The 70534-nt window shown below is 48.7% G+C and overlaps 2 protein-coding genes and 1 pseudogene across 2 annotated transcripts; 2 read left to right on the forward strand and 1 right to left on the reverse strand.

Annotated features, from left to right (window-relative positions):
* Positions 1–7225: 7225 nt before the first annotated feature.
* MUL1 (mitochondrial E3 ubiquitin protein ligase 1) lies at positions 7226–14870 on the forward strand. The gene is made up of 4 exons (XM_077151017.1): positions 7226–7498; positions 12365–12452; positions 12868–12988; positions 13490–14870. Exons 1-4 carry the CDS (start codon positions 7379–7381, stop codon positions 14217–14219), a joined length of 1059 nt encoding a protein of 352 aa, XP_077007132.1. The 5' UTR covers positions 7226–7378; the 3' UTR covers positions 14220–14870.
* Positions 8082–9361, reverse strand: LOC143674802 (large ribosomal subunit protein uL4 pseudogene; annotated as a pseudogene).
* A 13014-nt stretch (positions 14871–27884) lies between the features above and the next one.
* Positions 27885–30875, forward strand: CAMK2N1 (calcium/calmodulin dependent protein kinase II inhibitor 1). The gene is made up of 2 exons (XM_077137917.1): positions 27885–28109; positions 29523–30875. The coding sequence occupies exons 1-2, from the start codon at positions 27944–27946 to the stop codon at positions 29591–29593; spliced, it is 237 nt and encodes a 78-aa protein (XP_076994032.1). The 5' UTR covers positions 27885–27943; the 3' UTR covers positions 29594–30875.
* The last annotated feature ends 39659 nt before the right edge of the window (positions 30876–70534 follow it).

Consider the following 70534-nt stretch of genomic DNA (forward strand, 5'->3'; position numbering starts at 1 on the left):
ATGACTTCCAAAGTCTCTCCTAATCAAAGATTTATGGTTCTGTATGTAAAATGCTTAGCTCAGGGCCTGGCACATAGTTGGTGTTTAATAAATGTTACTGCTATTGTTGCTCCTTAATCTACAAGCCTATGATGATGTTTCCTCTGAACTTCTCTATTATCTATTGTCTGTGTGTTTCCTGTTTGTCATTCAGCCAGTTCCCACCAGCTACTCCAGGTGAGGCTGGAATAACAAGAGACAGTGAGAAACCTACTCGCAGACAGCAAGCCTGAGGCTTAATCTCCAGATTTTCATCCTTCCTTCATCTCTCTTTCCTAGTCGTTGCCCCTATTCCCTGGCTCGCTTTGCCTTCTGCTCCCTGTGCTTCTGGCGCCTCTTTGTGGCTAAAATTATCCACTGCAGCAAGGACTGCCCTCAACATGTTCCTGGGAAAATTCCAGCTATCAGAAAATGCAGGCTGAAGGACTATTAAAGATGATAATTTCCATTTTCTCCCCAATGATGAGACTGACCTGAACTCAGATTAGAACCCAGGAATCCTGGCTTCTGAACCAGTTCCCCCAAACAGGCTGTGATTGATGAAATCTTTGAACGAGAGTAAGGGGTTGGTTCAGGGTCGGGAATGACCCCAATCAATCACTGAATTGTTTTTAAGGTCAACACCATACACTAAATAAAAGTTGGTATAGCTTAGAGCTTTCGCATGTAACTGAAGAAAGAAGGGCTTGGATGTATCTTGCCACCTCACCTTGCTGAGCCTCAGTTTCCTCATTAGTAAAATGGGATAAAAATAGTAGGGAACTACTTTGTAGGGATAGTGTGAGGATGGCATGAGATGGTGCAAGTAAAGCACAGTGCCTGGCATGTCATATACAAAATTTAACTCATAATGTGAAACCTAAAATTATAAAACTTTTGGAAGTAGGCATTGAAAATCCTTGTGAAATTAGCTTAGGCAAAGATTTCTTAGATGTAACCCCAAAAGCATGATCCGTAATGGGGGTGGGGGAAGATGCAAGGGTAGTTCACTTGTAGAATTCTCACCTGCCATGCAGGAGACCCAGTCCATGCACTTCCCCCCAAAACATACAAACAACAAAAACAAAAATGCAACAAAATGGTGCTGCAAAAACAGGATACTCACATGGAAAAATAATGAAATGGGACCCTGCCATACAGCATACAAAAAAAAAGACAGTTCAAGGAATGAAAAACCAAGCCACAGACTGAAGAAAATATTTGCAAATCATATATTTGACTTGTATGTATAAAGAACTCTAATCCTAAAATGAATCAACCCAATGAAAACACGGGTAAAGATTTGGAGAAATACTTCACCAGTGAAGAGATATGGATGGCAAATAAGCAGATAAGAAGATACTTAACAGCATTAGCCATTAGAGAAATCCAAATTAAAACTGCAATGAGGGCGGGCCACGGTGGCTCAGCAGGTAAGAATTCTTGCCTGCCATGCCTGAGGACCCGGGTTCGAGAGCCGGTGCCTGCCCATGTAAAAAAAAAAAAAAAAAAAAAAAAAAAAAACTCCAATGAGATAACATTACACACCTATTAGAATGTTTAAGGTGAGTCAAAAGACTGACCCTACCAAGCGGTGGTGAAGATGAGGGAAGGGCAGGAGGAGGGATTTAACAAACAAGAAAACTTTGGGGAATGGTGACTATGTTTCCTCGTATGAAGGATAGTGTTAGTTTCATGTTGTAGATATAGGTCAAAAGTTGTCTGTTTGGACATTTTAAATATGTACAGTTTAATTTTTGTCAGTAATGCTGTTAAAAAAAAGAAAAGCACGAGAGCCTGGTCCAGTTGCATCCTCACTGTGCTTGTCCTTGGGCAACTGTCTGGAGGCGTTTCCAAGTGTGTGTGTGTGTGTGTGTGTGTGTGTGTGTGTGTTGGAGGATAAGTGGTCAGTCCTCATCAGAGGCTGGCCCTTCTCCTGCGGTTTGCAGTGCTGTTAAGGCCAAGACCCACCACTCCAACCTCATGTACCATTTTGCTTTCCATGAGATCTCCCATCTTTGCTTGCTGCTGGAATCTTTTGCCAGTCAGTGGTAAGTACGTCCCTGTTCAAAGGAGACAGAGAGAGAAAATGACTGTGCTGGATTCTACCCCTACTGGGTGCAAGCCCTTTTGGGAACTTCTCAAAGCCCACGTCCTTCTGTGAGCTTCTGGCAGCAGCATTCTTGCAGAGACAGTGGACCAGCTTGCTGACCTATGGACAACTCAATCCTTCCTTCCTCTTTAGGCCTTTTTCATAAGCTACCTTGAATTATAATCTTGTGGGTGCTTGTCCTATCTTCTCTACTAGATTGTATCCCAATACATTCCCCTTTTGCCATGGCTGTTGGGAAGCTCACAGTGAGGGTTGGTGTCTAACTGCAGTGATCTCCCATTCTAGGAGTCTCACACCCGGTAGTTCCCTGCTCCTTTTAGCTGGCTTTTGTCCTGTGCTTATTTTTTTTTCATATTTCTGTTTTATGGTGTGCTACATTTCATGAAGTCATCTCAGAGTCTTTTCTCACAAATAGGTGGTCTGTAAATTCTTTTTTTTTTTACATGGGCAGGCACCGGGATCCGAACCAGGGGGTCTGTAAATTCTTAAGGAAAGAAATGAAATCCTCCCCATACTGGCAGTGAGTTCAGGGAGCAACATTGCCCTGTACATTCTCCTTGTGCCTCACTGTGCATCCTGGAGAGTAAGTTGCATGGATAAATATTCATTAGAAATACGTTGAATACATTAAATAATTTTTAATAATGATCATGTTAGGGCCTATCCCAGTGGGCAGTTCTCTAAGGGAGCTGAGTGACAACCTGATGCCATCATTGGCATCTTTTTTATTTCCTGTTTCCTGTGGCACCTAGCTGACAATGTCAATGCAGGTGTTGTTGAGATGCTTGCTCTCATATCCATGTGGTGCCTGGATCTTGAATGTGTCTTCCTGGGTGAAGAGCTTTAGAAGACATTTACCTGTGACCTCAGGGCAATTTTTCCCCTCTGAGGAGAAATCCATGGCGTAAGTCTAGAGTTCAATGCTTCCAGGGGTGGCGTTGTCCTCAGTAATTCCATGCTGCCCAGGTTTGCTCCTTCACCTCATAAAAATCCCTACCTCGTGCCTCAGGAACTTATCTCAACTTTTTGGAGTCAGAGGCTCATTTTTAACTTGTGACTCAGTGAGGTTAGCGTTTTTGAGTTGGGAATGTTTCCCTTGGGACACCTGGCTGCAGCTGAGATTGCCCATCTCTCATCGCTCCTAACAAGTCCACAGCATATGAATTTCAACATGTTCCAGTAGGACTGTGCTCAGCATGGCTAATAAAGGATTTCAGCTTTGGGCAAAACATGGCAGGGCTATTTAAAACGAAATTGTCTCGTTTAAGAGTGATGGTCTTTTAATGAGCTCCCAAGGAACTCATAAAAAGACACAGAGAATGAAACAAGGGGGCCTAAAATAGTCAGATCCTGTGAACAAGAACCCCTAACCTATTTACAGTGGCGACCCCCCTCCTGCTTTCAATTATTTGCCCCCACCCCCACCCTTTTTTTTGTTGTTCTTCCTTATTCTGATCCAGGGATAGAAGAATTTTGATTATTAAAAAAAAAAAAGAGCATGTCCTGCTGGTTTTCAAAAAGTTTTATTGGATCCTATCCCCAAATAATAACAATAATGAGATTTAAAGTTTTAGATTAGCATTTAGAGTCCTGTAGATTCTGGCTCCAAACTTTCTTTTCAGTTGCTCCCTCTCTGCTCTTTGTCACGTCTTGGGCTTCAGCTATACCAGCCAACTCCTGGTGGCTTTGCACTTTTGCTCATTTTGTTTTCTCTGCTTGAAAAGTCTTTCTCACCCTATGCCAGCCTGCCACTCCAACGTTCATTGTCTGTTTTCAGAACTCAAATTCCTTCTCTGAAAAAAAATTCCTTCTCTGCCTTTGAGCCTTCCTTAGTGAGAATAAACAGCCCTTACCACATGCCCATGACACTTTGTTTCTCCTGATTCCTTTTGGTCTGGGATAACAGGAACTCTGTATGTTTGCCTCCCCATAAGACAACCAGAAGGCAAAGCCTGGCTGTATAAGTTTACATCTCTTAGAGCCTTGCCCAGAGCTTGGATGCAGGAGGCCCTCTGTAACCACTGGTGTGGAGTGACTGGTGTTTTTTTTTTCTTTCTATTAAAATTTAATTCAAGATATACCATACATTCACACTAAAAAGGTACAAAAGAGTGAAAAGTTATCCTTCTGTTTTCTAGGCACCCGGTTCCCTTCCATGGAAACAACCAATATGATCAGTTTTGGGTGAATCCTTCCAGAGTTATGCAAACAAATACATATTGTACCCTCTTCTTTTAGAAATAAATGGTATCATATTTAATAGTTTTTCAATTTTTTCCCCACTTTTTTGCTTATTTAATCAACTGAGTATTGCTATTATTTAGGTCATTTTTTTTCCCTTTTGTCATTTATAACAATGGCACAATAAATAATCTTGTATATTTGCCATTTTTACCTGTGTAATTACATGGGAAGAACTTCTAGCAGTTGAATCGCTCGGCCAATAGCTTAGGCATTTTTAAAAACATTGTTTTATTGTGAAATATAACATATATATATATACAAAGCAAAGAAAGAAAAAACCAATAATTTTCAAAGTACACTTCAACAGGTAGTTACAGAACAAATTTCAGAGTTTCTAATGGGTTGTCATTCCACTATTTCAGATTTTTCCTCCCAGCTGTTCCAAAAAACACTGGAGGCTAGATGGAATATCAATATAGTGATTCAGCAATCATACTTATTTGTTAAATCCTATTTTCTCCAACTCTTCTTGCTCTTTAGGCAATGCTGTTCTGACTTTTCATGTTGAGAAGGGATGTTGACACTAAAGGACAGGGGGATTTTATTAGCTGGTAATCTTGGAAAGGCTGGCCCCTCTGGGTTTCAGGATTTATCTGTCCTAGGAACCCTCTGGAAATACAAGTTCCAGGAAAACAAACTTAGTACATGAACTTTTATAGAGTCTCAGTTCCAGATCTAGGTGTTCTCAAGAGTAAACCGGAGTGATGTTGTTTGGGTTTGTCAATCCATGGCAATTAGCACTAACTAACTGAAGTTTGCATAACAGTAGCCTCCAGACTAGCCTCTTGACTCTATTTGATCTGTTTTAGCCACCGATACCTTATTTTATTACACTTCTTTTCCCCCTTTTTGCCCAGAAGGCATCATCAATCCCACAGTGCCAGGTCCAGACTTATTCCAAGGAGCCATGCTCCACGTTGTCAGAGAAAGTTTTACCCCTGAATGTCATTTCCCAGGTAGTGGGGAGGGTAATGATTTTCCTTGCAGAGTTGGGCTTAGAGAGAAAAGAGAGGCCACATCTGAGCAACGAAAGAGGTTTCCTGGAAGCAACTCTCAAGCCTCATTATAATCTTAGCTTCTCCACTATAGAAATAAGTTTCATAAGGGAAAGCTTCAAAATCAAGGGCTTGGCCCATTTTCTTCAGAGTCCCCAGCGGTGGAGAGGATACCTGGGGTTTCCCAGAAGGGAGCGTTTAATAGTTGCATTTTTTTTCCTGTCATGCCCTTAAGAGACTCAACCAACTTTTTATAATTATCAGCCTACCGTAGTCTGAGATGTACCCTGGTATTACATTAAGCTATACAGAATTACAAGGCTTCATTCCCGTTCTGGACTCCAGGAGTTTGGGTTGTTTAAATGAGCTATCCAGATTGATTTAGATTGTTACAGAAAATTTAGTTCTAGACATAAAAAACCTCTCTGCCTTTGGTCTCATCTAGTAGGTGAAGGTCTAGCGTACATACACTATCATACCATGTATTCTGATTTACCTTAGTCCCAGCTTCGTTTTTATCTCTAATTGAGGTCTGATTTCTTTTTCAGTTACTTTAACTGTTATTGTATACAGCTATGTGGCTTGGGCATTTTTAATCTTGATCAATGTTACCCAAATTGTTCTCCATGAAGAATGTCCTATTTAATACCCACAAGAAATATATGGGAATCTCTACTTGCTCACACTTTTGCCAACATAATGTATCATCAAATTTTATATGTTCCATTTAAAAATTAAAATTAGACCTAACTTTAAGGTTGCATGTTTTTAAAAGTTTTATGATCATCCCTTGGTTTGAAAATCATAAAAGATATCCTACAGTTTTGACAACGTAGGGATTCTAACCTCATGTTCATAGAAAATAATTCTTGTTTGACCCCAGTGGGGTAGAAAAATGTCATGGCTATCAGCTGCTTCAATATAGAGATTTTACATTTGTCGGGCAGTCTACAGTTTTTCAACACTTTGTATGTTACACGGATTTTGGTCAGTAGGTACATTCCTGCACTTTCAATAATTTAAAGCGTACCCCATACAAAGACAGCTCAATAAACACATGCTTTTTTGAGTTTGATGTTCTGGTTAGGGCTTTGGGTATCTCTATTTTAGAAGGAGATGTATTGTAAAGGTCAGAAAAATGTACTAAAGAAAGGTCACCTGGGTTTGAAGTCCATCCTCTATCACTTTTAAGTTGTGTGACCATGGGCAAATTACTTGAGTATGTTTCCTCATCTGTAATCTGTTTTAAAGTAGTGTTGTGAGGATTAAATGGGATGAGTCCTGTAAAACTTGGTGCAGAATCTGACACATAACAGGCACTCAACAAATATAACCGTAATTATAATTATACATGGTTATAGGTGGTGATAGATTAAGATCTACTTTGGTAATATAAATCTGTCTTTTTGGAGATAAGAGCTCTGGAGTCAGGTAAATTCCTCTATAGCTGTATGATCTGGAGCAAGTCCCCTAACCTCTCTGGCTTGTCTTCATATGAGTAAAGTGGATAGAATAAAATCCAAGTCTTAAGGTTTTCCCTGAAGCTTAACTGCATAATACCTAGCAAACCTAAGTGCTTACTACACATTCTGTTCTTTCCTCTCAATCTAAGGACAACGACACATAAGACATCTGGAAACCAGAGGACCCGAGACCAGGGCGGCCCAGGCGAGCCGGTTATGGCTGGTGCGCGCTCGGAGCGCCGCAGGTCAAAGAGGAAAGGGCCACAGAGCAGTAACCGATCGCTCAGCTCTTCAAAACCTCTCCTCCACACGCGGTTCCGGGAAGCCAGCCCCTCCGCAAGCCGCAGTAACCAAGCAACCCCTCCTTACGGTCGGTCATGCCCACTTCCTGTTCCGGCGTCTTGCGTCATCGCCGCGCGACCGGCAGCGGGCTTCCGGGAAGACCTGGCCCGAGTGGGAGCCGTCCTGGGTGAAGGGAGTTCGAAGGCCCGGGTCGCGGGACCTGAATTCGGTGTCCTGGTCTGAACTCAGGCTTCGGCGTCGCCATGGAGAGCGGAGGGCGGCCCTCGCTGGGTCAGTTCATCCTCCTGGGCAGCAGCTCTGTCGTCACCGCCATCCTTTTCTCCGTGTACCGGCAGAAGGCCCAGGTCTCCCACGAGCTCAAGGTCAGTGCCCGGGCCGGCCTGGCCTCAGCCACGCCATCTCTGCCCCACGATTTACCTTAGTCCGCACCACAGGCAGAAACTTTGCGAAAGAGGAAACAGATTCTGAAGATGATGTCGCGCAGTTAGTAAATGAGGAGATGAGATTAGAATCCGGGTCTCGTGTTAACGGGTTCTCCTAAGTTCCCCTCATTGGTCAGCATGAATCTTGACTTCACTAAAATATTAAATATTTATTGAGTCTCTGTGCTTCAGGCACTGAGGATATAACACTAAGTAGAACAGCCAAAAGACTCTGCCCTCGTGGAGGTTCCATTCTAGTACAAGGAGACGGGCCACCAACAAGTAAATCATACTGTATGACAGTTGGTGATAAATGCTTTAGAGTAGTGCCGGGAAGAGGGGAAAGGGAATGCTAGAGAAAAATGCTCTTTTAAATAAAGTGACGTTTGAGCACAGTCCAGGAGGGATGAGGGAGTGGGTCATGTAAGTGTCTAGGGGAAGAGCAGTTCAGAAGAGACAACAGCAAGTGCAGTGATCCTGGTCTTCCCCCACTTCCTTAACTACTGAGCTGCTTGCTTCAACAATGTATTTTTTTTTTTAATCTGTATCTGGTCTTTATTCAAAATAATGTGTCCAGAATGATTTTGAGTTTTATGGAATAAGCAATTTAGATAGCAGGCTTCTTTTCTTCTGTGGTAGATTTCATTTCTGCCGGCTTTTTGGTAGCTGCAACCTTCTTTTTTTTTTTTTTCCCGGCTACAGGCTTCTTGCCTGGGGCCCTCTTATCTGATTTGGCCTCTAGTGCTGCAGCAGCTTTATCCATCCTGAGTTTGTGATTTCTGGCCTGGTGAAGAATGGTGTTCTGGCACATAGTCTTTGCATATCGGTTTCATTTCAATGTGATTCTCAGGTTTTTCAGCGGATTCTTCTTTAGGACTGCAATGAATCTTCTTGTGTGTTGGATCTCTGGGCTTTTCAAGATTCTGCTGAGGTCTGTGTTCAACATCTTGTATATGGGAAGGTTGTAGTCACTCTTGAGGAAGGCAGCTTTACACCAAGTGCATATAGGTCATCTAATTTGGGGAAAGCACTTTCAGTCCAAATACAGAAATGTCCCACATGCCCACCAGGAACAAGTTTCAAAATGTTCAGCTTGCTTATGTTAAGCAGGATAATTCCAGGGATGTTTCTGAAGACCTTGATAATACTATTGTCCTCATTTATAGGTATTGCACAGTGCCCTGCTCTGTATGCGACGATGGTTTCTCATTTTATCTTTGCCAGCTCTCATTCACTGAGAAGCATCGACCTTTTGATATCATTCCAGGCCTTAAGTTTCTTAAGAAGCAAATAGCCTCATTGATCATCTTGTAGCTTTCAGCTTTATCCTAGACCACCAAAGAAAGTTCAGGAACTTCCTCAATGTGATGACCTTTAGACATGAGCAGCACTGGTAAGGCTGAAGCGGTCAGGTCGGAGCAGATGGCATATCACTTCTGTGTTGTATTTACTCTGTGGTGCCATAGATGCCATGTTTTGGTTGGTGCAAACATGTGACCTCCATGACACATATTTCCAAAGCACCCTGTCCGGATCGGTGAGTCCCACTGCCTCGAACTCGGGGAATTTGAGCCACGGCCCTGCCAGTGCCCCAGAACTCAGCAAGCACTGGTTTGATGACCTGCTAACTTTCTGATAGAGTAGGGCTCTCTGTTGTTTTTGAGCAAGTTGGTGTGAGCAGAGTTCACAATATCTTGTCTAATGGGAGCCTTGAATACAGCAGTCAAAGTAACATTTTTGCCAAATGATTCCCCCTTTTCAGAGTGCCGATATCAGTGGACAAGCCATGCCATGGCAGGGAGAAGAGAAGGCCACAATCCTCTCAACCTGGCAGTTCCCACAGGAAAAGCAACAATATCTTTCTAATATGATAGTTATTTTAAGAATAATAGTCTTTACGTAGCACTTTGTAATTTGCAAAACATTTCCATCTTTATTTTATTTTTCTTCACAATAATTCTTTGAGGCAGAAAAGAATGACAGTTACCTCCAAATTGCAATCAGGGCATTGAGACTTAGGGGAGGGTCTTACAGATAAGTCATCTTGGAACTTAAACTTAGGTCTTTTGGTTCTAAGTACAGAATTTTTTTCTGACAGATCGCGTTGCTTTATTTTGAATGTTTAACTGGTCTGTGAGAGTGACTTCTGTAGGCCAGGGACAGGGTCTTACTAATCCTTCCTCTTTCTTCCTAGGTTCTTACTTAGTGTTTCAAATGGTTAGTAAATATTTGTGAATTCATTTAGGCTGAAATTTCCAATATGGCAGTTTAGGGCTTAATTTGACATTTATGTGAAAGGTGGACTCGTAAACCTGACTGGCTTCATTAGAAACAAATGTGAAATCCCTGCTGTGAGGGGAGTTTTGAAATCTATCTGGAATGAACTGAGTTACCAGGCAATTGGATTCCCAGTGTGAATGCATCCTACCAAGATTCCAGCTACTCAATCATTTGCCTAATTAAATAACCAAGTTATTCCTGAAGTGGCTATGAGTGTAACCAATACTTTACTTACTGATTTCGAGATCGAATTGGCTGGATGTGGGATTCTCTTAAGTGGTGAATTCTCCAGGACCCATCTTTGGGTGACCTTAAAAATTTTATCAATTATTTCCTAAATGAGGACACAGTAACCCCTTCCTGGAAAAAGAGTTGGGATTCCTAATATTTTAGATTCTATTTTCTTGACCACGTTATAAAATTCCATAGTAGGGATCGTGTCTTATCCTGTGTATCTCTCATAGTAATAGAATGCATGTTTATTGCATGTCTGCTTTGTAGGCTGGGTTTTTTCACACCATAAAGCTCACTTAATATGCATAAATTTCTGTGAGATTGTTTTCCTCATCCTTTGCAGTTTTGGAAACTGAGACTCAGATCAATTAAGTTGCCCAAAGTCACATTAGATGCATTAAAGGTTGATTCAACCCCAGGTCTTTCTGACAATACCATCTATGGTAAAAATAAAAAGATTCTAATCACCCATCCTGTGGTGCATACTTTATTAGCTGTGTGACTTTGGGCAAATAACTTCACCTCTCTGAGCTTCTTATCTGTAATTGAGGATAATAATGCCTACTGTACAGAGATATTGTGAGTGTTAAATGGATTTTTGCATTTCAAGTGTCTAGCTTAGTACCAGGTGTATAGTATACCAAGTGATTATTTATTCACTAGTTTATTTATCAAATATGTATTGAGAATCTGATGTGTCAGGTACTGTTCTTGGCACTATAGATACAGCAATTAACAAAACAAACAAGGTCCTGGCCCTCCTAGAGTTAAATAGTCCTATGGAGGGAATCAGATGAAAGTAAGTAAATTGTGTTAGTATTGTTATTTGTGTTGTTTTTACTGTGTAGGTGGTTGTTTTGGTTTCCTAGGTTGCTTAAAGCAGATACTATGCAATGATTTGCTTACATAATGAGAATTTATTAGCTCATAGTTTTTAGGCTAGGAAAATGCCCAAATCGTGGCATCATCAAGGTGATGCTTTCTTCCTGAAGACTGGCGTTTTGAAGCTGGCCGCTTGTGATCCTTGGTCCTGGGCTCCTCTGCCACATGACAAGACACATGGCGATGTCTTCTGGTCTCGTCCTTCTCTTCTGGGTTTTGTACTTGAAAAACTTCTTATTTCCATGGGGCACACGAATGTGTGCTCACTCTCGCTCCTTCCACCCACCCCACCCCCAACCCCCACCTCTCTCTCCTTCTTTCGTTTATGATGGACTCCAGTAATAGGATTAAGCACAGCCTAATTGGGTTGGGCTGCGCCTTAACTTAAGTAACGTCATCAAAAGATCTTACAATCTGCACGTACAGGATTGGATTAAATTTAAGAACTGTTTTCTGGCGTGCATGGCTCCAAACCACCATAGTGGTTAATAATTTTTATTGATCTTGCTCCTGTCGTTTACTGTGTAGCAGTAGCTTAAACTTAGACTGACTTGAATATGTGTCCTGTACTCTTGAGAAGTTCCTCTATCTGGTATCCTTAAGATTTGTTGTTGACAATACCCTGAAAGCAGGGACTGTCCTTTATTCACCCTTGAAACCTATTACCTACACAGTACGTAACACATAGATGCTCAGGAAATGCTTGTTGATTTTATTGATTACTGATTTGGATGGTGGTCTGGTTTCCCAGTTTGGAAACTATGAATTGGAAGAGAAGGAGGAGAACTAAGGGTTACTAGAGAAAGACAGCAGCTGGAGTAGCTAAGCTCATTTGATTATGAGAGGGAAGAAAGGCAAACTAAGAAAGAGGAGAATAGTGACTATTACCAGTTAATAGAGATTTGTCCTAATAAAGCAAAGGTGTCCCTTTATTATAGCCCAGAGCATTAATTTAGGTGGTGATAATATCTACCGTCTCTTGAGCCCCTACCATGTGCTAGGTGCTGGTATAGGTGCTTTATGCATAAATCCTTAGGATCATGACTCTGTGTTGTCAACAGAGATTAAATTATGTTCAGTCTGTGGTATGAAGACAGCAAATTGATTATACTTTTTATATTTTCATTAAAAGTTGTTAAGATGATATATTCATAAACCTGAGGAAGAATGTATATGGCACCCATACTCTGCAGTGATGGTAGAGAGCTGAGACACAGCCCTGTGCTTATTTTATGCATTAAAACTTATAGGACAGAGCTTTAGAATCTGATTCTCTGTAATTTCTTTCTTGTTCAAGTTCCTCGATTTCTCAGTATGAAAAAGGTGAACAATTTTTTTCTTTTCTGCACTCTCACTTTGATTGAACATGCCAGTATTCAGCAGTCAATTTAATACATTGTTTGTATTTAGGGAGCTAAAAAAATCCCCTTGGGTGAAGATTTAAAGAGTATTCTTTCAGAAGCTCCAGGAAAATGTGTGCCTTACGCTGTTATTGAAGGTATGTTTGTTTATTAGTTAAATGAAAAACAACTCCCTTCTTCCAAAAGTTTGATAAAGATCTTCTTGATTGATGTTAAGTGCATTTATGGCATTGGGGCAGTGGTCCAGAATATGGACTTTGGGGTCAGAAAGACTTGAGATATTTCTGTGGTCTTTTGTATGTGACCAAACCTTTCTGAACATCTGTTGCTCCATCTCTAAAATAATACCTGCCTTAGGGAGTTATCATAAGACTTGAATGATGTAATCCATGTGAAGTGCTTAGTGGAGTACCCCCCAGATATCAACTGTGATTACAAAAATGTCGTCATTTTGATTACTTAAATTAATTCAAACTCAAAATGAATTTTAAATTATCTTAAAGGAGAGAGTAGAGCAGTTCTTCAGAAATAAAATAATTTGTTTCTACATAGGAGCCGTGAGATCTGTTAAAGAAACACTTAATAGCCAGTTTGTAGAAAATTGCAAGGGGGTGATTCAGCGGCTGACGCTTCAGGAGCACAAGATGGTGTGGAATCGAACAACCCACCTTTGGTATGTATCCATTTTCCACTGGCCGGAAACCTTACCCATCAAATGCTGGTGTCCTGGGTACTTTTTAAAATGCAGAGTCCTGGGTTCCATTCCAGCCGACAGAATTTCTAGGATAGGAGACCCTGAATCTTTTGATGAAGTTTGAGGACCCACTGATTTATGGCATGAATTAATGATTTGGGTACTTGTTAAATTAATTTTGTGTCATTAATATCAAGTACCATTTTTCCACATGATCCCAGTGGGTTTTTGTTGCGGATATTTATTTTTTTTATGGGCAAAGGGAGATAGATGGTACACAGGTGATCTGCACTGGTGTTTGTTGTCCCCCTGATCTTGCCTGAGGACCTCAAAGATGGAGGTTTCTCTACTGTGAGGCAGTTAGATGATCATTGTTTTTCTTGTACTCTTCCACTTACCTTTGACTTCATCCTGTCCTTGTGGGGTTTAAGTGAGCTCCATCTCTGCTTGGGTGTGTGGTGTTTGATTTTTTTCTTTCAGGAATGACTGTTCAAAGATCATTCACCAGAGGACCAACACCGTGCCCTTTGATCTGGTGCCCCATGAGGATGGCGTGGGCATGGCTGTCCGAGTGCTCAAGCCCCTGGATTCAGTGGATCTGGGCCTAGAGACTGTGTACGAGAAGTTCCACCCCTCGATCCAGTCCTTCACGGATGTCATTGGCCACTACATCAGCGGTGAGCGGCCCAAAGGCATCCAGGAGACAGAGGAGATGCTGAAGGTTGGGGCCACCCTCACAGGTGTGGGTGAACTGGTCCTAGATAACAACTCTGTCCGCCTCCAGCCCCCTAAACAAGGCATGCAGTACTATCTAAGCAGCCAGGACTTTGACACCCTACTGCAGAGGCAGGAGTCGAGTGTCAAGCTCTGGAAGGTCCTGACGCTGTTTTTTGGCTTTGCCACCTGTGCTACCCTCCTCTTCATCCTCCGAAAGCAGTATCTGCAGCGGCAGGAACGACTGCGCCTCAAACAGATGCAGGAGGAATTCCAGGAGCATGAGGCCCAGCTGCTGAGCCGAGCCAAGCCTGAGGACAGGGAGAGTCTGAAGAGTGCCTGTGTTGTGTGTCTGAGCAGCTTCAAATCTTGTGTCTTTCTGGAGTGTGGGCATGTCTGTTCCTGCACTGAGTGCTACCGTGCTTTGCCAGAGCCCAAAAGATGCCCCATCTGCAGGCAGGAGATCACCCGGGTGGTTCCCTTGTACAATAGCTAACTGTCTTAGCTGCTCAGTTAGACGTGAAGGACCCCACCCCGCACCCCCTTTGCGGGGAGCTTTATCTTGAGGCCTTTAGAAGAGCAGAGGTGGGATGGCTATTAATCTCTGACTGAGGGAGACTGCGCCAGTCCTGCACATCCAACATTAGGATGTTACCTTTCCAGTCTGAGGGAAGAACCTTTCCAGCACAGAGCTTGAGAATCAAAGATCCACTTTTGTATGGGTGTGGTGGCCTGGCACCCCTTCCCACAAGCCAGATAAGTTTCTTTGTGACTGAAAACCTCTGGTTTCTGAAGGGCTAAAGCCACTGACCCCCAGACCTTCTAGCCTTGTGTCTCTGCCCCAGCTGAGCTGTTGATTCCTGTGGATGTGTTGTAGGGCTCAGCCCAGCTCAGGTGTGGATAGCTCAGGCTGAAAGAGAGGGGAAATAGGAGCCGAGTGTGTAGATGCTTTGCAGAGCTGCCTCTGAAAAGATTCTGTCTTGGTTTTACTTTCTTTTGCTTATACCCTATAGGGAAAATGCTTTCTTCAAAATTGTCAGGCCAGAAGTGTGAGGTGCCCTCACCTGCTTGTTTTCTCAATATGTCACATGTATACAGAGGACAAAAGAAAATGAACTCCAATACATCTGTCTTCTACCCAAATGAATGTAACACCTGTCAGTGGAATGAAGAATGGTCACTTGAAGGGGCAGTTGAAATCATGGTCAGTTGATGACAGTTCCCAGCAGTGTGAAACTAGAGGTCATCTTGACTGCAGCCCCCTGAAATCTCCACTGACCTCAAGGGAGGGCCACCAGAGAGCAACTTGAGAGGGCCAAGTGGTGGCTGCTGGTTTTCCTTGCTGTGGATGGACTGCAGAGGCCTCGCCACCCGAGGTGCTGCAGACGCTGCTGCTCCAGCTCCTCCTTTTACAGCTTCTTCCCATGTTCTTGCCAAGGAGAAGTCGCCGGTCAGCATCCAGAGCACTGAGCCTTTTCATGGCTCCTCCCCTGCCCCTTCCTCATGAAAAGTCACATCCTGTGGGTGTAATCACAACCATCCCTGCCCACATTATCCTCATCCCCTTACCTGCCCTTGAACTTGGGAGGGGAACCTCATGCATCACCTTGAAGTAGTCATAAGTCATATACACAGCTCTTTTTAGATTTCCCTTTCCTGTCTTTGACCATTCACCCCCCTGGTCCTCCTTTGGGTAGGGGAGGTGGGGGGACTCTCAGGGGGCCAGCACGAGTACTATGCAGTGTTCAGTGTGTACAGCACAAATTAAACACATCGAAGTCAAGTGTTAGTCTGGTGCTTTATTAATAAGAGTCTCATGTCTAAGCTGAGGTTTCCGTGGGATGGAATCGAATCTACCATGACAGAGTTGAAACTGTGGACTTTGAGACCTCTGTGTTGTCAGTCTCAGCCGTGAGGTCGCGTGGTCTCCCCGAGGTACACAGACGCAGCAGTGCTGAGGCTGGATGCTCAGCTTGGGACGTGGGCTCTGGCTGACCTGTGAGAAGGCCGTCCTTGGGAGCCAGGCTGTGGGTCCCACCTGGCCTTTCTAAGACAGGTATCTTCAAAGAGGTTTGTCCTGACATCCTGAATACCAGGGCCGTGAGATTTCACATGGTAGGAGTGGAATGGGCGTGGGGTATTGGGCAGCAGGGAGGAAACTAACATTTAGTGAGTCCTTGTGAGTCCCAGCTATTGTATCATGTGCTTTTTCAGACTCCATGAATTGATCCTCACAGTAATCCTTGAGGGTGGGTTGTGGAATCTCCATTTACAACAAGGAAATAAGCCCAGAGAGGTTATGTTCATGGAGCTGAGAAGGCACAGCTAGTAAGTGGTGGGGTTAGAATTTGAACAAGGCTCTTTTCAAAGCTAATCATCTTCTTCCCCACCAAGGGTGTGACCATCCCTCAGCACTAAGAGGGACATACTCCCCAAGGTGCCCATTTCCCAGGAGAGTGGAGGGACACTGACGGCCACCCTTGGGAGGAACAGGCAGTGTGAGAATCCCCTCACCAATATCAAGTCCTCTTCAGCGAGGTGTCATAACGCTGATTTTACGTGTGGAGACCAGGGCTGGGTAGGGTGAGAGGGTGAGTGATGGGAAAGAAAGCATCTGCCCCTTTTTCCTTGTCCTGTTGGCGATGACTCTAAGAGGACCTAGCTTTTTGAGAAGGATGAATTAAGTGCCTGTGGTAATCAGAGTTCAGCCTTTTGCATAGATTCAATGAGTAAATCTGACCAGAGAGATAAAAAAAAGTGGGAAGGAAGCTGCCCCATCTCAGCCCCATTCAAATCCTGGGTAGATGTAAATTAATCCAGCCTGAGTGCTTCCTCTGAAGGAGCTGAGTCAGCTGCTGCAGGTGACATCAACAGTAAGAGTCCCTGCCTCAGGAAGCAAAATGGACATGTATGCAGCAGCCCTGGATTTGAGGTCCATCCTTAGTCCTAGCTCATTCGGGGCTGAGGCTGTCTTAGGCTTAGAGTCTGGCTGTCACCTGTGGCAGTCCCACCAGCCATGGTAGCAGCCTCATGTCCAGGAGGGTTGAATAGACCTGGACTGCTCCATGGGACTACAGCTGGAGGGGGGTGGGGTGGGACTGTGTCAAAGGGAGAAAGGGAGGTAGGAGGCTAGTTCTGAACTGACCATGGATTGTTGTAAATTATGATTCTTTACTAAGTCGATCTTTGGGCTAATTCTCATTCAGCCTAGGCAGAGATCATCTTGAGTGATTACTACTGGTGTTCTGAGTCTGCTGTGCACTTTATGTGCAGTGCTGCATGTGGTCCCGCAGAGTGAGCAAAGTGAGGCTCAGGAGGATTGCACTTTGCCTCTGGCCACACATCAGCATGAGCCAGGCACTATTAGGGCCTTTGCAGGCTAATGCTTTCGACCAGCCAGGAGAGAGGCCACATTACCTCCTTACAGGTAAGCGGGTTACTTGCTCATGGCTAACAGGGTCTGACTATAAAGCCTGTACCCTTAACCTTTTATCATGCATAGACTGACTGGTTAGAAAGGCAGGTTCTTCAAGAGTCAACTGAGGTATTAGAGACACATTGCATTTTCCAAGCTTTCCAGCACCTCGAAAGTCACCTGCCATACCCCCTGGCTTTATAGAGAGCAGGTTGAGGCCCTGAGGGTCTCCAGATTATCCTGGTGGAGTAAAGGCTAGAAGGCATGTCTTTAGAAACTTCATTCAGAATGCTATGTGAAAAAAAATGAAAAAAGCAAGCAGCATGGCAAACCAGACCATCCCTGGCACCCTTCACAGTCATCCTAGGCTGTGAGAACTCCAGTCGAGTGAGGGCCCTGGTGCTGATGGCACCCAGAGGCTGCTGGGAGGAATGGGTGGCAAGTTCAGTTTCATTGATGGGTATTCATTTAACAAAAATTTTGCTGCATGTATATTTCTTTCCTAGAGGTGCAAAAGAGAAGACAGTCCCTGCCCTCAAAGGGCTCAGAGTTGGTTTTAATGTATCCTAATTGTTTGAAATGGAGTAAATCCTGTTTGATGGATGTGGTGACTCTCAGTTATTAGACATATTTCTGGTTCACAGAATATTGTAGCTGAAAGGGCCACATTCTCCAACCATTCAAAACAAACCAACCGAGGACAGTGTGTCATTGCTGAAGAGGAGCCAAGAAGAGAAAACATACCCCATAGATCCTAGAATGATCTGTTTAAAACACCGACCTGACCATGTCCCTCCTCTGCTTAAACCTCTAGGCTGTCTGTCATCAAAAGGATCAACCCCTAGCTTCTCCACGGCATATGCTGCCTCTCCAAGAGCAATGCATCTGTCATACACTTGTGGGTCCAGTAACACCATGCTGTTGATTCCTTAACACACCATGCCATTCCCTCATGGCACTCCAGCCTTTGCTCATGCTGATTCCTGCCCCTGGAATTCTGGCCCTTCCCTTTTTCCCTTGGTGACCTCTATTTACCCTCTTCCTCTTCTAGAAAATCTCCTTGTTCCTCCCCACCTAGGCCAGGTGCCCCTTCTCTGAGCTTCCATAATACATTATGCACATCTTTATTCTTGCTTTTATCTGTATTGTCTATATTTTGGGCAGGGGCTGTATCTTACTTTTTTTCCTTTTCCAGCAGCATTCTTAAGTAGTCAATATATACCTAATGTTCAGGCTTACTTTTTGCTAGGTACCCTGATAAGTGCTTTTACACGATTGATTTCTTAAGCCTCATTATGAGTTATTCTTACACTAAAGAAAAGGAAACTGAGGCCCAGAGAGGTTGAGTGTCTTCCTCAAGGTCATGTGCTACCACATGAGAGGGACTGGATTTAAGCCTGGGCAGTCTGACTCCAGAACCCAAGCTGAGCTCTTAACCACTGAGTGTACACAGAGGGAATGAGTGAGTGAATGAAATACATGTGGGGGAAACAACCCTGGAAGGCTGCCTGGAGAAGTTGGCTTTTGGACCAGAGACAAAGGCCTTTTAGTTCTGAGGAGTCAAGGAGAGGGCTGAATGGATGAATGATAAATGAATTGTGCAGGAGGAACACCTTGTCCAGTGGCTGCCTGGAGCTTTGAGGACTCCACACAGAGAGGTCCAGGCAATGCCCTCTCATGGTGGGTGTTAAATGGTCTAGGATCCCAAAGGCTGGCTCTCTCTCTGTGCCTGGCTTGATTGCTGTGTGATCTTGGTTAAGTAAACTCAGCCTCTCTGAGCTTCAGACCCTCCTATAAAAGAAGCTCTCCAAGGCTCCCTCCAGCTTTGGCATCTTGCTTGAGAAAGAGTCAGAAAGATCAGGGAGGGCAGTTTGAGGCTAGTTGCCTGCCATGGCCTCGGAATTACATTTTCAGAAAGTGGGGAGAACTCAGCACATTTTCTCTCTAATTAGATAGCATATGCCTATCAATTTTGAATGAGATACGTTTCCATGTATGATGTCCTGAATTGCTCCCCAAAGTGCTCATTAGTCACTTCCCCTGCAGCTGCCTCATTGTTTTCTAGAGGCCAGCCAGGGGACCTGGCATTTCCTCTCCCTGAGTGTGGGGCCCATGAGCTTGGGCCTAGGCTGCACCTGAGGCGGGCGTTGGTCAGAGGGGGCTGGCCAGGCCTGATTAGGGCCTGCCCGGTCAAGTAACACACCCGCTTCCTCTCTCCCCTCTTCCTCTCAGTTCCTGCAGGAGCCTTCTGCATCGCATCCAGCCTCTCAAACTCAGACTTCCTTGGAGTTGGGACATTGCCCTGGAGGGCTCAACAAGCATATTTTAGTCGCCTACTATGTGTCAGGCACCTTGCATCTGTAAATGAAAGTTCCCTGGGCCTGGAAGGTACAAATACGGTCATACTAATATTAATGTCCACACTGCCATAGCTGCAGGTCCTGGGCCCCTAAGAGTCTTCCGTAGTTATTTAAGAAGCACCACAGGATGGGGATTCATGCATATTCCACATTAAGTGGGCTCACATTCTTTCCATCTTCTCACATTTCCCTGGCCCCAAGACTCAAAACTGCTCTCCCTATCATGGGAGCTGGTTTAGCAAGGCAATCTTCTCTGTGACCACCAGGTGGCGGTGGGTCCCTATGATTGTGGCTGCTGGAGGAGAAGCTGAGGTTGTGTTTCAAAAGCCAGCAGTTTTCTCTGCCGGGAAGGATGGGGAGCAGGCTTTGGAGAACAGCAACTGAGGTGGAGGCAGGGGCTACGGATCCCAGGACCTGCTGGGCCCAGTTGGAAAGGGGAAAAGGAGGAATTTTCTCTCCAGTTCTCTCCTTTTTCTGTCCAAATCACCAGGAAGCTGGCTGCACTTGTGAAAGTTTTGAGAAACCCAGAAAATTCAGAGGGAAAAGAAATCCCATGTTTCTCTCCCCCTCCCCTATAATTTCCCGGGTATTCACATCTCTACATATACTAACTATATCTTTAAACAAAAATGAGATACACATAATGCATGGCATGTTCTTAAAATACCCAAATGAGTCCATATTGGTGAAGGATGTTCAAAAAAATTGTATGGCATAGATTTTGATTTTCTCCCTGGAAGAATTTCCTTAGTGGAGACTTTTGCTTCTCTGAGCTGGTCTGCTTTTCTCACTCTCATCTCCTTCTGTCTCGCCTTTGCCTTTTACTCTTTCTTTCACATTTCAGGCTTCCTCATCCCCCTGATTTCTCACGTCTTCTTCTCTGCTTCCTTTCGGGCTCTCTCTCCCACCTTTACTGGGCATTTCTGGCTCTTGCCTGCCTGTTTGCCTCTGAGCGTGTGTTAGAGTTTCTTCCTGTGGGTGTGGAACTGTCTTCCTCTCTGAGGTTTTCTGAGCATCTCTGATTTTTTTTTCCTGTGAGGTCTCTCTCCTAGTCTTTCTCACCTGTGCGCAGCACCTGCCTTCCCAAGTCAGAGCACCCTCTCCCCCCACCCCAAACCCTCAGCCCAGAGCCTGCTGGGGCAGGGATGGAGGCCTCTGTGGCCGCAAACGGGGCCGCTTCTCAGTTTCACCCTCCCGCTCACACAGGAAATTCACTTCCCAGGAAGAAAAGGTGGGACTCAGTGCGTTGAGCCACCCCCTCCTCTTACCTTAATGACCCTGTTAGCACCTTGTGTGAGCCTCACCATGTCCTTTTGAGGTCGATCTTGTTACCCCATTTTATAGATGAAAGGAATTCTGACCCAGATAGGAAGTGCCTGCCTTGAGGTCATACAAGTAGGAAGCCAGGCCACTGGGGTTGAACCAAGTCTTCTGATTTGTTTGTTCTCCGCCAGGGCCAGTGAAAGATTGCCATGCTGGCTGTTGGGAGACCCGGGTCTCAGTCCTGCCTCTGTCTCCAGTTGGAACTCACTCTTCCCCACCATACAAGGGGAAAGTTTCCCTCCCTGTGATCAAATGCTATCACCTCCAAGGGATGGCACAGTGCTTTGACAGCAGTGCTTGGGGCCTGAAGGCTCCGGAGCTGTGCGCAGCCCCCTCTCGGGGTCCTGGGCTCGGCAGTCAGTGGCCACATGCCTCCAGTGAGGGTTGAGCCCCGACAGTACCGACCCCAGGTTTGGGGGACAGTCAAGGTGAGGGCTCCTCAGTTGATTCAACTGTCTCTGGGCTGCAGGCATAAAAACCCTTCTGTTGTTACCGGCACGTGTGGGAGGGCTGGTTGCCAGCTCCAGCCCGTGTTCTCATCTCGGGGGCTTCAGGGCTTGTGGCTCCCTGGGACTTGGCTACAAATGTTCTACCTGGAACAGGAATCCATCTCTCTCATCGGATTCCCAAAAGGTTCCTTGGCCCACAAGAGGTTTGGACTCACTAATCTAACCCTCCTTGATGACCGCAGGTAAGCTGAGGAGCAGAGGACAGGAGCTTGTCCCTGTTGTCTTGACTCCCAGGTGTCCTTAGAGAGGCAGTGTCATCCCACAGTTGAGAGCTAGGCCTCTGAGGGAGGACCTGTTGTGCAGCATTGGCTCCACTTCTCTGAGTCCTTGTCTGTAAAATAGAGATGACAGGGAAAGCTGCTTTCTAGAGTGAGTGTTGGTATAAATCTGAATACAGGGCTTGGCATGATCCTGGGACACAGTCTTTGGAACTAGGCTGAGGTCAGTCCCCACCCCCACCCCCCACCCCCCATAGTCCCCTTCAGCAGCCCTGGCTTGGCTTAGGCAGTTGCTCAGAGGAGTAAGAAGCTTTTTATTTGGGGGACTCCAGGCCTCTTGTGAACCCTGGGAGGAGAAGCCCAGCAGGCCGTGTACTAGAAGCTTGGGCTTTGGAATCAGACTGTGGATCTAAACCATTTGTCCATCTAGACTAAAGTCATTCCTGCTCTCATCTGTCTCCCAGGATCGTGAGGACCATGTCAGAGTGTGATGGTGCTAGATCCGTCCCACCCAGCCACTCTTCTCTTCTCCCTGCTGAAGCCTGAGAAACCGTGGGAGTTTCCCAGGGTCCCTAGAGCCCCAGCGCCTCTCCACCCGCCCAGTCTGGGGGTTGCAAACGGGGCTTCTGTGTCACAGTTCCCAATCCCAGAGCTTCAGGAAACCTCCCGCCACCTCCCTCCTCGCCTACTGTTGCATGGCGTGGAGTGGGAGGTCACAGGCCGGTGGCACCACAGGGGCTGCTGGGGTGCTGGGGGATTTGGCTTCTCAACTCTTCCTTAACTGTCCTTACTGTTTCTTAAAGTTTTCTGGACAGTATATGGGACTCTTACTTTCTGGGTCATTGGTACAAAAAAACTTAGAAAAATTACCCTTTTTTTTCATTTTAAAGAAACACACCAAGCATCATTGTTGGAAAAAAGGCCTTTCATTTTATGACTACCTAGGCATTGCTGGCAGCCCCCCCCAGTGTGAGTGTGAAGTGTGCTGCAGGGCACGTGACTCCCACTAACGAGATGTATAATCTTGGGCAAGTCCATTTGCTGCCTGAGCCTCAGTTTCCCTATCTGCAAAGTGAGGGGGTGGGGGTGGACTAGAAGACTTTTAAGTCGCTTGGGAGTGATTTTCAAACTATGCTCTCCAGTGCTGTGGACATTCTTTGAAGGCCCTTTGGGGGTCAAATGGGGTTGAGAGGCCCAAAAGGAAGGGCCCCTAAGCCCCTGGCTCCTCTTCATCCCCAGCTGGTCACCCTTTATGGATTTTTTTAATCTACTGAAGCTCCTCCTAAGATTTTATTTGAGGAAAGGGTCTTGATGACTAATTAATCAAACAAAAAACAAAGGAAAGAAGCTAACACCCCTTGAGATGTCCTGAGGGAAAGGGCTGGGACTGCCACCCAAATCCTCAACAAGTGGTTACTGAGTAAATGAAAGAATCGTGAATGAATTCTTCTCTTAAGTTTCCCTGATTCTAAATGGAGCCACCTCCAGCCAGTCGACGTGCTTTTCTCTCACTGTGTGTTTGTGCAGACATGTGCATGTTGGGGGGGCGGGGTGTGAGGGAGGGGTGGGCCGAGGCCCTGCCCTTTAAGGACAGTGGGGAATTGGCTGCACCCAGGCTCCACCGCCAAGTCAAGAGGGGTGGGGGGTGACGTGGTGATGTAGGATTTTATCCGGGCTTGTCCGAGTGGTGATCCCTGCTGGGAGCCACTTAGCCTTCTGGAGGTGACCATCTGGCCACCGACATGGCATGGAACTCACCACCTCCAGGCCCTCACTGCTGACTGTCTAGGGTGTGAGCCAGCCCTGGCAAGACTGAGCATCCCCAGAGCTCCATCTCTATGGAGACCTCGGCCTGGACTGCCATGCCCCGCACCTGACGTTGGGACATCCAACAGGCACATCCTTCTCTAAGTCTGTGACTTAGTTTCCCCATCTGAACAGGAAGGAGGGAATGAAAACAAAGGGAGTTAACAGGTGTCTAGCATCTATTTATGCCAGGCATTGCCGGGGCTGACTTTCCCTTTTCTGTCCCTCTAGCACCAGCGCAGGGCTCAGTGCACAGGGGGGGGTTTTCCAATACGTTCTGGACTGTCAGTCCTGGAAGGCCATGGAGGTAGCTCAGTCCTGTGGTTTTTAATTCTAGAGTCCTGGGGCTCAGTGAAGGAGCTTTCAGGTAAGGTTTGAGGGGGAGCTGAGAGAGAAGGGCTCTGGAACCGACTCCCACCTTTGCCTTAAGCAGGTAGCTCCACTTTTATCTACTTTAGATATGGAAAGATTGATTTTGCAACTGAAAACAAGATGCAATCTTTTCCAAGTTTCCCATTTCATAATGTAGAGTCGAAGGCCTAGAGGGGAGAAGTGCACAAAGGACACAAGAAGCAATTGTAAATAATAACTACATTTATTGAGGGCTTATTATGTGTCAGACATATGATACATGTATTATCTTCCCCACAACAAACCACACAGTAGGAATGATTATCTCCATTTGGAAGATGAGGAAACTGAGGCACAGAAAGGCAAAATGATTAAAGAGCTAGGAAATGATAGAGCAGGGATTTGAACCTGGGTTTCCAGATTCCAGAGCCTACAGGCTGCCCCAGTGAGCTCTTCACCCTGGGCTACTACACGGGACCATGTATCACCAGGTTTCCTTGCTGTGTGGCTGGGAGGATTTCACTCCTGCCTTACTCGGTCCATTCTTTCACCTGGACCTGGCACCTTCAACACAGCCCTGGGCATCTGCCCCAGAGCCAGTCCCTCGGCTTGGGATACAAAGGCAGGAATGGAGTTGCGGGCATGTATTTGCATCCAGGTCTGAGGCTGTAGGGGGAAGGCATGGAAGATATGGGAGGACTGTGTGAGGCCTTTGTAATGGGGGCAGTTGGGAGGGGTAGGGTGAGAGGGAATGTTCTTTTGAAACACTTTTCCTTGGAGAACTTTGTGACATTGGTGATATCACTCAGCCTTCAGGTACCTCATCTGTAAAATGGGCCTGACCGATCAAGGTCTGCCTGCTTCTGAAGGTTGATGGGAGATGAAGTCATGGAAATGCTTTTCACACTGTGAAGTGTCATGTGCCTGGGAGCGGTGAGTGGGTTCAGTAAGGGGCAGGTCCTGAACTGGGAAGGTGGAATGCTGCCATGGTTAACCTTATTTGGAACAGGCAAAGTAAACGCCAAACAGATGGGGTGCATAACCTGGCTTCTCTTCCTGCTCTCCTTTGCTGAGGATGCAGGGGTTTGTCAGCCCTCTCTGTGCCTTTCTATTTACCTTCTGTGCAGTAGGACTGGGATCAGTGCGCGAAGTGAAACTGCTTAGTAACTCGCAGCAAAAGGAAGGAGCCAGGTGAGTGCGAGCTGTGTGGGGTGGTCTCAGCCCTTCATACTGTCACCACTGTGGGGAGTCCTTACAGGGACCTGGCATCACAGCTGATTTCTCCTGACCCTATCACTAGCCTTGTGACCTTGAGTAAGTCACTTAAATCCTCTTTCTGCTACATCAGTTAAACCGGGATGCAACCTCTTCTCTTTCAACGTCTACTCAGGAGGTGTTTATTTTGAGAAGCAAGGTCAATAATAGACATGAAGTTGCTTTGGGGGAAAAATAGAAAGCAGGATACAAATGTAAGAGCTTCTTGTTGTTGTTAGTTTATCATCTTGCTTGTTATGCTTTTGTTTCCTCTCCCAGCACTTGGCCTGGTGCTAACCTCAAAGCAGACACTCTGTAAAGCCTTGATGAATGGTGACAGGCGGTTTGGGAAGTGGAGCAAAGGGAGTCTGGAGACTTGCTGCTTCTACCATTGACAAGCTGTGGGATTTGGAGCAAGTCCCTGACCCTCTCTCTGCTTCAGCGTCCCTATCTGTAAACAAGGAGGTTGGTTTAGGTCATCTCCAAAGAGCCTTCGAGTTCTAGCCACTATGAAGTGTGCATGAATGGTTACTGTTCTCTCATTCATCAAATCATTTCTCAAATGCTTTACTGAATATCCACTCTGAGCCAGGCATTGGGAACCTGATTTCGTTTTGTTTCCCTAACAGTCCTGCAAGGTACACAGACAGCTAGCTAGCTGTACACCATATTTCATAGCTGAGATTATGAAAATTCAGAGGGGGAAGGTGACTTGCCCAAAGTCATACAGCTAGCAAATGACAGGGCTGGATTCAAACCCAGGCCTTGAATCCAAAGGCCACATTCATTCCATCTGCAACATTGCTTCAGTCTCTTGTCTCTCAGCCCACTTCCTCCCTGCATCCCTTCCTCCCAAGAGGTTTAGACTCTGGAGGCCTGGGAACCCTCTTGCACATTTTGGGGAGGGAGTGACCTTGCTGCTTTCAGGCAGCCCCTCTACCAGATGCATACCATTAAAAATCTGCCTCTTTCTCTCTCCAGTCCCACCCACACACCCAAAGTTCTAGATCTAATGGTGTCAGTTCCCTGTCCATGGGACCCCCTGTAGGGCAGCAGGTTGAGACAGGTAAGGCCTCCCTTGGGTGACCTGGATGTGTTTCCTAGTCCTGCCTCCAGCAGGTTACATGACCTTGAGAGGGTGCTGCCCTCTCTGCAGCCAGGCAGCTCTGATCAGCGCTGGCGGTCTCCAGGGGGGGGAGCAGGTGCTGTCGACTCTGGGCAAGGCTAACGAGCCCTCCTCACGCACTTTGCCCTCTCGGAGTTACCATCTGCTTGGCAGATGCGCCTCCCAGGCCTCTGGGGCTGCCCCAGTCTCCCTCCCGAGATCGGGGAGCCCGCTCCTGTGCTCAGAGGCTGCCGTCTCTCCCCAGAGTTCGTGGCTGTTGCTGGAAGGGAGGTCCCTGAGGGGAAAGGGCTGCGGGTCCGGGACGTGCCCCGCGGAGGCAGCGGGCGCTGGGATCCGGGCATCCCCGGCGAGCCCGGCTAATGAGGCGCTCCCCTCTCCTCCGGGAGGCGGGGCTGCCCCTTCCCGGCGCCCCCGCGCATCCTCCTCCTCCCCGAGGTCCCGCAGGAACCCGAGGCCAGCGCCGCCGGGGTTGGGGGGTGGGGAGCGGGGCCTTCCGGGGCGGCTGAGGGCGGGGGGAACGATCGCGAGGCCCCAGCGGCCGGGCCCGGGGGTCCTGAAGTGGTGCGTGAGCGTGGTGGGGAAGGGGGGGCGGCCCCCCGGTGGGCGGCTGGCGGGGAAGGCCGTGCCAGCCGGCCGCTCTGGTGCCCTCCGACCTTCTGCCCGGGCATCGGCGTCCGGGAAGAGCCACCTCGGTCTGCCCTCGGCGTGGGCGCCGTCGGCCTGCGGCCCCCTTCCGCCTCCCCCGCTCCCCTCGGGAGGGGGCCGGGTAATCACCCGCGGGAGGGGCGGGGCGGGGGAGGCGCCCGGAGGCCGCCGGGCCGGGGCGCGGCGCACTGGGGGCCCCTCCGCGCGGGCGGGATCAGGGGGCGGGGGCGGGGGCAGGAAGCGAGCCCGGGCCCAGGCCGGCCGGCGCGGCCCCGTGACGTCGCTCGGCTTCCAGGGATCTCTCCCCGCGGCCCGCGGGCCCCTCCTCCCGCCTCCTCCCCGCGCCTCGCCTCCGCGCCGCGGCCGGCATTTCTCGCTCGCAGCTCGCTCGCCCGCAGGCTCCTCTGTCCCTGCCGCCTTCGCCCCTCTCTCTCTTTCTCTCCTCCTTCCCTCTCCGACCCTCTTTCTCTCGCTTTCGCTCCTTTCCCTCCTGCTCTCATCTGTCTCCTCCGCTCCAGTTCTAGTCTCTTCCCCCACCCCTTTTCTTCTTTCCCCCCTCCTTCCGCCCTCTCCTTCTCTTCTTCCTATCGTCCCCCCTGCCTGCCTCTCTCTTCTGTCTGTGTTTTTCTCCGCGTCTCCCTCTTGGTTTCTCTCTACCCCCCATCCCGCTCGGCCCCCCTCCTTCCCTCCCTCCCTCTCGGTTTCCCCCCTCCTCCCTCCCCCCACCCCCCCACCCCTCCGCCCCTCGCCGCCCAGCGGCTCACAGCTCCCAGTCAGCCTCCTTGAGCCAGCGCCGCCGCCGCCTGCACCCGGCTGGGGGTGCGCCGCCCTCGGTCCCGCGCCCTCCGGGCTCGCAGGGACCCCCTCCCCACCCTTCCCAGATCGCGGCTCCTCCCGGCCCGGCCCCCGCCCAGCGCCGGAACGCGCCGACGATGTGAGTCCTGCTCGCCTCTGTCCGAGCAGCAGCCACTCGCGCGCCGAGCCCGAGCGCAGCGCAGCGCAGCGCAGCCGCGGGCGCTCGCCGGGTCGCTCGGGCGGGCGGCGCGCTCCCGTCCTAGCTGTGCCCCCCGGCCTCCCGCCGGCGCCACCCCGCCGCAGCAGCCCGTGGGCCGTCTCCGGCCGGCCGCCCCCGGCCCCAGCGCCGCTGACCCTGTCCGCCGCGGGCGGGGACGCGGGAGGAGGAGGCGCCGCCGCGGAGCCCCCGGACGCGACCATGTCGGAGGTGCTGCCCTACGGCGACGAGAAGCTGAGCCCCTACGGTGACGGCGGCGACGTGGGCCAGATCTTCTCGTGCCGCCTGCAGGACACCAACAACTTCTTCGGCGCTGGGCAGAACAAGCGGCCGCCCAAGCTGGGCCAGATCGGCCGGAGCAAGCGGGGTGAGTTCACGGTCCCCTCCTTCGGCGCTACGGCCTGGTCTAGGTTTGCAGGGGGGACTCCCACTCCCGGGAGCCCGTACCGACCCGTTGGGATCCCAACCCGCAGAATTGGGGGATCCCGCACTGCGGGTCGGGTTCCGGCGCGCCGCTGGAACCCCTCCCCCCAGCCTGTGAGTGGGGGGTGGGTGGCGATGCCCAGTAGGGTCAACGCGGGGGCGTGGCGGCTTCTAGCTGCACCGGGGCTTCGAGGGTTATACCCGAGTCACCACCCGCGCCAAAGTTTGCTTTTTGATTTCTGCCCCCCACCCCCTTTTGCGCAGTATGGTCGCAGCTGCGCTTCTTCGACAACCCTGGGGGAGGGGCGTCCTAGAGCTCCCCACGGAGCGGCGTGGGGGATGCGAGAAGGAGCCCCCATTCCTGCGGGGAAGGCGAGGGGCGCTCGGGTCGCGGCGGCTTTTCATTGTTACATGGCGAGGGGTGGGTGGCCGGTTGCAGGCGCTCGGCGCGCGGGCTGGAAAAGCCCCGGGGAGAGTGAGGCTCCGAGAGGCTCCGAGAGGATCTCCAGAGGCGCGGGGACAATGAGAGAGACCGACAGCTACCCTGAGAGACAGAGACGCAGAGATGGAGGGCGGGGTGCGGGGGGCGGCGCGGGAGCCAGAGAAGCCGAGGGACTGAGACAAAGCTCCAGCGGGAGCCAGAGACCGAGAGGCAGCCAGCTGGGGAGAGACGAGTGTGGGGAGGACAGAGAAGCAGCTGAAACACTGAGGGAGACAGGCGACCGTCGCGAGAGGTGGCTGGAAGGACTGAGAAAGATGAGACCAAATGGAGATGGGGAGAGAGGCGGACGAGACGGCGAGGGGCGCCCCAGGCAGGGGACGGCTCTGACCTCTGGAGCGGCGGGGAGAGCTCTCGACTCGCTGCGCGCGCTGGGCCCCGGACCCGGCGACCCCCCTCCCCCCCGCGCCCCTCACCTCCGCACCCAGCCTTGGCCAACCCGCACGGAGCTCGGGGCATCCCCAGGGGTCCCAGACCCTGAGGCCTCGGCTCCTCCTCCACCGCTTCCCTCTCTTCCGCGAGGCTTCTTTCCAAATGCACGCGCCCTGCGGGAAAGACGCGGCCACAGTGCGCCCTGGTTGCAGCCCGGGCTGCAGCGTTTGCGTCCTCTCCGCTTGCGAGCTGGGTGCAGGCTTGGGATTGGGGATTGGGGGTTGGGGGTGGGGTGTTCAGAGGGAAGAAGCGAAGGGACCCCTGGCAGGGACAGAGGAAGAGGGGGTTGTTTCAGAACGCAGGGAGTCCTCCTCCTTCGCCACTCCCCACCCCCCGCGACTGGGCGTAACGCGAAGCTTCGGGCACCGCGGGCGAGGCCCAAGCGTGCTTACCTCTCTTTTTTTTCTCCCCATTTTTTTTTTACAGTTGTTATTGAAGATGATAGGATTGATGACGTGCTGAAAAATATGACAGACAAGGCACCTCCTGGTGTCTAACTCCCCCAAAGACAATGAGTTAAAGGGAGAGAATAAGAGCGGCGATAACCGTTATTGGCAAAAGAGCATGAAAAGAGAAAGCACTTTGAAATTTATTACTAGCTTGCTACCCACGATGAAATCAACAACCTGTATCTCGTGTCAGGCCAGGAGACAGATGAGGCGAGAGAAGGAGGAGGAGGAGGAGGAGGAGGAGGAGGAGAAGGTTCTGGGTTCCTCTGCAAAAATAAAAACAAATAAGTAAATAAAATTAAAAAAATAAAAATAAAAATCACTATATACACGCATATAAAGAAATTAAAAAAAACAAGTCTCAGTTGCAGCTATTTGTTGAAATTAATATCCATTTCTTTTTATAATACAGTGAATAGTGCGGAATTATAGATCCGGATTTTGAACCACTTAAATAATAAAACAACAACACCTGGGGTTTTGAGGTGTTGGCATTCTTTGCTGATTTGGCTGTTCCCAATGTTTACAGTATTTCATCTTGCAAAAATGGTTCTGTGCACTTGGATGTGAAATGCCCAGTTTTATTTTTTATGTTATCCTTGGATACACAAAAAAAAATCAGAAAATAATCTCGATATTGTTTTATTTTGATCGTTCTATGAGGTTATCAGAAATGTGTTTAAAGCAAAAAGGAAACTTTTCTAAGGAATGACATAGAAAGGCTCCTTGTTTTTATTTTAAAATGTGATTCTAAAGCTTGTGTTTCTTTGTTGCTGCAAGCTATTTGCCCAAGTTAATGCAAATGGACATATTTTGTATGTAAAAAAAAACAACAAAAAACAAAGAAAAAAATGCTTGAGCTTTTTCTACCCAGCCTCTGCAGTCTGTGTGTATGAGCAGCCTGTTTTTCCCCCTTCTAATATTGTGTCAGTTTATTCTCTTTAATGGACTGTACAAAAAAAATGTAATCACAAGAGTGCCAAATATCTTGAAATGCCAAAAGGCATCTTGGTTTCTTTTCTTTTCCCTGTGCTCTGAGTCCATGTAAAGGAATGCTTGGAGTGTCTTTTTTGTTATTTTTAGGGATTCTCGTAAGGCACACCAGCTGCCTATTTTGCATGGTATTTGCAAAAATGCCTCTTGCGTGAGGAAATCTTTTACCGTTTCTTTTTTCGTTGTTTGTTTGTTTGCAACTTTGGACCTCAAGAGGTTTCCCTTCCCTTCTGACTCCTGTTCCCTCTTTTCTTAATTCAATATTCTGTATGTTGCACCTTTAACCAGCACACAGGGCTATTTCTCCAATGTACAATAAAATAACTCTTCCTGTGTCTCACTCCTCTCTTTTCTCTGCTTTGGTGCCCAGGACTTGCTGTTTGCCTGCTGGGTACAGCCAGGAAAGAGGGAATGGGTGGCTTTAGTGAGGGAGGCATAAAAGTGGCATGGAGGGCATGGTGGGTTGAGCTCAGATGGTGGGAAGTAAAAGTTCGGCTAGCAAGAGCATTCCAGAAGGGCCGTTTGATTCAATTTTGCATTTGCTTTGGGGTCCTTCTGCACCTGAGGTTTCTCCCATACCCTGGGGAGAAATGGGAGGGGAGAAAAGGGAGGACAATGGGTTGGGAAGTGGCCAGCCTTGCTAAGAGCAGTTGGAGGCTGACAGCCTTGGATTCAAATCCCAGCTCCTTCACTTTCTAGCTCTGTAGGCTTGGGCAAGTCCCTTAACTTCTTCAAGCCTCAGTTTCCAAATCTGTAAAGTGGTGACTAGCCACTGTGGAGAGGATTAACACAAAGTCCCTCTCCGAGGGCCACCTGTCTTCAACGGCAGGATGAGACATGCTATTCCCCCAGCACTTTGCCATTCAGAGTTCCCAGGTCCCTGCAATTTCTGGGACCCACAGCTTGGGAGGTCTTGGGCATCCTCACCCAGCAACCTTCCTCTTGGAAAGCCGCGTAATGAAAATGTCTGAGTGTGTGTTAGGCTTGGGGCGATTCATACTGATGGAACAGACCCCTGGAGAAGGGGTGCCAGGAGGAGGCCATTGTCTGGTGAAAGGCCAGGAGAGGTTTTTCATCTGGGCTGTTACGCATCCAGGAGCCCCAGAGCCAGCCAGGAGCTTTTTAATGTGTTTGCTGTAAAACTGTCAGCCAGGGAGTCACAACACAGCTCGCAGTGACAAGAGCAGGATTGTGACTCAGACATCAGGTAAGACGGAAAGGGGGAGCAAGGGGGGCTCCTGAGGGCCTGTGGGGGGAGCGACGACGTCTCAGCCCCCTTCCCAGGCACGGAGGCCCCAAGCCTCACAGTTCTCAGCAGGGAGCTCGTCATCCTATCAGTCATTATTGGGAGTGGCAGGCAAACCGGAGCTGGCACCGCCACTGCCACGGGGGCGATTGGAATGTCTGCTTGATTTTCCCAGGTGCGGGACCCTCTTCCCTAACCCAGCCCTCTTCCCTGTGACCCCAGGCAATATCAAGGTTTAGGCACCATCGAGCTGTCCAGCTGCCCTGTCTTGTTCCTGTGAGACAGCTGGGCACAGGGAGGGGTGCCATTCGGAGAGTTAGGAGCAGGGACCACCCTCTGGTCGGACATTAACCTGCCAAGAGGGGTGGGGGCTATGTGAAAAGATTCTTTCAGAAGGCAAGGTTTCTGTCCACACCCAGAGTAATTACCACTTATGTGATCAAAGCACTGTGCAATTACAACGTGTTTTCCCTTCCATTCTCTCACATGATTGTTCCAGCAACCCTGGAAATCCACAGCAATTAACTCTTTTTAGTAGGTAAGGAGATTGCCCAGAGGGGCTAAAAGGACCAGGTAACATCCACATTGATTAAGCTCTTACTGTTTGCTAAACTCAATCAGTGTTCACAATAGCTCAAGAAGGTAAGTGCTACTGTTATCCTGACTATACAGGAGAAAACAGGGCTCAGAGAGGTTAAGTAACTTGCAGAGGGTCACTCAGCTAGTAAGTTGCTGAGGTAGAACTCGAATCCAGAGCCCATGCTCGAGGATGATGGGAGGGAGAGTCATCTGACGTTAGGCTCAGGACCAGTTCCAGCTGAAGCCATTGTGCTTCAGCCTTAAAGGTCCTTTTGTTGTTTCTTTTTGTTTGGAGGCTCTGCCTGTCTCTGGCTGTTAGGCACAACAGATAACTGAGTAGGGGTCCGACGGGAGGCAGGGCTTGGACGGGGTCAGCCAAGACCTGGAGCTGCTCCCTGCTGGGAAGGAGGGAACGCGGGAGCCCTCGGCCAAGGCTCCAGGTCCGCTTTATTACGTGATGTATTAAAACGTTCCTGCTGGGGGCTGTCGCATCGGAGGAGTGCGGGTCCTCTGCGTGGAAGATGGACTTTGCCTGTCCTGAGGACTCCATCCACACAAGGTAATACAAATCTTTTAAATATACTAAACCATCGGGTAAACATTGGTTGGGAAGGCACTTTGGGGACTGGGCAAATATCAAATTATGCCAAGTGCAGGATACATTTGAAGGATCTGGTTAGAGAGCAATAAATACGGAAAAGACTATTCAACGCCCAAGGTGGGCGAGGGTGCACTGAGCCTCCAAGCATCAATTGAAGCGTCCAGAGCCACATTCTTCAACTTAACTAATTGAAGGCTTGTAATAAGCATGCCTATCCCTGGATTCGGCTTCTGTGGCCTGTCCAGGCTGACAGCCTGAAGGAATATGAAAAAGCACTTCCAAGGGGGACATTGGCAAATTAAGTTTTAAAAAAGACTTGAGGGTTCCTGCCGCCCGGAGATTGCAGATGGAGTGAGGAGCTGCCTCTGCAGAGCAGGCAGCAGGATTTGCAGGTTTCGGGCTTTGGTGGGGGCGGAGGGGGGGTGCTGGCCTGGAGGGAGGGGGCAGACTGCAGCGCGGCTGGTCTAAGAGTGAAAAGCATGAGTTTGGGATGCAGATGACTTGGATTTGAAACCTCTTTCCCATCCTTTCTAGTTGTGACTTGGGGCCATTTCTCAAGCTCTTGGGCCTCCATTTTCTCTTTTGTAAAATGGGAATGATGATAACCCTTTCCTCTCCCCTCTCCCAAATAAATGATTAAATGGGAACCCCCTCCTCCTCCATGGCCCAGAGCTTGGTGCATAATAAATGGTAGCCATCAGTATGGACATCTATGAAGTGCCTACTGTGTGCCATGCAATGGACTTTCAAGACCTAGCTAACAGTTTTTGTTGCATGAAGCTTCTCTGAAGAAGTTTTTGGCAGCCCATAGCTGACAACCTGAGGACCCTCAGGGGCACTGGAGACTTAGAGGGAGTCAGCCTGCCTTTCAGTATCTCCATCAGCTCCCCACAGACCCCCACATGTTTCTTTCCAAAAGCAGCATGGAGAGAAGTCTCCTGCCTGCTTCTAACCAGATTGCCCGAAGCTTCCCTCTAGATGGGAGTAATGGATCTGCCACTCAGACCGGGACTTCGCCCTGGGAAGTTCTCTGCTGGTCTTATCTCCTCCGACACTTCCTGGAGTTTCATTCATTTGACAAATATTTTAGTCCTACTATGCACGATATATTGTGCTAGGCTAACTGGGTATGCAATGGTGAGCAAAATGGGGGGTTGTCCAGGCCTTAAAAATGAAGACCGTTCCTATAGAAATGAGGTTGGGAGCTTCACGCTTGGATACCCCGAAAGTCAGCAGCTCAGATTCTCAGTGCTGGCAAAAGGGTAGAGAACCAAGGCACTTGGGAGTGTGAAACTCAAATGTGTGACCCACTTGTTTTTCTGTTTGTTTGTTTTGCTTGGGCAGGTACTGGGAATCGAACCCGGGTCTCTGTCATGGCAGGCGAGAACTCTGCCACTGAACCACCAACGCACCGCCAGACCCACTTGTTTTTCTAAATAAACTTTTTATTTTAAAGTAGTTTCAGATTTACCGAAAATTTGCAACGATAGTACAGTTGCCATCTGCCCCTTACCCCATTTCTCCTATTATGGACAGCTTACATTACTATGATACCTATTTCACAACTAATGTTGGTAAAGTCCATAGTTCATTCTGATTTCATTCGTTTTTATCTAACGTCCTCTTTCAGTTTCAGGATGCCATCCAGGACCCACATTATGTCTCCTTAGAATCCTCCTGGCTGGGAATAGTTCCTCAGATATCCTTGTTTCTGAGGGAGCACTGGTCAGGTATTTTGTAAGGGTTTTGTCTGATGGTTTTCTCTTGGTTCAACTGGGGTTATGGGTTTTGGGAAGAAGATCACAGAGATGAGGTGTCATTCTTGTCCCATCACGTCACAGCTATCAACGTGAGTTATCATTGTGACGCAGGCTTGATCACTGGGCCGAGCAACCGTCACGGTAAAGTTACTCTTTTCCTGCTCTTTCCATACCGTCCTCTTTGGAAGGAAACCATCATGTGCAGCCCACACTTAAGGGGCAGGGAGCTAGGCTCCACCTCCTTGAGGCTGGGGAGTAGCTTCATAAATTATTTGGAATTCTTCCGCACAGGCGATTTCAATGACCCACTTTCTAGTAGCTCCACTTTTGCCCCTGCGTTGGGCAAGCCCACTGTGGTTTAGATGCAATCATGAATTCCAGGCAAACTAGGGAAAAACAAAAATGGCCACAATGCCCCAGGTGCTGCCTGATGGCCAATAGATGGAGCCTTACAGAAAAAAACAAAAAAACAAAAACTTAATCAAAGCAACTTCCTGAGGAGGGGAACTGTTGCCCTGGTTAGAAACTGTGCAGGATTTTCTTTGGAAACCTTCAGGCAGCTGGTTTATAAAATCTGCCTATTGGAGAGAAAGAAAAGGGGGTGGGGGAAAAGGTTGTCATTATTCCAGCAACAGAGATTCTCCCAAGCCATATGCAAAAATAAATCCCCGGGGACTGGGCCGTTTCCGAGGGAACCTGGCAGCTGGGCTGGAGCTCACAGGGTGGCCCCGGGGGACAGAGAGCCCATGTCTGTGGGCCTTAGCTGCCTCTCCGTGAGTGATCGCTGCGGGGTCCCCCCACCCCCTTGTTAGCACTGGCTCCTATCCATTTGCCCCGGTTCTGGGTTGGGGACCTGGCTTACCTTCCTGGAGGAGGCTCCCGGACCCAGAAACAGCTGTTTCAAGGACAAAGGTTCATGAAAGGGGGCGGGAAGTCAAGAAGGACAGGCTGGAGAGAGGAGGAGGACCCGGGAAATGTGCCACGGGGAATTCCTAACACGATGGTGGGGTGGGGCGGTGGGGGCAGGCAGCGATGACAGGAAGTTGCAAGGAAGAGGTATCACGTGAGTCAGAGAAGCTGGGCAGCTCAGGGCTTTAAGAGCTTGCTGGCAGAGGGCTGGGGGTAGAGAAAATGAACTAATTCCTTAAATCCATATTCATTCACCAGCTCATCTGTAGGCGCCCGAGGGTCAGTGGCAGTGCGGTGCCAGCGAAACCTAAGAGGTGGGGAAGATGGAGGCCAGGTCAATAGGAAAGTCGCATGCGGCCAGCGGCCAGAGGCTTAGAAGGGATGGGCCCCTGCATTGCAAATCCAAATCTGCGGTACTCCCTGTGACAGTCACTCGGCAAGCATCTCGCCTCTCTGGGACTCAGGAATATGGAAAGTAATATTTACATGTAGACTCACTGTAGGTCAGTAACTTCTTGTACACTCTTTGCATTAATTAAATCAGGTAAATTTCGCGACAATCCTAGGAGATAGTTATTGTGGTTATGATTCCCATATTACAGAGAACGGAAACTGAGGCACAGAGAGGCGAAGTCACCTGCCCAACGTCCCACAGCTAGACAGTGGTGGTGCTGGGACCGAAATCCAGGCAAGTTTGCCCCAGAGTCCATGACTTCAGCTGCTCCAATATGGAGGGGTTGGGACAAGATCATTTTCTACCTTTCCTGGCAGCTCGGAGAGGGCCGACCTCCACCAGGAAGCGGAAGCAGTTGAACCCTGCACCAGGCCCACCCGTTGCCATGGGGACAGCTGGGCAGGACAGCTGGTGGCCCGGTGGGGTGGCTCCCTGGAGCTCCCCCCGCAGCAGGGAGTGGCACCCAGCCCGCACCTGGGCCACGTTTTCCTGGCAGAGGGAGCCCATTCATTCTCCCAGCCCAGACGGGGAGACCACAAGTCCCTTCCAGCCGTCTGAGCCTCCTCCGACCTGAACTCTATCCATCCACCCCCCCCCCCCCCCCACGAAGCCGCTGTTATCTCCAGTTCATCTATGTGAATTATTTACTGCTTGGCTGGCGGCCTCAGGGCCTGCCTCTGCCTTCCCTGGCCCCGCGGCTTTTTCACATCCTGATATTCAGCAGCCCCCCTTTCTCCCTGTCCAAGAAGTTCAAATGTTAGGGTCCAGGGGGATGTGGGGGAAGGAGGTTCCCATTTCCTCCTGGCTTCACCTGGCTAAAGGATTGCTGTAGCCTGAGAAGAGCACTGAGTTGGGAGCCAGGGTGCTGCCACCCTCGTTGCAGTCCCCTGAGAACCTCAGTGTCCTCTGTACCCAGGGTGGTGAGTCCTGTTCTGAGTGAGCTCCGGACTGCTGACCAGCGGGGTCACGGGAAGAAATGGCCACTGCAACGATAAAGCATTATGTGTATGCACAATGTTATCATTGTCATTTTTTTTTATTTTTTAAAGTTATTTTTATTTTAATAATAGCCTGACCTCACGCCATAGTGCTAAGTGTTCTGCCTATGGTTTCTTAGTTAATTTTTCATGGCCATCATGTCTATGGATCGGAGACACTATACATTGTCCCCATTTCACAGATGAAGAAACCGAGGTCAGGAGAACTTGAGTGTCCTTTTGGAAGGAGCCAGGGCAGGAAACTGAACCTGGGATGGTGGAACAAGGCATTATGGTGGTGCCAGTGTTGGGGAAAGGGGGCATAGGGTCAAATCTTGAACTATGAGCTCAAGGGGCCGTTTAGAGCTGTGGTTTGCAACCAGGGATGGATTTGTTCCCGGGGGCCATTCAGCCATGCCTGGAGAAATTACTGGTTGTCATAACGTGGGGTGGGTGGGGTGGGTGCTGTCTCCAGCATCTAGAGGGTAGAGGCCAGAGGTGCTGCTAAAGACCCTACAACATACAGGACAGTCCCCACAAGGGGCGTTATCCAGCCCCAGATGGCAGTGTGCTGAGGTTGGGAAACTCTGGTGTGGACTGTGGCGCAGAGCCTTTACAGCTGAGCAAAGCGAGATTTTGGACTTGTCACTTAGCTGCTCATGCCTGAGTTCCCTCTGCTGGAAAATTAGCTGATTATAACTGCTAACATGAGGGAAATACTTGCCTTCCCTTTCATGCTTACCCTGTGCTCTTCACATTCTAGATACTTTGTATACATCACCTCATCTAATCTTCATTACCCAGCAGGGAATACCCCACTACTAAAAAAAATAAACATTCATGGGGCACTCATGTCTGGGGCTCTGTTCTAAGCTCCTCCTTTACTTTAATTTATTTATAGATGGGAAAACAGAGGCACAGAGGATGGACGCATCCCGAGGGCAGGGCCAGTGTCTGCCTTGATCGTTGCTATTTCCCAGCATCTAGAGCCATTTCTAAATAAATACCTGTTGAAGGAAGAAATGAATCAATCCTCCATGGATTTCACACTCCTTCTGAAACTGTGAAGAAACTGGGGTGCAGAAAGATTGAGGTCTTGACTGCAATTTCGTCAGCTCCCTTGCTTTTCCACTGCGGCCTCGGGAAAGGCCCTGGATGGTTTCTGTGGGCTGCCGAAGCCAGATCCTGCTCCTTCCGCGGGCACAGAGGGACTGACATGTGTACTGGGGGCATTTCCTAGAAGCCCAGAGGGCGACAGGGCCCGGGGTCTCCCTGGAATCCCAGCTGAGCTGGAGAGGATTAGCGTCTTGGAGTCGGGTCAGCACAGAATGTGTCTAGTTTCTGGGATTAGACTCCTTCACTCCCCTGGAGAATGGGGAGAGATTTCACGTTTAACCCAGCCCTAGTTGCATCCTTGGGGAATTGGGTACCTGGGGACGTGTGGGAGGGTTGTACGTGGCATGAGATGCTCATGGCGGCTGCTGTGCAGTGGTACTATATGCCACATGCTTCAGGTGCATGTCTCAGAGTGACCTTGCAGCAGCCTGCAGAGATAGCAGCTCTGTCATCATCCTCATTGACACATGGCAAAGCCCAGGCTTAGAGATGTGGTAACTGGCCCAAAGGCACCGGCAGGAAGCTGCAGACCAGGAATTCAAGCCCGAAGCCCCTGACACCAACCGTGACCTGAACCCAAAGTACATATTCCATGAGGGACCTGGGGCATCTGACTTTACTTCTTTGACCTTCGGCTGTGAAATGGGACCATGAATCCCAGCCTCAGAGGGTTGTTGTGAAGATTTAAAGATGATAACAATGATAAAATACCCAGCATGCAGTTGGCACTCCATAAATAGTGGGTTCTTTCCCTGAGCTTCCTGGGGATCCACTCTTAAGTCTGAGCTGTGACTTGACCTTGGTGGGTGAGGGTGGGGGATTGCAATGGGGGAAGGGACCCAGAGTCAAAACAGACTTGACGGGAGGCATCCAGAGATTGCCCTACATGCTCTAAGAAGCACAACCGCAACCATCTCAGGTCTTCCCTTTCCACGATGCTGTGCTGCCCTTAGCCTGTAAAGCAGGCCATGCTGTTCTTTCACCCACAGGATTGCCTGGTGAAGTTGCCTTCTTTGGAGGTGGGGCATGCAGCACCCAGCCCTACTTAAACAGGTACACGGATCCCTGGCAGTTAAAATAGCTGACAGGGTGTGTGATCTACACTGCAAAACTGGCCACTCTTCCATAAGCATATTCTGTCCTGGCCGTACTGCTCTTTCCAGAATGACACACTTTTTATGCCCTTACACTTCTGCATGTGCTGTCCCCTCAGCCTCCGGCTCCTTTCCAAACTCCAGGTTTTGGTTGAGATCTCATCTCCTCTGGGAAGTCTTCCCCAAGACCTGAATTGGTTTCCACACTTAGACTCCGGCAGCCCTGGTATTCCCTCTGGCCAAGTGCTCGTCCCCACATGTGGTGGTGCTGCTTTGTCTTCTCCCATCAGCCTGTGCTGTCTCATGGGCCAGCTCTGGGTCTCCCTTGTCAGTCTCCATATCCCCAGAACTTCCCACAAATGCCTGGCATGGAGCAGCTCCTGAGGGAATGCTGTTGAATTAATGTTATAATAACAACAATCTCTTGCATACGTAGAGCTCTTTTCCAGTTTCAAAAGCCTTTTTGTGGCTATGATATCATCTGATTCGCACAGAAAATTTGTCGTCCGAGGTAGGCATAGTTTGAATTCCTGCTTCTATCCGACAGAGGAGGAGATGAGGCTGGAAGAGGTTAGCATGCTGCCCAGGTGGCTGGTGGGACAGGGCCCACTGCCCTGAGGCAGGCCTGGGAGTCTTCTCAGAGTTTGGATTCCAGGTTTTCTGTTGGGGGAGAGGGGGTGCTGGGAGCTGCGGAACTCAGGCTTTGCTGGGCAGCTGGGATCAGCTTTGGGTGGTAATGGTGGCAGGTTGGGTATGTCTGGACCTACTGTGTGCAGGGGATACTGGGCTAGGTCGTGGCTTTCTTCTGAAAAGGTTCTTTCACCACTGTGCTGCTGAAAATCACGAAAAAGATATAAAAATCTGGGAATGACTAAGTGGATTGTAGTCCACCCACTTGGTGGACTATCTGGCCACCATTAAAAGTGTTACCCTAAGTCACGCCTTGAAATGGGAAATGTGTACTTCATAACGTTCGAGGCGAAAAAGGAGAATACACATTTATACACATAACATGAGAGACGGAGTCATGGGGCGGTTTGAATCTCAGTCCTGCTACCTACTGGCTTTGAACTCAGGCAAGATAACCTCTCTGTGCCTCAGTTTCCTTGTCTGTAAAACAGACATAGCAATAGCCCTACCCCTAGGGCCGGTGCAAGGGAAATGAACTGATAAATACAAAGCACTTAAGACAATGCCTAGCAGGTATTAAGTGTTAAGTTTTGGTTCTTATTGTTAATTATTATGATTTCAAGCTATGCCAAATACATGTAAGGAAAAAAAAAGACAGGAGGAAATGTTAATCGTGTTTTAGTACATTTTAGCATTTTACAGTGGAAATGCATTCCTTTTATTATCAGAAGAGAATCAACTTGATTTTTCCCCAAATGGTTATAGTGGGGAGACTGACTCAGGGCCATTTTCCTTTTGGACACAGAGGGGTGACTTCAGGGGACTACCTCCACAGTCAACACCTCGATGCCCTGAGGACACACCGTGCCAATATTCCTTTAAGCCTGAATCAGCGGCTGCAGGTAAATCTTCTCCCAAACAGATCATGCCGCCCCTTTCATCCCTCATCTGCTTGTTTAATAATTTTATATGATGTCTATCAAGACAAATAGCTGAGCTGTTTAAATATCCTCAACCATAAACTATTTCCACCTGATGACAATGTGAATTCCCCAGGCAGAGCGCATCAGAAATGAGACTAAATCATTCTGGCTACTCCTGCCATTGTCACATTCATTCCTCTATCAGGTGAGACAGGGCATTGACAGTGAAGGAAATGCCAACTCCTATAAAAGCTGACATGGGCTCTATCAGGTGGCTGCCAGAGAAAGCCAGCCAGCCGGCCAGCTGGTCAACCAACCTACTGTGCTGAGTACATAGTAAGTATTCAGTAACTCCTTGTCAAATGGAGGTTTGGCCAAGGTGCGAGGGGCTGTCCTGCATATGCATCATGGCGAGGGAGGAGGATGCCAAAGGATGGGCCTCACCTTTAAGGATAAAGACTAATAGCTTCTTTAAGGCCCTTCTACTGACAGTTTCATGAGTTCTAGGCATTTGGGAGAATGGTTCCTGCACTAGGGGTCTATGCTAGACCATTATTTGATTTTTCTTTTAATCCTTTATGGGATATGGGTTTAAATGACCATGATAACCACAGTTGTTGACATCTTACCACCCCTTTGCCTGCCCATTCCCTTATTTTTTTAGAAAAGTTATTCAAAATTTTTAAAGCTATCTAAAAATAACAACACTTGTTGTTTAAAAATTTTTCATTTTTAAAATAGTAGCCATTCTAGTGGATATGAAATGGTGTCTCATTGTGGTTTTGATTTACATTTCCCTAATTACAAGTAGAATCTTTTGGTGAGGCTACTTAAGATAAGGTGTGACCCACCTAATTCAGGGTGGATCTTGTCCTCTCACTGGAGTTCTTTATAAATGGGGTGAAGAGAGAGATAGAGAGGGGGTGGTATATAGTATCCCTCTAGCACCACAGGAGCATATTTAGCACCCAAAAGCCCAGTTACACTGTTGGATTATCAGCTCAATTAGTTGTCAGATAGGAGGAAGTAGGATTCTGTGGAAAGGTGTATTTGACAGGTAGGGGGTGAGGACGAAGGATGAGTCAAGGGAGAATGAGACCAAGGATAAAGGAGGCAGAGGAATAGGGAATGGGTGGCAGGGAAGGAGGGCCAGGAAGAGACCAGAAGACTCTGCTATGTGCTTTGCCATGGAACAGAGGAGTCCAGAATCACTGGCAGCCAGTCTTCAGGAAGAAAGCATTGTCTCGATGATGCCTAAATTTGAACATTTTCATGGTTTCAAAACTGTAAGCTTGTAAGCTGTTCAATTCCCATGGTTAAAGCCAATGCATTTCATGGTCTCTGATTTGAGCAGCTTAGCAAAGTCAAACAGATTTGGAGCATACTTTCATGTGCTTATTGGTCATTTATACATCTTCTTTTGAGAAATATCTATTTAAGTTATTGGCCCATTTTAAAATTAGGTGGTTTGTCTCTTCTTTCAGTTGTTGGGTTGTAGGATTTCTTTATACATTCTGGATATTAAACCCTTACCAGATATGTGGTTTCCAAATAGTTTCTCCCATTCTGTAGGGAAAATCTTTTTGCTTTCATGATGAAGTTCTTTGATGCACAAAAGTTTTAAATTTTGATGAAGTTCCATTATCTATTTTTTGTTGTTGCTTTTTTGTGCTTTGTTGAGCAACTAGTTGTTCAACACAGGTTCTGAAGATGCTTTTCCTATGTTTTTCTCTAGGAGTTTTATAGTTTTGGTTCTTATATTTAGGTTTTTAATCCATTTTGGGCTGATTTTTGTATATGGTGTGAGGTAGGGGTCCACCTTTGTTCTTTTGCACATGGATATCCAGTTTTCCCAGCAGCATTTGTTGAAGAGACTGCTCTTTCCTCACTGAATTAATCCATCTGTCCATGTGTAATGTCCATGTGTAATGGTGGATAAATAATTAGTCCCCAGAGTCAGACTGGTTTTACTTCACCTTTTAGTCTGGGAGGCAGACAGGTGACTGGACACTGAGGGAACCAGGCAAGTTGGATGCTGTGGGTACAGTGAGAAGGGGTCTGACACCCAGCTGGAGCCTCAGGGGAAGCTTCTGGAGGGACAGCACCTCAGGCAGCATTGTCGCCATCTTCATCACCCCTAAGGTTTCTTTGAGCCATTGTGGAGCTTTGATCAAACAGTCAATGGCAGAGCTGGCCTCACCTGGTCCCTGGCAAGCCTTGCCATCCCCAGCGCCCTGGCCCTCCTTCCCTGCCACTCATTCTCTACTCCTCTGGCTTCCCTCACCCTGTTCTCACTCTCCCCTGACTCGTCTTTCGTTCCCATCCCCTAATTGTAAAATACACCTGTCCCAAGAATCCTGTTTCTTGCTAGATGACGACCAATTAAGCTGATAACCCAAGTTGTGTAAATGGGCTGTTGGGTGCTAATATGCTCCTGGGACACCCTGCCTGGTAACATTTGTCATCAACATAGTGCACAGAATAAATGCATTTACTGTGTGCCATGAAATTACACACTGAGAAAATTGTGCATTTCTCAGTACCAACTGTGTGCAATTATTATGTATTTTGAGCTCTGACTCTATGCGCTGATTGTATTGTTGAACTCCTAATGTTCACCTTTACAATGAATTTCCACTGGATCTAGAGTTCAGCTTTCTTCAAAAGACAGCATGTTGGAGTGGGGAGGGGGAGAGTCCAGTCGGACAGTCTGGTTCAGATCTCACAAACTTGTCCTTAGGCAAGCCATTTAACATCTTTGAGCTTCAGTTTTCTTGTCTATTAGATGGAGACAATAATACCTTACCTGGAGAGGTGGTTGAGAGAATTAAATGGTATATGTGCAAAGGGTTGTTGCAAACTGCCAAGCCTCGTGTTAGGATGAGCATCAGTCCAAGACTTTAAGTGCTCAGCAGATGCTCCTCCTGCAGAGGTAGAGGCACAGGTGGTGGGGACGCAGGGGACATTCAGAGTGGGCAGCGGTTCCTGGGCCTAAAGCCCTGAGCTGACTGTTGCTTGGTGTCCATGGGCGTGGTGTGTCACCACCGAGTGACTTAAGACTGCTTAGCATCTGATTGTTCTCCCCTGGGTCTAATTACCCAGGGCTTTGCAGGAAACATCACAAGTTGCAGGTGAAGATTTCAGCCGTGCCATTTCCCCCCGGGGTCTTAGTCACCATTACTAAGTGGCCCCCTTATGCTCTCCCTCAGGGACTCATGTCAGCCACCTCTAGGATCTTTGTGTTCTTTGCCTGAAGGAGCGCTTTGCCTCCCACTGAGTACGCCAGCCCCCTTCTTGGATTCTGAATAGGAAAAAAAGACAGTTCTCCCATCCTGCGATCTCTCTGGAGAGGCCTTATGCCTTCATGCTTAATTTATTCGTGTATTAATTCAGCAAATATTTATTAAGTCCTACCATGTGCTAAGCCAAGGGGGAAGTACATGGAACAGGATGCCAGGGCTGACTGCGTGGAGATTCGGGTGCCATTGACTGCCATGTGCTGGGGATGCAGTGAAAAGTGGCATGAGATCCCCTTATACTACTCCCATGTAGTGTGGTGAGAAAGACATGGAACATGCAGTATAGTAACTAACATAACTTTGGCCCTGACGAGTGCTAAAATGGAGATGACATCTACCAGGCTTCGATCAGAGAAGGAGAATCATGAATGCTGTAGAGAAGGAGCCAGACCTTACTCAAGTGTGGGGACTTCGGGGGGCCTGTCTGTGCAGTTGCTGCCTTGGCCTCGGAGGCTGGGCCTGAGTCCCATAGGTCAGCCAGCAAGGAAGGAAAGCTGGACGTGGGTGAGAGCAAAGACCAAGTGGATCCCAGCAGGGGAACCTGAACCCGCATCTGTGTCTCAGCGTCCGCAGCCTCGAAGCCCAGGTGACCTGTAAGAGAAGGTGATATCCAATCACAGTGTGACTGTGTGATTGTGAAAACCTTGTGTCTGATGCTCCTTTTATCTACCGTGTGGACAGATGAGTAAAACATATGGAGTAAAAATAAATAAATAATAGGAGGAACAAATGTTAAAATAAATTGAGTAGATTGAAATGCTAATGATCAACGAAAGGGAGGAGTAAGGGGTATAGAAAAAAAATAGGGGAAACAAAGGTAAAGTATATTGGGTAGATGGAAATACTAGCAGTCAGTGAGAGGGAGGGTAAGGGGTATGATATATATGAGTTTTTTTCTTTTCATTTCTTTTTCTGAATTGATGCAAATGTTCTAAGATATGATCATGGTGATGAAAAAAAAGAGCGACTTAAAACAAACTTTGTCCTGCTTATCTCTGTTCTTTGTCCCCTAATGACAATTTAATCTTTCAAGCCTCTTGATACTTTAAGTTGACACATTTCTGAGAGTTTATTGTGTATGTTATTGGTTCTTTAGCCCTAGTAGAAGTGGTTCATTTATGAATTTTCTTAGGTGTGACTCTTCTATAGTTACACCATCATTTGATTTCATTTGGGTCTCATGAAATTGAATGAGATAGTCCAAAGGTTTTTAAAGCCATATGTTCAATAAAACATGTTAATGGTTCAGTAAAAAAACAAAACAAACAAAACCAGAGAAAGTGATATCCTTCTCCCTGGGTGTGAACGCACCTGGTCAGCAGGTCGGCGCGTGGGCTGTGACTGCGCACCCCACACCAACCTCCAGAGCACAATAAAAGCATGCAGCTGCTGCTCCACTCCTACCTTCCACATCTCGTGCATGGTGTCTCTGGTGCCACATACCATCCAAGCACCATCCAGAGAAGGGAAATCTGGGGAATTTTATTCCCGTTTGGTTAAGGTGACACAGCGCAGGGCTAGACCAGAGATGAAGCAGGATAATGTGGGAGAGAGAGTGACAAGGGTGGGGTGTGGCTTTAGCTCAGGTGTTGGGGAAAGCCCCTTGGAGGAAGTGACATTTGTGACAAGAGCACACGAAAAGAGCTTGCAATAAGAGCTTGGCATGGTCCATGCATAGGAAAAAGGGTAGGGTGGACGGAGTACAGAGATGAGGGAGGGAGACAGAGACGGAGTCTGACAAGGTGGCAGGGGCCACGTCTGGGAGAGCTTTGCAGGCCATGGTGGGGAAGGTGGAATTGATTCTGGCCACAGCAGGAAGAGTTTTAATCAAGGCAGTGCTACGGCATGATTTAGGCTTTCCAAAGCTCACTGATGCTTTTGGATGGATTAAAGACTGCAGAGAGCAGGGTGGGAAAGAGTGGAAGCAGGCAATCCGATTGGGGGGTCTGCTACAGTTGTCTAAGGAAGAAATGGCAGCTAGAACTGAGGTGGTAGCTGTGATGCAAGAGCGAAGTGGTTGGATTCTAGTTTTACTTGGGGATAGAGATTGGATTGCTATGGGTTTGTGATGAAGGATGGAGAAATATCAGCACCCTCAAAAATGGCAGAATTACTATCCTGAGCTCTTTTGGTCCTTGTTTTTGGGAAAGGCTGTCTTTTTCCTAGTGACTTCTCCTGTTCCCCAATGACTAGGAGAGTCCACCCTGTGTACCTCCCTGTGTCCCCTTGCCCCGACATGCAGGGCTGGCCACCCCTCCTTGGCAGGCCTCTGTTTTCGGCCTTCAGTTGGCTGTCAGCACCCACAGCGTCCTGTGCCTTTAAGATGGGGAGAGAAGGGCCAAATGAAATCTGTCTCCTCAAAGTCCTGCCGTAATGAGAGGCAGAGAGAGAAGATAATAAAAGCAAGAACCAGCCCGAGGGAAAAAAAAAGAAAAGATTTTTATCCTCCCAAACCTGGAAGTTCCCCTCTGGCTCCAAGAGGCCTCAGAAGAGTTCTCTCCCAACATATGAGTAATACTCAGTGAAAATGCTGTCCTCGGAGCAGGGGGAGAAGGCAGAATGATTTTGTTTGATTAGAATTTATTTCCAACCTGCAACCTCCCTGATGCCAACCTCCCACGCTCACCAGCCCTCCAGAGCTTAGCAGGCCGAGAGGCAAGGCTAAGAGGAGAAGGAGAAGAGGGAAGAGAATGGGGAGGTAGAGGGATCTTCAGTCTGCTGAGAACTTCCAAGCACCCTCCTGCCTGCAGGCACCGGGATGAGAGATGTGTTCTCCACTTGCTGCTTCCTGAGTGGGGCCATCGGGGCTGCCTGCCCAGCAAAACTGTTTAAAAGAGCTGGTTGGATTTGCCGGGGTCATCTGGAGCAGCGAGTCAGGCCCGCTCATAGCTGGCTGTGTGCCGTTGGGTGGCTGTCTCTGGGTCTCAGTTTCCTCATCTGGATTCCACAAGCTTCTAGGACCCTTAAAGGCTACGATTTTAGAACAATTGCAACTCCCCAGTCTGGGAGCTGGTTGGGTTCTCACTGAGTTAGCGTGGGTGGGTCCTTGATGTCAGATTGGGGAATGACATGGGGCAGAAGGGAAGGGTTCAGGGCAAGCCTGGAGTATACAGACTTTGGGGCCAGGTCTCTCTCTTTTTCCTGGCCATCTTAGAGGACTGGGGTAAATCACATGAAGTAATTCTCCTTCTATCACTCTATCATTCATTCACTCTCCGTTATTCCAGGCTGCATGCCTGATGCTGCGCTGGGTGCTGGAAAAGGATAGGGAACAAGGCACAGTCCCTGCCCTCACAAAGCTCTGGGTGTGTATGTGGGGGGGGGGGGGGCAAACACACAGTGCTGGGACACAGAGAAGAGGCCCTGACCTGGGTTTTGGAGGTCAGGAAAGGCTTCTGGGGGGAGCTGCCCTTTAAGCTGGGATCCAAAAGGTGAATAGGTGGGAACCAGTGGAAGGGAAAAGGTCTATGTGAGGTGCAGAGGTGAAGGCCAGCATGGCACGTGGAGGGGATTGAAACACTCCAGTGTGCCTGGGAAGGAGGCCAGGGGTGGAAGGCGGGTGAGGGTGGGGTGTGTGGGGCAAAGAGACCATCAGCACAGAGCTTCCAAGGATGGGTTCAGACTTTCTTCCGATGGCCATGGAGGCCACGGAGGCCACGGAAGCCACGGAGGCCACGGAAGGCATTTCAGGGGGTGAGTGTGTACACGAAACTCAGGTCTTTTGAGGCCTGACCCCCTGGAGACTCCTCACCTGGCGCAGATAAAGCTGTGGTTGACATGTGAGGGGGAATGAGGCTTCTTTAGTTTCGACCTAGGATTTCAGTGGGTGAAAGTTTTGGAGACAGAGTTTGGTTCCATAACAGAATCTCTCAGAGACAGATATGGCTATCCTGGTGGTAGAGAGCTCCCCATTTGTGGAGCAGCTACATGGCCATCTGTCCAGTTCTAGAGGGAAGGATGATTGGGTTAGACAGACTTTCACTTTGTAGTGAAGATGCATGAACATTGGTTAGAGAGATCTGGTTTCCCAATGCTGGCTCTACCATGCCTAAGCTGTGTGTCTTTGGGTAAGTCTGTTAACCACTCTGTACCTCAGTTTCCTCATCTGTAAAATGGCGATAATAGCATTTATCTCCCTGGGTAGGTTTTGACAGTTAAACAAGATGATGGTGATGATAATGATGTTGATGGTAACAGCTAATATTTATTGAGCCCTAAACTTTTTGGTTGGGTGGTATGCTGTGCTGCTGAGGTTCCGCCTTCAGGACCAAGGCACTCATTCCCCAGTTGCCCCTTGAAAGCTCACTGCTGAGCCAAGGTGACACCCCTTCCCTGGGCACAGCCACCTGGCCTCAGTGTGGGACACCTCAAAGGGCCAACCTTGCTCCACAGCTCCAGTTGTGGGCATTGCACAGCTTTTCAACTTTTCCCTCTGCCCAATCTCCTTTCCCTCACCCCATCACAGGTGCACTGCCAAGCATGCTCCTTGATAAATCTCCTTTGTGCAACTCTTCACCTTAGCGGCTGATTCCCAGGGAATCTCATTTGCGATAGCCCCTTGTCTGCAATATCACACTTAATGCCCCCAACAGCCCTTTGAGGGAAACGTATGATGAAACCACATTTACACACAAGGAAATTGTGCTAAGAGATTAAATCTCTGCCTGAAGACACACAAGTAGTAAATGGCAGAACTTGATTTGAACCCAGAGCACTTGTCTCTGGAGCTCCAGCTCTTAATCACCAGCTGCAGCCTGGCAGTCATAGCGATCAGCGAAGGGGAGGGCTGAGGCTGACTGCACCATGGCCCTGTGCCCTACAATCCCACATCCCCTTGCACTCTCCCCAACTTGCTGGTGGCTGCGATAACAGCAGCAGGAGCAACTTTCCTGAGCCTCCCAGCGAGCCTGCCTTGCACAGTGGAAAACACCTCCCTCGGCCACCCCCTCCCCGGCTGGCGTTTCACCCTTGTGGCTGCCTCCAGGGTGGGCGTCTCATATGTGGATGGTGCAGCTGGGGACACTGCGGGGAGAAGAGATTTGGAATCTGATCTCGCCATACCCTGAGGTCTGAGACTCTGGAAGAACCAACACCCACCCCCCGCCTCAACACTCCCCACCCCAGGACCAAGGCTCTGGCCACACCTGGAGCTGTGATGAGCACAGTCCTAGCTGTGGGGAGATCTGGGATCTAGTACCAAGACGACCACTGACTCAAGAGGGGTCCCAGGCTTCTCTGGGTCATCGTCTGATGACCCCTCCAGAGCTAGGGTCATGTCGTCAGAGCCACTTGGATGGCCCACAGGAGCTTTGCTTCTTCCTCCCTCACACTCTCTGAATGTCCTGAAAGCCATTGTTTATGGGTTGGATTGTGCTCGGCAAAAGTTCAAGTCCTACCCTTGGTCCTGGGAGTGTGACCATCTTTGGGAATAGGGTCTTTGGAGATGTTATTAGTTAAGATGAGATTCTATTCCTCTTAGGGTTAGGATGGGCCCCGACCCAGTATGACTGATGTTCTCATAGGCCAGGGAGAGGAGAAACAGGCAGAGACATGGGGGAGTCAGCTGCGTGAGATGGAGACAAGCAAGAGGGCTTCTGGAGATGGAGGCAGAGATGCATCTAGAGGCCAAGGGGCACCAAGGGCTGCCAGCGAATTCCAGAAGCTGGAGGAGGCAAGGAAGGGTTCTCACCTGCAGGTTTGAGATGAAGCATAACCCTGCTGATACTTTAATTTTGGACTTCCAGCCTCCAGAACTGTGACAGAATAGATTTGTGTTGTGTTAAGCCAACTAGTTTGTGGTACTTGGTTCCAGCAGCTCACGGAGACTAGGTGGCTATCTCATTATTCATTGGTGCAGGACTCCACAGTTTACCAAGCATCTTTAACAAGACATGGTCTTGTTAAAACCCCACAACAATGCTATGAGGCTGGGGTCAGGTGGTGATCTGAGGCCCAGAGAGGGCCATTCAATAGTTTGAAAATCTGAAATCATCTTATTTTTAACATACAATTAAAAATGTAACTGTTACTGAATATAGTAGAGAGCACTTAGAAATCACTCCGTCTATTCCTTTTGTTTGACTGATGGGGAAACTGAGGACCAGGCTGAATGAAGCCAGGGCTAAGTTGGGCCTCACTGGGGCTCATTCAATTATCTTTGGCTGGATATTTTTCAAATTTCATGCCATGAATGATTTCCCATTTCAGAGTCAAACCTAAACCACGAATGGAAAGCAAAATACTGCCCCAGCTTTTGGGCTGTTGGCCCCCAATTTCTGATGGCCTGTTGGGGGGTGGTTTGAAGCTTGAACACAGATACTCAGGCCTGTTTCAACCTTGTAATGAGCCAGCTGTGGGCGTGCATGGTGGAGATGGGTTCCTGTATTTATCTTCCTATCGCTGTAGCACAGGCAGCCCAGGGAGGAGGTGAGGTTGAGCAGCAGGGACAAAAAATGTGTGTTATGGCAAATTTGGGGAATTAACTCTGAGGTTGTTCCAAGAAGAAAATGATGTTTTGAATCAGGAGTTATACATCTGAGCTCACTGCCTTTTAAAGAACACCTTGTTTACTTAACTATTCTGTTTACAGATTTATTGAAACCTGGCTCAGTTTCAGAAAGAATCCGAAATGGCTAAGTATTTAGATTGTGAGCTCCTTGAGGGAAGGAACTATCTATTTTGTCTCCTTTTCTTCTGACAGACTAACTCCTACTTGCCCTACCTCCTGCCTTACTCAGCTGAATCCTCTACCTCTTTTTTTGTAGTAATCTCTTTCTGTTTCTTTGTTCTCTACTGAAGGGTGGGCTCAGTGAAGATGGCAATTATGTATAACCCATCTCGGTATCTTTCACCATATGCCTACCATCCATCCAACAACAAATCATCAATCCATTTAGTCATCCATCCAACCAACAAATCAAACATCCATCCAACTATCCATCTATGACATCATCCATCCATCCATCCATCCATCCATCCATCCATCCGTCCACCCATCCACACACCTATCCACCTAACCAATAATCCATATGACTAACCATCTATACCATCAACCATTAGTGCAACCATCCATCCATCAATCTATCAATCCATCGATCCATCTACACAACTGCCCTGGGAAAAACCCCACTCATCCTTTTAAAACCCAGAAAATTGCACAAATGAAACCAATCAGGATGGATCTATTACCCATGTATTCATGTATACCCAACTGTATACATGAATTAATTACATGAATTAATTGGCTAAATTAGATTACACTCTCCCAAAGACTATATGAGATAGGATTATTATCCCCATATTTCAGATGAGGAAGGTAAGGCTGAGGGTTTCAGCCACTTGCCCAGGTCACATAGTTGGTAAATGGCAGCATGAGCTTTAAAGCCATTATCTAGAGCTCATGCTCTTTTACTTCACAGTGATGGGAAGTATTTCTGAGGGGTCAATTTAAACTGACCTGCACCACAATTCCCTACCCCTCTCACCAACAATCTAACTCCCCTTCTCATTCCCTCTTAATGCTGGGGAGAGAATGAGAAAAGGCCCAAGGGGGTATTCCATGGGATCCAACTCCGAGGTGAGGAGGAAGACAAACTCTCCACAGGTAACTCACGGTCCCCTTCTCCTCCCCTCCATTCTGGCTGGATCAATTGGCATGAGGTGTGGGGTTCTGCCGTGGGCGGGCAGTGGTGAGTCCGTGTGCGGGGTGGACCAGGAGGGGCCAATCTAAAAGCATCAGGTCCCAGAAACCCTTGGGGCTTGGGGAAAAGCAAGTTTTGCTGTTTCAAGCTCGCTGGAAGCCAAGTGGAGTTCACAGAGATGACTCTCCAGAGCCTGTGGGGGCCTCCATTCAATATCTTCTGAGGGCCTTGAGTTCCACAGAACTAAACCCTTTTCCTTTCTGCTCCACCACCTTCACCTACCTCTCCCATGATGCTCTCTCTTTCAGGAAATGGTACCATCATCCATCCTTTTGACTGTTTTGCTTCTTTCTCTATTTCTTCAGGTATTGGTAACTTCTTTCTTGGGATAATGGTTCTTCTCTCATTCTGGTTCTAAGGGGACCTGCCAATCAGAGTTCTATCCCTGGCTATGGGTGTGGGAAACTGATCCAACTTGGGCCAACTGTAATTCCACAGGCCTCAGGTCACAGTGCTAAGGAGAGGGACACATGACTGAGCCTGACCAATCAGACTTCTTCCTTGGGGTTTTCCTAATTGGAACTGATGGGCAAAATGACTTTTCCTGGATGGTTGTAAGGCTTTAAAGTAAAATACTGGTCTTGAGCTTTTTGCAGCGGAACAGAGAGAATGGCACCAAGACACCGAGAGGAGAGAGGGTATCCTGAGGGGGCCTGAGGCACTGGTTCCAATCGTCCCTGATGTCACCTTCATTTTTGACTCGCCCCAGTTTGTTTTCAGGGCAGAGTTAGATGTGGACATGGTGATATCTCATGATGCTTTTTTCCTTACGATGCTTTGATTTGGCTTCCATTACTTGTGATCAGAGAACTCTGGCAATCGTTATTAAAACTAGCAATTTTAGTTTCTTTCTTGGCATAGCCCTCTCTTTCATTTCTTCATTCAAGCCAAACCAAATTTCTTGAACTCACCTGATGAGCTGTCAAAGCTACACGCTTCTCTCCATCCCTGTAGCCTTCTGGATCATGTGACTCTCTCTCTGGGTCCAGGTTTGTTTCCTCCAATCCCTTATTTCAGCCACCGTAATCTTTCCAACACACAAATCTGACCTGGTTACTCCATGGCTGTAAACCTTTCAATGCCCGCCCCCCCCCCCCCCCATTGCCCTCAGATAAGGTCCTAGTTTTTTTTTAAACTTTTTGTTTTAAAACCATTTTAGATTTATAGAAGAGTTGTAAAGGTATTACGGAGTGTTTCTGTATATCCGTCACCCAGCTTCCCCTAAAGATAACATCTTTCTTAAAAAACATTTTTTATTGTGAGATATATATACAAAAAAGCAATAAATTCAAAGTACATTGTAACAAGTAGTTATAGAACAGATTTCAAAGTTTGGTATGAATTATAGTTCCACAATTTAAAATTTTTCCTTCTAGCTGCTCCAAGACACTGGAGACTAAAAAGAAATATCAATATAATGATTCAGCAGTCATACCCATTTGTTAAATTCTATCTTCTCTGCTATAACTCCTCCTTCTTCTTTGATCCTTCTTTCAAAGGGTGTTTGGGTTATGCCCATTCTAACTTTTTCATTTGGAAAGGGTATTGAAAATATGGGATAAGGGGATGGAACTAGTTGATGTTCTTGGAGAGGCTGGCCCCTCTGTATCTCAGAACTTAATTGGCCTAGGCACCCATCTGGAGGTTGTAGGTTTCTGGAAAGTAATCTTAGTGTGTGAAACTTCTGTAGAATCTCAGATGGAGCCCTAGGTGTTCTTTAGGGTTGACAGGAGTGGCTTTGGGTTGGGGTTTGGCAAACCCTGGCAATTAGGAATATCTAGCTGAAGCTAGCGTTAAGAGTAGCCTCCAGAATAGCCTTTCGACTCTTTGAACTCTCTTAGCCACTGATACCTTATTTTGCTACGTTTTAAAGACAATCTCTTACGTAACTATGAAACATTTCTCAAAACCAAGACATTGACATAACACTATTAAATAAACTACAGACTTTATTGTGATTTTGCCAGTTTTTTTTTTTTTCTGATAATGCCCTATTTCAGTTTCAGGATTTGATTCACGATAGCAGATTGCATTTAGAAGCCCTAGTCTCTCTCTTTTTTTTCTTTAACAGGGGCATTGAAAGCCTATTTACTTCCTCAACTTGTCTCCAGATCCTTTCCTTTACCCCTTTCTGCTCTGGCTACATCAAACTACCTACAGTTCCTATGCTTTCCTCGCTATCTGAGGAGCCCCTACTTTCTTTCTTGGTCTACCAACTCATCCTTGAAGACTCAGCTCAGGTAGCTGTCCTTGGAAGCCTTTCTTGACCAAGCATGGTTGGCCCCTGGGCTCCCCAAGTACCCTGCGCTCTTTCCATTCCCACACTCTTACCCTGGATCTTTTTATTATTATTGTTGTTGTTGTTTAACATGGGCAGGCATATTAAACGAACCCAGGAAACGAACCCGGGTCTCCCGCATGGCAGGCAGGACCTCTGCCACTGAGCCACCGTCGCATGGCCCCTTCCCCTGGATTTTGATGATCTCTTCTCTTGTCCTCCCCACTGGGCTGGGAACTTTTATTTATCTCTGTGGGAGCTCCACTGATGCTTGCAAAATGGATGTAGTTAGGAAAAATATCCACACAATTGTTATAATAGCCCAGAGAGATATCAGCTGGCTGGAAAAGGTTTCTTGATTTGAGTTTTGCAGGATGGAGTAATAAACTATTGTTTATCGAGCACCTGCTTGAGTTTCAAATCCAAGCATTTTACACAGTAAGTAATTGAATTTTCATGACAGTTCTGTGAGGTAGGTGCCAATATTGTCTCCATTTCTTTTTTTTTTTTTTACATGGGCAGGCACCGGGAATCGAACCCAGGTCCTCGGGCTTGGCAGGCAAGCACTCTTACCTGCTGAGCCACAGTGGCCTGCCCTATTGTCTCCGTTTTATGGATGAAAGAATGGAGGTGAAAGAACTTGACAAGAGGAACAATGATTAAGTGGATGTGGATGTGGATTTGTAGAGGGGGCAGGAGGTCACTCTTCAGGCTGGGGCCACGTGCTTGAAGGTAAGCACGGCGAGCTCAGGTTTTGAAGGATTTCTGGGTGTGGGGCAGGGAGAGTCACTGGTTGCCCATGAGGGCAGCAGTGGAAGTGGGGGGCGAAGGGACAGCTGTTTGGAGAGATGGAAGCAGGAAAGGAACTCACTGCAGTGGTGGTAGAGGCCACTGTACTTTCTGGAGTATCCATTGCCCAGAGCAAATTCGTTAGAAGTTCCTGAGATCCGTGAGCGATGTCTTTCTGAAGGAAGAAAATAGAGGCACAGAGAAAGTGGAGCCACCTGGAGCCAGGCCAGGGTAGGAATGAAGTGAGGAAGGACCTGCCACAGCAAGGTCTTCATGGTGAGTTCCAGCCAAATGGGTGATGCAGCCCAGCTGAGCCCCTGTAAACCTCTACCTTGTTTGTTATCTAGAGCCGGAGATTTCTTCTGGCTATTGTCGCACAGCATTGTACCCTAAATGGAGGTATGGCTGCTCACATTGGTAATAGCTCATAGCTGTGCAGTGTTTTATGAGAAAACCATCTTATACTCTCTTGTTTTCAATTCATCCTCCCAGTGCCCTAACAAGGCAGGCATTATTTCCATGTTCTTTTTACCAATTAGGAGATGGAGGCATAGTGAGGGAAGATGACTCTCCCAAGGTCACACGGAGCCTAAGGGGTACAAAACATATTTGTTGAATGAGTAGATAAGAAGTTGAGCAAGACTGACTTGAGTCTGGTTTCTATTCCTCTTCCAGTGTCTAGAGCAGCAGTCATGGTACGTAATGGGATTCCCAAAAACAGTTGTTAAAAGAATGAATGGAAGAGGTGTCCAAGAGAAGTAGAGAGGAGGTCCTTATAACGTGAAAACCTCCCCTGTGTTGGTGCCCAGTGTGTGTCTGGATCAGTGCACACAATCCATCACTCACTCAATCCTCATCGCAGCTTTGCAGACAAGATTATTCTCTCCCGTTTCATAGATGAGAGGAAAGAGACTCAGAGGGTCCAGAGTCCTGCATCCAGTGAGTGATACAGACAGGACAGACCCCAGGACATGGAGCATTTGTACTTACCATAAGCCACTGGGCATGCACCTGCACAGACAGATGGACAAACATATACTCACCCAGACAAACACAGGTACGCACATAGGCATAGACACACAAAGTATACACAAGACGCATACAATTACTCACAAACATGCACACAGACATATAGAAATACATTCTCAGACACACAGACAGACACAGATGCACGCAGAGACAGACAGACAGGGGCACACACAGACACACACCCATGAGCTGTGGTCTTTTGAGAAAATGCCTGATGCCTTGGCTGGTGTTCCCACATGAGATAAATCCTAGGGAACTTCTGTTTGGATGTCGCCTGGCTACTTTCGGTTCAATCCCTCTAAAGAATACAAAGAATACCAAGGCTTTCTGGTGGAGGAAAGTCCTCCTCTAACTTTTCCAAGAGGATGATGGAAAATCCAGTTGGGAAGGGACCAGAAAAAGATGAGAATGATGAAATCACAGGGAATTGGGATCTGTTCCCACTGGGATCAAGTTTGCTTCACACAGTATTAAATTCTCTCCAAAAATGGCAGGCAATGAACACACTAGCTGTCTGGGCTGTGCGACTCCTCAGCCCTCAGGGGCATAGCTCCCTTTCTTGTGGAATATCACCTCCTTCTCACCTCTACCCTGCAGAAAGAGGTATTGTCCCAGTCTCTGTGGAGCTGGAAAGAAGCCTGGATTTGGAGTCAGAACCAGTTTCAAATCAAGCTTTCCAATGTGTAAACTTGGGCACTTTGCTTATCTGTAAAATGGGGAGAGCAGTACCTCACTCATAGGTTATGCGCAGGATTAACTAAGATAATTTCCATAAAGAGCCCTGTCCTGAGCCTGGCCCAGGGTAGATGCTGGCCAATGATGCTCCCTTTCCCTTCTCCCATCAAATACTTTCTTCCATTTGTGTTTGACGGGACTTTGAAGACAAGGGTTACATTGAGGTCATGGTCATGTCCCCGGCTCCTGGCCCAGGCCCTGGCATATAGTAGATGATGAAGAAATGCGTGTTAAATGAATCTTTCCAAAATTCGGATCTGCTCACCACCCTCGTTTTCTTCAGAAGAGCATGATAAACTCTTTAGTCTGACATGTGAAACCCCTCATGATCTGACCCCAGAATCGCCACCTCCCGGTACCCATCTTAGCCCTTAGAACCGAGCAACTAGGGTCCCTGTCCTGGGCCCTGTGCTTCAGAAGGTCCTGATCTGGCCTTTCTCTGGCCAAGCCCATCTCCACAGGGCAAGGAATCCGCAAGGCCATGAGGATGTGTCTACCCAGAACCCATACCTCCTCTGCTGGTCTATGCTATGCCATGCTGGGCTCTGCTAGCTTATGGTGCAAATTTCTGCTCAAAGGGCTCCAAGCTTTCATCCAGGGCCTGTATTGGGCCTCTTCTCTGGAACATCTTTGTGTAGTTGGACCACACTTCTGGTGTGTGTACTCCACACAGGCCCAAGGGATGGCCAAGGGGTAGCTATGTGTCAGACCTGTGGCTGGTGCTTGGACATGCAGGTGGCGATGGTCATACCTGTGCATGCGAGGGCCTTTGCCGTGTGAAATGGAATTGGCCTCCCTGCAGGAAAGAGGGCGCTCAGAGATGGAGGCAGGCAGGTGTGGGCATAACTTTGGTGACCTCTATGTTTGGCCCCCTTCTGTTTTCTGGGTCTGGGGATGTCCTTCTGGGGGAGCATCTCTGGGTAGGGACAGGCTGCTCTGTCCATGGGTAGAGACTGTTTCATCTTGGGGATGATGTGGTCTTGACTTATGGATGGCAGGCCTCAAAGGGGGCTCTCCCCAGGCCCAGGGCTGGAGCTGGAATGTCATTAGTGACTCTGTTCTGATTTTTGGCTCTGCCCAGGAACCAGGGAGATGGAGCAGCTGGGGAAAGAGGAACATGGAGAGTGGGATCAGTGGGAATCCCAACCCCACTGGGGCCACAGCCTGTTGAGTAGTATTGGAGTGGGGACACCATGAGCAGCCTGGGGGGGTCTTGGCCAGGTGGTAAATGCAACTGGCTGGGGTTTACTCCACAGCTCCGTGAGGGCCCACAGTCCATGAAGTCCAGGCTTAGACCCCAGTAGAAGCCATAAGTTGGCCAAGAAAAGGGGGTGGCTTGTCCAAGAACGGCAGAGCTGGGACTCTGCCCAGGACTCCTCCACCCTTCCCTTTTTCAGGAACTTCATTGAGATAAAATTTATATACCATAGAACTTGCCAGTTTTAAGTGCACAGTTTGATGAATTTTGACAATGTATACAGTTGCCACCATCACTCTCTTAAAATGGAACGTTTTCTCACCTCCCTAAATGCCCTCATTCCTTTTTGTGGTCCATCCCCACCCCCATCTCCTGGGCCCAGGCAACCACACATGGAATCAAACAGAATATGTCTTTTGTGTTTGGTTTCTTTTGGTCAGCATAATTATTTTGCAATTTATTCGTGTTGTTGCTTGTATTAGCAGTTCATTCCTTTTTAGTGCTGACATGGAATCTGTTGTATGGATGCATCACTAATCTGTCCGTTCACCAGTTAACGGACATTTGAGTTGCTTCCAGTTTTTTTGCTATTACGAATAAAGCTATTATGATCATTCGCATATAAGGTCTTTGCTTGGACATCTATTTTCAGTTTCTCTTGGCTAGATACCTGGGAGTGGAATCCTTGGGTCCTGTGTTGAGGGAACGTCAAACCGTTTTGCAAAGTGGCTCTACTATTTTGCATTTTCACCAGCAGCGTATGAAAGTTCCAGCTCATCCACATCATCCCCAACTCTCCAACCCAGGCCTCCTGCCTCCAGAGCGCAGGCGGCGGTGAGACCATGGATTCAAGATGGCAGGTGGGTGGTGGAGGCGGACCTGGTTTGGGCTGCTTATCTCCATGGGAATTGTAGAAGATAAGATTGTCAGAGCAAGAAGAGCCTTTGGGGACCGTTAAGTCCTGCATTCTTATTTCACAGAGGGGAAATCAAAGGTCCGGAAGGGGAAGGGACTGCTTCAATCTAGAGGGCGTTGGTATTGGTGGAGCTGGGATGAGGCACTGGAGAAGAGTGGGGTTAAGGAGGGGCTTTTAGAGTCAGATTAGACCCAGGTCCTAGTCTTGGCTAAACCAGTCACTAAATTCTCAGGTCCTCCAGTCTTTCTTCCTTAAAATGGGGATAAAAGCAACATCATAGGGTGAGTTAGAAGGATTGCCTGGAGCTTGAGAAGAAATATTTATTGAGCACCTATTATGTGCCAAGCACTCTCCATGGTATAGGAGATAAACACAGAAGGTAAACACAGTTCTTAGTTCCTGAGCTAAGACATAGGGGAGACAGATTATAAACAAAGAAACAAACAGTCAATAATCATAAATTGGGACAAAGTCTATTTGAAGGAACCAAATTGCCCTCTACTTCAGACAGGGTGGTCAGAGAGTTTCTCTGAGGAGGTGGCATTTAAGATGGGGCGTGAATGACAGGCGGTAGCTGACCACGGTGGGGGTGGAGGAGGTGGTGTTGCAGGGTGGGGAACCAGCAGATGCGAAGGGTCAAAGGTTGGAAAGGACTCAGTGTATTTCAGGCACAGAAGGAAGGGCACTGAAGCCCTGGCACAAGAGATCCCAGGGGAGCGTGGTACAGGGACGCCAGAGAGCCGGGTTGGGGCTGGTTGTGCTGGGCCTTATGTGAGTTTGGGTTTTATATGAAGAGCGATTTATTTTAGACACGAATGAGTGTTAGCTGTTGTTATTCTCGCTCTCATTTTTCATCACTCAGGGGTCTTAATTTCCAGTCCAAGCCTCTTAACCAAACCCATGGTGGGCAGGTGCAAAGCTGGGGTCTTCAGCCAGCTGAGCCTGGGCACCTGCCCCCTGCCCTCTCAGGCAGGCCTGGCAAGCAGAGTGGCACCAGCTGGTGGGGGAGGGGAGAAGTGCTGTTCTGATGGGGGGGGTGGGGACCATCTGCTGCTCCCTATTGTCCACCAGCCCATTGTCTGGTCCACACCCTCTGAGCTGAGGACATGGGTGACAATGGGGGAATGTGATCTTCAGGCTCCTGTTTCGCAGCCTGGCCCCTCGCCCCCACAGTGACACCAGGAGAATGCCCCCCTGGGGCGGAGGCAGGGGCTCTGCCAGGAGGGAGGCAGCACCGCATGCATCCCTCGCCATCTCCCAGGCAACCGCAGCTGCCGAATTGTTGGTTGGAGTTTTTTTAAAGCATCCAGGGTGGGGTTTTTCTCCTTGCATCCCCCTGAATGGTGGGGTGCTCTCGGAGAAGAATCTGCTTATTGCCTCCTGAGGACCCCCAGCCCCTGGCCTGGGGTCTCTGGACTCCTCAGGTCACCTGAAACCCCAGTGTAGGAACACGCCAAAGTTAGATCGAGCACCTGCTTGAGATGCCAAACAAGAAGGAGGCACCAAAACACACAGATGGTCTTTGGAGACAAAGCATCAATGTCGTTATGCAAAAAAAAAAAAATCAGAATGTTGCTAACCTTCTTTGTGCTCTTTTTATCCCTCACTATTGTTTCTATGTGGACTTAGATAGTGGGGGGCAGGCATCAGACTCTTCCCTTTGCTTACAGCTTCTAAAAGTCTGGACCCAGCCCTTCGGGGGTGTGAAAGAAGGAGAGGAGAGCCCTGGACGGATACCCTCTTGTCCCTCCAATGGAGACATTCAGTTCTTGCAGGGCAGCTTTGAGTGCTGACGTCAGCACGAGTGACATCTGCGCTCCTGTGTTCCAGAAGCCAGAAGGGCCAGATAATGACAATGACAGCCAATGTTAATTGAGCACTTACTCTGCACCAATACTTGTCTTATATGCATGAACTTATTTAATCCTCATGATAACTCTAGGAGGTGGGCACTTTTATTGCAATCTCCATTTTACAGATGGGAAAACTGAGGTGCTGTGTGGTTAAATCTATCGCCCAAAGCCACACAGCCAGCAGGTGGCAGAACCAGGATCGGAACCCCAGGCAGTTCCGTCGTAAGGGCCGAGTGCTTATGCTGCATGTCTCTGCCACCCTGATTGCTGGTGGGCTCCCAGGTAGCAACTCTTTTGGGAGATGATCCCCATCACCAGCTTCACTCCAGGCCAGAACTCTGGGTGAGCCCAAAATAACGAAGCTAAGGTGTCCCCTGCTAAGGCTATCCCAGTGGGTGGGCATAGCCTGGGGTGGGGAGCCAGACACCAGAGTTTATGGCCCAACTCTGATACCTACTAGCTATGTACTCTTGGGTCGGTCCTTCACCTCTCTGAGCCTCAGTTTCCCCTTCTGTAATTTGGGATAACAATAGCACCTTCCTCATAGGGTTGGTGTGAGTATAAAATGGGTGACTATGTGTCAAGCATCCCCAAGAATGCCTGCCTCTTAGAATGTGCTCAGTAAACATTTGCGGTGATTAGTCTTATTTCTGTTATCCCTCCGTTTAGGGTGATCATGGGGATTGAATAATGTGTGAAGGCACTTTTTATGTGGAAGACAATTACACAAATGCCAGGGGTTGGTAAATATGACTCATATACATAAGGAGCATTCAGTCTGGGTAGCGGGAGGGGCGGTGGGGGCTGCCACGAGAACCCTCTCCGGCAGGCACTCAGGGCCAAATGCCAGCTCAGTGGGTGGGAGTGAGGCACCAGCAGTGAAGAGGCAGAGAAGGCTGCTGGTCTGCACTGCTCTCTGAGCCAAAGGAAGGAGTTCTGGGCTGGGGCCCATGCACATTCCTTCCCCTCGCTGGGCCTCGGTCTCCCCGTATGTACGATGAAGGGCCGGGGACTAGCAGGTTTCCAAGCGCTTTCCACCCCAGTTTGCAAAAACGTGCCCAGTTCTTCCCTTTCCTCTATGATCACGGCTTCTACAAAATGACTTAGCAGCTTCTCCTTTCCAGAGGTGCATTCTGTTTCCCCACCCCTTGAATCTAGGCTGTCCTGGTGAATTGCTTTGGCTAATGGTAGGTGGAGGAAGTGCCAATGGGCCGGTTCCAAGCTTAGGCCTCAACAGGTCTTGCAGTTTCCCCTCCCTTTCTCTCTCTCTCACCCTTGGGACTGCCATGTAAGCTATTATACAAATGTCAAAAACCTGCTGGAGGATGAGACACACACAGCCCAATCACTTCCATTGTTCCAGCTGAGAGCAAGCCAAGTATCAGACATGGGAGTGAGCCCCTCCTAGGCCAGCTGCCCCCAACTGACCCACCAGCTGTCAGCAGACACGTGGGCAACGCTACTGAGATCAGCTGAGCCTGGTCCAGGTCAGCGGAAGTACCCAGTGAACCTGCAGACTGGTGAGAGAAAATAAATGTTTATTCCTGTGCACCACAGAGGTTTCGTGGCTGTTTGTTACACAGCGTTATTGAATGAATAAATAACTGATACACGTGGTTGGCAGGAAAAAGTGTAGTTTCATCTGGTTTATGACCTTTCCTGGGAGCTCTGCATTGCTCTCTTTAAGAAGCTGGGCAGGGTGCTTTAGTAAAATGGTCTAGAGCTTAAGTTCCGGATGGAGATGTCCTGGCTTCAAATCCCAGCTTTTCCACTTACTAAGCTGTGTGACTCTGGGCAAGTTACTTAACAGAGAGGTCTCTGTTTTCTCTAAATCTAGATAATCATAGAATGCACCTTTAGGGCTATGTGAATTGAGTAAATACACGTAAAGCACTTAGAAACAAGAGCCTACGGAATAGTTTTTATGGTTTTAAGACATGAAATCAGAAAAATACGAGACTGAATCCAGCTTCTACCATGTACCAGGCTGTGACTGTGGGTATTTTCTGAGCTGCCATGTCCTCGTCTGCAAATTGGGATTCTACTAGCACCTTCCTCTAAGGCCAGATGTGGTTGTGTGCATAATAAAGGATTGACCCAGGGGCTGACAGGCAGTGCTCAGGCCACATTGGCTGTTTTTTTTTTTTTTTTTTTTTTAGCATGGGCAGGCACTGGCAATCGAACCCGGGTCTTCAGCATGGCAGGCGAGAACTCTGCTGCTGAGCCATCGTGGCCCACCCACAACATTGGTTTAAGGAAGGGTGTCCCCAGCAGATTGTCTCTTCCCCCGCTCCCCGCACGGCCTTCTTGAAGCTTCTGGAGATGTGGGAACCTCAGAATAGGTTACCCTTGAAGAACACTTCTAGTCTGATTCCTTATATGATGGATGGGGAAACTGAGGCCCAGAATGGAACTTGCCCAGGGACACACAGAGTCAGTGGCTGGAAGGGACACACTGTGACCTCTAGCTGGTGTCCCTTCTATGCTGCTAGGAAGGCCATGTCCCTAAAAGACACATGTGCTCTGGGCTTGGTGCTCAAAAGAACAGACAAAGGAAGGCCCAACACTGTTCTGCATAGTCAGATGGAAGGGCCAGGCTCACCCTGGGTGGTAAAACCTCTTGCTGGTTACTTCAATGGGACCATCCCATGCTGATGCTGGAAAGATCCCAGAGAGATGGGGCCACAGCGAGGCAGAGCCTGGCCTAGCACCCAGGCCTCCTGAATTCCAACTTGGGGGCTTGTTGTCAGCTCTCCAACCTTTCACCCCTCTCCATAGCTCGGGTGTAACAGAGAGAGCAGGAGGAGTCAGGCAGGATGGGGCCTGTCCCACCCCAGGCCTCAGCCTGCCATAGGAAGTTTCTCTGGGGTTGTCCTCCAGCCGCACCTCTGTCCCTGGTGCTTACGGGCTGGGGCTGCCCAGCCACTCCCTCCTGGGCCCCTCTCGGAGGAGCGGCCTCTGACCTCATTCGTTGTCTGCAGGGGCAGGCACAGAAGTTGACTCAGAAATTCCTCAGGTCTGAACCTGCCCCGGGAACAGAGCCCCTAGCTCTGGGCTCGTCTCCAGGGAGGAGGGAAGGTTCTTCTGTTTTTGTTTTTTTAGTTCCTTCTGACACTTCTTTGGGCCGGCCCTGGGGAACTGAGAAAGCTGTGTGTGTGTGTGTGTGTGTGTGTGTGTGCCGCTGTGTGTGTGTGCGCGTGCCACCGTGTATATGTACACGCTTGCATGTGCACATGCACTGTGGGCTTCCTCTGTTGGGCACACCGCCTGGCACCTATTCCCAATACACACTATATCCATTCCGTGAGCACACTGTACACACTGGCTGCTTGTGTGCAGGTGGGTATGCACACGTTCTTGGTGTACCCATTTGCTGCTCTGTGTGTGACTCCTCGTGTGCACGTGTTATGCACACAGATTGAGCACAGTGTGTGTGAATGCACGCCGTACAGGTGTGCTTGTGCCCCAGCACTTACACTCTGCGTACTCCGTGCACCGAGTGTGACCCCTGAGTGTGTGTGCATGTTGGTGCCTGTGCACTTGGAGAATGCACTAGAGGTCAGTCCTCAGAGAACCAGGGTTGGCTCCAGGTTCAGTTTTGTGTGCCTGTCCTGCCCGATCCTCCTGGATTTGGCTGACATCTGGATCCTGGTGTCCTCTCTCACGGCTCACGGCCCAGTGTGGGAACTGCCTGCGTGCAGCTGAAGGCGGGCGGGCCCTCGGGTGGGGCGTGTGCAGGGACGTGGGGCCACTCAGAGGGACCTCGGTGCCCACAGCTGTGGGGAGAGGCAGAAAGGCAGGGCCTGGGGGCCTCTCTCTAGCTCTCTCTCTCTCTTTAAATGCAATTTATTAAGATATATTCACATAGCATAGAATCATCCAAAGTGAACAATCAATGGATCGCAGTATCATCACAGAATTGTGCATTCATCACCACAATACATTTTTGAACGTTTTCATTACTCAAAATAAAACATATAAAAATAAAAATAAAGAAGAACACCCACACATCCCATACCCCCTACCCCCATTATTATTTATTTATTTATTGTCTTTATCTTCTTACTCATCTGTCCATACCCTGGATAAAGGGAGTGTCAGGCTCAAGGTTTCCACATTCACCCAGTCACATTGTAAAAGCTACATACTTAGGTGTTTTCCTTTTAGCTATTCGAATCCACTGAAAACTAAAAGGGGATATCTATGTAATGCATAAGAATAATCTCCAGAATGACCTCCCGACTTTATTTGAAATCTCTCAGCCACTGTGACTTCATTTTGTTTTACTTCTCTCTTCCTCTTTTCGGTCAAGGCTTTCTCAATCCCACCATGCCAGGTCCAGGCTTATCCTAGGGGCCTCTCTTGACCAACCTGCCCTTGACCCTTGACCCTTAAAGTTATTTTTCCACTGCTACTCTGCTGTCTTAGAGTTTCCATATTAAAATAGGTCCTTGGACCTCTTGTGCAAGGGGAGGGGGCTCCCAGCAGCTACTTGACTGCCTGTGCCCTCAGGGCTGGGAGTGAGCAGCTGGATGGCCTGGAGCCCAGGTCTACTGGCATCTGGGTTCTGGGCCCAGGACCTCTGCTTTACCCTGTTAGGGCACCTCCAGGTCCTCCTGGAGCCATGAAATGGGACTGGAGAGGAGGGGACAATAGCATCTGAAGCTTGCATCCACCTACCTCAAGCCCTCTGGCAATCCAGGCATAAGTTCTGTGCACACATAGTGCGATCTCCTCACCCTCGGTCCAGGGCTGCCATGGCAACGCCGAAGTTGGCTCACCATCTGCTGCCTGCAGGGACCTCAGTCAGGCCTTTGCGGCGCTGGGGATTAGTGTGGGGAGGCGCCTGACCTGCTCCGGGGCAGCCATTGGCCACATCTGGCACCTCTCAACCCTGGACTCTCCAAGCCGCAGCCTGGAGCGCCTCTGGCTGCTGAAGGGTGGACAGCGAAAGAAGAGAGAACCCATGGTTCTCTGGGGTTAACCTCGGCAAGTACTACCCTCTCTCGGGGAAGGGTCGGAAATTCATTCGTACTAGTGTGTAAATGACTGACCCCTCCTGGAAAAGCAACCAGTGAGAAGCCAGGAGAAATTTGGGCTGTAATAGTTAATACATCTAACTTGTCCTTGGGTGTCTCTTGGGGCTGAGGGAGGTACCTGTGCCCCCTTGGACTGGGGCTCTGATGCTTTTGTCTCTGTTGAGGGGCTGACTCTGGTCTCAGAGTCTCCCCATGCCCCTTCTTGGCTCCTCCTCATTTGTTTTCTTTTGGAAAATGTTCTCCCTTGGATGCTCTGTGCTTAGTGTGAAAAGAACAGTGGAGAGGAGGAGGGAGTTAGGATTCCGGAAGAGGCTGGGCAGAAATGAAGGGGGTAGGGAGAGGCAGAGAAGGAGCAAGAAAAAGGAGGCCTGAGGAAGGTGAGGCTCCAAGAAGCATGGTCTTTTTGAATCTCTGCTTTGCCAGTGGAGGGCAGTTTGAGCGTGGGTGAGTGACTTCCCCTCCCTGTGCCTCAGTTCCCTCATCTGTAAAATGGGTAGCATGACCTTCCAGGGTGGGTATGAGGATTGGAGACCGTGTGTGTGGAGGCCTGGCACAGTGACAGTGTGCAGCAGCTGCTTAGGGAATGACAGCCTGTGGCCCTCTTCCCCTTTGCCGTGGATTTTGTGGTAGGGAGAGAGGTTTCTAGAACTGCCCCAGGCCAAGGGATGAAGCTCCGTCTCCTGCCAGCCTGGGTCCCACAGGCTGCCCGAGTGAGGAACCACCTCCCACAGGCCCCGAGCAGGTCCCATCGGCCTTTTCGCCAGGCGACAGGTCCAGAGGCTGGAACTAACCCACATAAATCGAGGTCGGCGTGCTGCGTGGAGTAGGGATGCGAGTCGGTCCTCTGCCTCAGGGGCCCCCGGCCCAATCCCAGGCCCAGGAACTGGGACAAACCCGGAGATAAACAGGGGAGGCATTCCAAAGGAGGGACCCACCTCCTCGCCCCGCCTGACACCGGGCCCGGCAGCACCCAGCTTCGCTTGGTCGGGAAGATAAAGGGCGCAGATGGTTCGGGGAAGCGGGGGGCAGGGCAGGATATCAACCCCCCTTCACCAGCGAGCTCTTTTCTGTGAAATCCTAGCATCTGCAAATTTATTTCTGCCAGCAATTTACCTTTTCTGCAAGCAAGAGGAATCTGTTCTTGTTTATGAGTCACTGCTTTTTTGGGGAAAATTAGAAGAGGCATCTGCAGTTTGGAAAAGACAAGGAGGTGAAGTTGGTGGTAGGGCCAGTAAAAAATGAGCCCTGGTATCAAGTCTCAGGTGGCTCCATCCCCAGAAAAAGCCAGAAACCAGCTTTTCCTGGGAGGAGGATATGGCTTTATTAATATCAATGCAATACACCTTCCTATACAGCAAACATTTTCTAAGTAAATAAATAGCCTCAAACCGAAAGCTCTACTTGACACACTGTACTAAACTGTCCACTGGAACCTGTTTAAAAATGTTATGCCAAATTGGAATGGACTGGGGCTTGGTAATAGATCCTCGGCGGGGGACTGGGGTGGCTGGGCCTGACACTGGGGAGTACACCTGGGCCGCCTTCCTGTCCGCTATGGGGGACACCGCCACTAGGAGACCACATGGGAGGGTCCTTTCAGGGGCTGCCCTTCCCCCGGTGCCTTGGTCAGGCACCTCAGGCCAAGCAATCTGGTATTGTAGTCCCACCATTTCCCCCCATCATGTGCATCCCTCCACCTAAAGACTACACTTCCCAGCCTCTTCTGCAGCTGGTCTGACCACGTGACTGGTCTCTGGCCAATGGGCTGTGTGAAAGCGACGCGTGCAACTTCTGGGTTGTGCCTTTTGAAGGGCAGGCGTGTGCTTTCTCCTTCCCTTCCCCACTTCCTGCTGCGGGAGCAGACCCCCTGGACTCCAGGATGGAAGCTGCTTGTGGAGGCTGGCGGGACGGCCCTACACCCCTGGACCAAGTACCTCTGCGCGGTCAGATGAGAGAGATATAAGCTTTTATCTTGTTTCAGCCAATGTACTTTGAGGTCTATTGGTTACAACAGCTGATCTTGCACCCTGCCTTGTCCGTGTGGGAAACACAGCTGGACAACTAGCCCAAATCCTGCTGCGAGTTACCTGTGGGCAGCTTAGCCAGTGCTGCAATCAGCAAAGGGTTGTGGTTAAAAGCCTGTTAGATCTGCCTTCAAATCCCTGATTCCTCACCTAGTAGCTGAGAGGGTTTGGGAAAAGTACTCACTGCCCTGGGGTGATTTCAATAAGAAATGCCTTTCACATGGGTTTTCAGTGTCTACAAGCCTATTTATATGTAAAACTGAAACAAAAGTCCCGGGGAACAATACTTAGCCTTGTTCCCTGTGGAACACTCTGATGGTTTTTTTCTATTCCAGTGGTTCTCCAGAGTGTGGTCGCTGGATGGGCAGCATGAGCGTCACCTAAGAACATGTTAGAAATGCAATTTCTTGGGCCCCATCCTAGACCAGCTGAATCAGAAACTCTGGGGTGGAGCCCAGCCATCTGTGGTTAAACAAGCCTTCTGGGTGATTCGGATGCAGCTAAAATTTGAGGACCACTGTTATAGTCTATTTTATTCCATTAAAAAAAAGATGGTTATCGTGTACTAAATTGATCTCATAACCCACTCATGCGTTATGACTCATGTAGATTTCACAGATGTCTGTCTGTCTGTCTGTCTTCCTGCCCAGCATTAATTTCCTCTTCTTCTGGTGGCAGCTCCCCAAATTTTCACGAGGAGAACCACCCCTGGTCTATGGCCTCAGGCCTGGTCAGCTGAAGCAGTGACGGGCTCAGGGATGAGTGTGGGATCCCTGCCATCCGATGAACTGCAATCCTGGGACTTTTGATGGAACTATTGGGAGAGAAAAGCTGTTTCCCTCGGGTTGCTGAGCTGTAGGAAGAAAGCCTGGGTCTGCTCATGGCACCGTTGCCACCCACCCAGGAAGAGGCAGACTGGTGCTGCAAGCATCTCAGAGGAGGGAAGCCAAGTGGGGAGGAGCCAGTGTGCAGATGCTCTCTGCATCCCAGCTCGTCTCCTTCCGCCTTATGTCAGGCACAGCTGCAGTGGACAGTCCTGTGTGCCCCACCAGGATCCACCTCAAAGGTCTCTGGAGCTGGGGAGGCAGCTCAGCCTGAGCACAGGTGCGGCTCTGAAGTTCACGGTCATCAAAGCCACCCTCAGCTAGTGCAGGCAGGAGCTGGTGGGTAAATGCTCTTGACTTCCCCCTTTGAGAAGGACAATTCTGGGAGGCAGCACCCTTCTCAGAGCTTCCAGAGGAGTTCTACCCCGTTGCTCAGTGTGGCAAATTAAAAAACACACCCTTTATTGGGTTTCCCTTCTCCCTTGCATCAATCTCTCTCCCTCATTTCTGCTTCCTGCCATCGCCTCCCAAAGAACCCACCTGCATGTAGCCTAGCCTTGGGCTCTGCTCTCAGAAACCCAAACGAAGACAGATTCCTGTTGACATTTGAACATTTGGAGCCAGCCATGCTGGAAACAAACTCTACTCCTGGACTTTTCAGTTATGGGGGCCACCATCCCCCCTTCTTCTTTTTTTCTTTTTTTGTTGCGTGCATTAGTTATCCATTACTGTGACACGAGTGACCCCAAAACTTCATGGCTTAAAACCACATTTGTTATCCCAGTTTCTGTGGGTCAGGTGTCCAGCTGGAGCTTAGCTGAGCCTCTGGCTCAGGGGTCCTCACAAAGCTGCAGTTGAGGTGTTTCTAGAGGCTGAGGTCACCTCAAGGCTTGACTGAGAAAGGACCTGGGCTGCCAGACCTAGAGCCTCGGTTCTTTGCCCTCTCTTGGCCTGAGGCCGCCCGCGGTCCTTGACACATGGGCCCCTCCATAGGGCAGTTCACAACATGGCAGGTGGCTTCCATCAGAACAGGGACGCAAGAGCAAGATGGAAGCCTGAGTCTTTGTAACCTTATCTGTAAGGGACATCCCAATGCTATTTTGTTACTAGATCCAGCCCACACTCAGGAGAGGGGGTTACCTAAGGGCCTGAGGAAACCTCTTAGAACCTGCCCACCACAGGCCTCCAGGACTGTGAAGCCCCAGTTTAAGACACAGAGCTGGAAAGGACCTGAGCATCAGGATGGAAGATCAGACAATGAAAGCAAGCGCCTTGGTCTGCCTCTGATCTGCCCTAAGGTAAGGAGAACTGACACGTATGTTGGAGACGCTGGGGATGGGAAGTCTGCAGAGGTCCCAGTGAGCAGGAGATGGGGGCTGTAAATGGAGTGTGTGGGGTCCCGCTTATTACTCAGGGAAAACCTGCAGAACACCATTGCTTTTCTCTTGGTTCTCTCTGTTTGATTTTCACGTGCTACTATAGTACCGGCTAACTTTTATTTAGTGCTTTCTCTGTGTCCATCCCTGGCTAAGAACTTACCTGCATGATCTCATTTAATCCTCACTCTATGAGTTCAAACCTGAGATTATCCCCATTTTTCAGTTGAGGGAACTGAGATGCAGAGAGGTTAGGTAATTTGCCTGAGGACACACAGCTATTAAATGGCTGTAATTCAGCAGAGACTAGTCCTTACCTGAGTTGAGATTGAAACCATCTCAATTTGGAATAGTTGATGCACTACCTTTAATGAAGATAAAAGCCTATGGTAGTTTTGTCTTTTGTATAATTTTATTTATTTAGCATAGATATGAAAGATATCTTTTTTTCTAGGAAAAAAAAAAGAAACCATCTCGGCTCGGCGAACATAAAAGACTTCATAGAGGCTTGAACTTGTTTCACCCCCAGTCCTAATCCTCCCCATCCTTTCACACAAGGTCTTAAGTTCCTCACCCTAAAATTTTACTATTACTGAGTTTTCAGTGCTGTCAGCTTTTTAAAACCTCTTTGGGTCAGGGAGGCATTG

This window comes from Tamandua tetradactyla, chromosome 2 (genome assembly GCF_023851605.1).
Source record: "Tamandua tetradactyla isolate mTamTet1 chromosome 2, mTamTet1.pri, whole genome shotgun sequence".
Taxonomy (NCBI): domain Eukaryota; kingdom Metazoa; phylum Chordata; class Mammalia; order Pilosa; family Myrmecophagidae; genus Tamandua; species Tamandua tetradactyla.

Coding starts and splice junctions, on each gene's coding strand:
- MUL1 (XM_077151017.1), top strand. CDS start 7,379: ATGGAGAGCGGAGGGCGGCCCTCGCTGGGTCAGTTCATCCTCCTGGGC. Junction 7,499..12,364: donor AGGTCTCCCACGAGCTCAAG/GTCAGTGCCCGG, acceptor GTTTGTATTTAG/GGAGCTAAAAAAATCCCCTT. Junction 12,989..13,489: donor AATCGAACAACCCACCTTTG/GTATGTATCCAT, acceptor TTTTTCTTTCAG/GAATGACTGTTCAAAGATCA.
- CAMK2N1 (XM_077137917.1), top strand. CDS start 27,944: ATGTCGGAGGTGCTGCCCTACGGCGACGAGAAGCTGAGCCCCTACGGT. Junction 28,110..29,522: donor GATCGGCCGGAGCAAGCGGG/GTGAGTTCACGG, acceptor TTTTTTTTACAG/TTGTTATTGAAGATGATAGG.